The 72,089-nt window shown below is 41.9% G+C and overlaps 1 protein-coding gene and 1 pseudogene across 2 annotated transcripts; one reads left to right on the plus strand and one right to left on the minus strand.

The window, feature by feature from the left end:
* Positions 1-8,469: 8,469 nt before the first annotated feature.
* Resf1 (retroelement silencing factor 1) lies at positions 8,470-42,855 on the minus strand. Of its 2 annotated transcripts, none has more exons than XM_057780712.1 (5): positions 42,766-42,855; positions 41,888-41,947; positions 14,216-18,676; positions 12,475-12,558; positions 8,470-9,332 (listed from the first exon to the last, which is right to left on the minus strand). In XM_057780712.1, exons 3-5 carry the CDS (start codon positions 18,618-18,620, stop codon positions 9,175-9,177), a joined length of 4,647 nt encoding a protein of 1,548 aa, XP_057636695.1. In that variant the 5' UTR covers positions 18,621-18,676; positions 41,888-41,947; positions 42,766-42,855; the 3' UTR covers positions 8,470-9,174. The 2 variants fall into 2 exon arrangements, with proteins under 2 accessions (XP_057636695.1, XP_057636705.1); XM_057780722.1 differs by having other exon boundaries at positions 41,906-41,947; positions 42,766-42,853.
* A 16,413-nt stretch (positions 42,856-59,268) lies between these two features.
* LOC130878529 (EARP and GARP complex-interacting protein 1-like) lies at positions 59,269-66,018 on the plus strand (annotated as a pseudogene).
* Positions 66,019-72,089: the final 6,071 nt, after the last annotated feature.

Raw genomic sequence — 72,089 nt, forward strand, 5'->3', positions numbered from 1 at the left:
CTAAGAATAAAGGTATAGAAGAAGGAGAAGTTCAACTCAAAAGCACAGAAAATATATTTAACAAAATCATAGAAGAAAACTTTCCCAACCTAAAGAAAGATATGCCTATGAAGGAAGATACAAGAAGCTTACAGAACACCAAATAGACTGGATCCAAAAAAAAAAGTCCTCTCCCCACACAATAATCAAAACTCTAAACACATAAAGAAAGAATATTAAGAGCTGCAAAGGAAAAAAGCCAAGTAACATATAAAAGTAGACCTATCAGAATTATACCTGACTTCTCATTGGAGACAACGAAAGCCAGAAGGTCATGGTCAAGCGTTATGCCGACATTAAGAGACCATGGATGCCAGCCCAGACTACTATACACAGCAAAACTTTCAATCACCATGGAAGGACAAGATATTCCATCAATATTTAATTTCTTAATCTCACCAGATGAGCCTAAAATCAGTACCACAATTTTGGACCAAATTAAGCAAGATTTATTTGAGTACTCAGAGCTGGCCAGTGACCACTTTGCCCAAAATGATATTATAAAGAGCAGTCCTGAGTTCACTCTTCAGGGCTCTTTTAAGGAGGAATAAAACAACAAAAAAGTTTTAAGCATGTATGTTTACAGAGGTGAAACAATGGATAACCATTGAAAGTACTGAAAATTTTGAGAAACTGTCATTGTATGACTTGTGGTTACTGGTAAGAACAGGTCATGGTGTTTTTAAAAATAGGTCAAGTTCCAAGGAACTGAAACAACAAAAACAGAAGCTCAGCTCTTACACTAAATGAAAACTTATTTTTAACAAAACAGTAAAATGGCTCCTGGTCTCAAAATGGAGGTCAGGCAGGTTCCTGACCCACAATCATCTCAGAGACAGGTGTCTTCAACTAAATTCAACTTTGAATAACTTTAATATTTTCTAAACTGTGGTTTGTTCCTCTATTCTTCCTTGGGTGATGTAGGATTCCCCTCTGTATGCTGTAAATACCATTGATTCATAAAGAAACTGCTTTGGACCTACAGCAGAGCTATAAGGGAACAAAGCTAGGTGGGGAAAACTAAACTGAATGCTGGGAGAAAGAAGAGCAGAGACAGAGAGAAGCCATATAGCCCTGACAGAACCAGACAGAACTTTACCAAGTAAACCACTGCCACATGGTGATACAAAGATTAATGGAGATGGGTTAAATTAAGATGTAAGAGTTAGCCAATAAGAAGCTAGAGCTAATGGACCAAGCAGTGATTTAATTAATACAGTATCTGTGTGGCTATTTCAGGTCTGAGCTTCTGGGCAGTAGAAAAGTGAACTAGCAGCCCATCCTCCCAACACTTGGGATCATGGGCCACCATCTGAGAGAGGGGAGGAAACCAAAATGAGTGAGCAAGGTCCCATGGCTCGTGAGTCCCAGAGACAGCTCTCCAGGGAGACAATTACATGTCACAACTCCACTTTATTCCAGGAAGAAAGTGGAATTAAAAGTCTGGGGACAGTGACAGGGGTATCACCTAATTTGCATTAAGAGGCATGCTCCTATCATAGGGTTCCTAGAATGTGCAGCAAGGGAGCCTTCTAACAGGGATCTATGTCAGGGTTCATGGTAAAGATTAAGTCAGGCATCTGGCTTTAAAGACAGGCATTTGGTTTAGAGACAGCCTTTAGATAAGATCAGTCCTCCAGGCCCAGGGACATCCTCCAGGCAAGATGAGGTAGAGAACTGGAAGCTTTGCTGGGGAGGGAAGGAGTTTCCATATTGCTGAGCTTAGGGAAAGCTGCCAAGCTACGGCAGACTGCAACCTCAACCAGCCAGCAATGTCTCCCAACACTAAATAAATTTATTAGTGAGTCCTTTATAATAATTTTATTACTTCCAGTTTCTTCTGTATCAATACAATGCACATTTCATTCTTTTAACCAAAGGTAATACAACAGAGTAGAAGAAAACAAAGGAAAATATTTTTTCCTGGTATTTAGGACAGCGTTTCTCTATGTAGCTTTGAGCCTGTCCTGGAACTCACTTTATAGATCAGGGTGGCCTAAAACTCACAGATCTCTGTCTGACTCTGCCTCCTGGGTGCTGGGATTAAAGGATTGAGCCACTACTGTCCAGCAAGGAAGAAATAATTTTTAAAATCTTCAAAAATAGCTGGAAATAGAAGGAGCATGCAAAATGGACAGAGAGATACATGGAAAGTAATAGGAGGGACTTTGAGTGTGGTGGTCCTCTTTGGTTTGGAGTAGCAGAAGAAACATTCTCAGTCAGCTAGTTGATCTTCAACCTCTCCGATCTAGCAGGTTTTCACACTGGCCTCTGACTCCCAAATTTTTATTGGTAAAAAGAATGAGAGATTTAGTTTAAAACTACATTTGGTGGCAGCAGCAGGAGGCAAATCATGTGGGACATAGAAGTCCCACCAGGCCACTTCCTGAGAAGTGGGCCAGTAACTGTCGAGCTGTAGTTACTGACTAGAAAAGCAATAGACTCAGGTGCCTCTGCAGTGCTGGCAAAAACAAACAAACAAAAAACAGACCTATGTCCACTACCAAAAACATACATGATGTACAGAGAACCAATTCCCATAAGTTGTACAATGACCTCTACATGCACGTTTGTGGTGCGTGCATGCACACACACACACACACACACACACACAATGTAACATAACATTTCTTTTTAAGTAAAATGAGAGAAAAGCCTGAGCGACCTCCAGGAGTGCCAAGCAACCTCGGGAGCAAACAAGGCATGGATGAACTCCAGGAGCAGGAAGGCCAAGCTACCTAGGGGAGCACTGAGTGACCTGAACCATGGCCCCAACTCCACTTTGAAGGGCAACCATCTGAGCCTTGGACCCGCTGGCATTGGGAGGAGTGATCACAGAAGAAACAACCTCAGCTACACCAACTGGAGGAAAAGATGGGTAGGCCACAAGGTAGGAACACACTCAACAACACAAAGATCAACACAGCATCACCAAAAAAATAGTGATTCTACAACAGCAAAACCTGAACATCCCAACAGAAATGAAGCAGAATAAACAACTTTAAAAATAACTTTAGGAAAATGTTTGAGGCCCTTAAAGAGGAAATGAAAAATTCCCTCAAAGTAGAGGAAAAGACAAAAAAAAAAATTAGAAGAAATCAATAAATCCCTTAAAGAAAACCAAGAAAAAGCAATCAAACAGGTGAAAGAAACAATTCAAGACTTGAAACCGAAATAGACAATAAAGAAAACACAAACCTGAACCTCATAAAGCTGTAGACAGCTAGCACTGTGTTAAAACATGGGCCTGCCCCTAAAGCACAATCGTCACTTTTAAGGTGCCAGATCCCACAGCCTGAAGAAGTCACATGCCCTGCAGTTCTCACTACCATAGAACATCAAGTTGTCTGTGCTTTGGCTTAACAGCAGTACTGATTTATAGTCTTAAATAATAATGTCTAGTTACCCTATGCTCTTTGTCAAGCATGCTATGTTGAACTAAATCACATGACGTGAAACTTTATCAGTCCCCTCCCAGCCCCAAGTTTCCCAGGGTATTGATATTTCCTTTGTTTTTAGGATTCACTCTGTAATTGCTCCTCTGGCCTATCCCCACTGTTCTGCACGTGACAGTTATCTCTCTCTCCCCTCCCTCTTATTCTCACCCTTTACTTATTTTAACTTGTGCGTGTGCATGCAATGCCGGAAATCAGAAGATGACTCTATAGTTTTCTCCTTCGACCTTTACATGGTATGGTGGTGTGAAAGAAAATGGCCCCCACAGACTCACAGGGAGTGGCACTATTAGGTGTGACCTTGTTGGAGTAGGTTTGGCTTTGTTGGAAGAAGCACATCCCTAGGAGTTAGACTTTGAGATCTCAGAAGCTCAAGCCACGGCTAGTGGCTCATAGTCTCTTCCTACTGCCTTTATATTCATATGTAGAACTCTCAGCTACATCTCCAGTACTGTCATACTTTCAACCATGATGACAATCAACTGAGCCTCTGAACTATAAGCTACAATTAAAGGTTTTCCTTTATAAAAGTTGTTACAACTATGGTATTTCTTCACAGCAACAGAAACTCTAAGACAGAAGTTGGTATGAGGGAATGGGGTATTGCTGTGATATGCTTTTGTTCAGAGGAATGTGGAATTTGGAACTTTCGATTAGAAAAGCAGATAGACATTTTAAATAGGGTTTAATGGGCCATTCTGGTAGGAATATGGAAGTCAGTGGTGCTGAGCATGATTTAAAAGTTGGGGCCTGAGTTAAGAGAATATTTGTATGTAGCCTAGAGACAGTTCTTGTGATATTTTGGTAAAGAATGAGGCTGTTTTCTGCTCTTGTTCAGAAAATTTGCCTGAGATTAAATTGAAGAGTTTGGATTGTGTTAGCAGACGAAATAACAAAACAGCCTAGTAAGAACTCTGTGGTTATTGATGTTTACTCTTATGTAGATGGATAATGAAAAGCAGCAAGTTGAGCAAAGAAAAATAGAAAATATATAATTTGAGAAGGGGGCACCAGGAAGTAGAATGAAGTCACATGTTCAAGGAGATAAACAGATTTTTTTAAAAGTCTGGTGTTAAATAGAATAATAGAAGTGGCAACCTCAGGGCAAGGTCTGATCCAGCTAAACTTTCAATTATAAAAAGGAATTAAAGGAAAGTTTAGAGCCTTTAATCCCAGCACTCCAAAGCAAAGGCAACATGTCAGATCATACATGGTGCTAGAAAGGTATCTGAGAGATCTAGATACAGATCCAAAAGTAGCAGGACTGAGACAATGGGCCTAGTTTGAGCTGCTGAGAGTTCAAAGATCAACCCCTAATGATGCACCTCCCCAACAAAGTCACACCTACTCCAACAAAGCCGCACCATGTAAATAACACTGCTCCCTGAGTCTATAGGAGCCATTTTCTTTCAAACCACATTTCACTCCCTGGCCTCCATAAGCTCGTAACAATACCATAATGCAGAAATGTATTAAGTCCAACTTTAAAAGTCCCAATACTCTGTAACAGTCTCAACCCTGTAAAACTCCAAAGTCTCTTCTGTCATGACAATCTCTTAATTGTAACCCCCTAAAAAGTAAAAATCAAAAGCAAATCACATACTTCCAACACATAATGGCACAAGATATACATTACTGTTCTATAAGGAAGGATAGTGAAAAAATACTAGACCAAAGCAAGACCAAAATCCAGCTGGTCACACTCCAAACTCTGCATCTCCATATCAGATGTCAAAATGCCCCTCAGATCTCCAACTCCTTTAAGATTTGCTGACAGCAACACATTTCTTTTGGACTGATTCCAGTCCATTAGCAGCTCTCCTCGGCAGGTATCTCACGATCCTGAATCACTAACATCTTGGGTTCTCCAAGGCAACCAAGCTTCACCTTCATAGCTTCATGTCCCTGAATGAATAAAAAACAGGATTACCCAACACATGACTAGATTTTAACAGCTTTCCTTAGTTAAGAAAGGGAAATCCATAATCCCTTTCTTCTATCCTTATCTCTAAAGCCAGAACCACGCATCCAAAAGTGCCAACCAAGTTCTGCTACAAACGGGCTAGAACAGGCCTCCCGTTCAATTAAATCTTCACCAGCTTTTTGTTTTTGATGGTTTCCTTTACTGTCTAAGCTTGACAGTCCCTTTATTCTATTTAACATTAGGCTTTATCCCATTTAACATTACAGCATAAATCCTGTGTTTAAGAAGATAAACAGAGCCGGGCGGTGGTGGCGCACGCCTTTAATCCCAGCACTTGGGAGGCAGAGGCAGGCGGATCTCTGTGAGTTCGAGACCAGCCTGGTCTACAGGAGCTAGTTCCAGGACAGGCTCCAAAACCAGAGAAACCCTGTCTCGAAAAACAAAAAAAAAACAAAAAACAAAAAGAAGATAAACAGATTAAGAAATAAAACAGGATAGAGGAACACACCTTTAATCCCAGCACTCGGGAAGACAGAAGCAGGTGGAGCTCTGTGAGTTCAAGACCAACCTGTCAACAAAGCGAGTTTCAGAATAGCCAGAGTTGTTACCCATAGAAACCATGTCTCAAAAAATAAAAATAAATAAAAACAAAGGAAGGAAAGGAGGAAGGGGAGAGAAAGAAAAGAGGGAGAGGGAGGGAAGAAGGGAGGGAAGAAGGGAGGGAGGGAGGGGAATTAAAAGGTGGTGACCTCAGGGAAAGATCCCACCCAACTAATCTTCCAACTTGTGAAAAGGAAATAAAGAAGAGCTCAGGGTGGGGTCTCTGAATTCAAGACAAGCTTGGTCAATAGATTTCAAGACAGCCAAGTTTCAAGTCAGTTTCAGGCAATCAAGCTTAGACAGTGAAGGAAACCATCAAAGACAAAAAGCTGGTGAAGATGTAATTGAACAAGGAAACATGTTCCAGCCCCAGCAACAGCAGAACTTGGCAGTTTGGGATACCTGGTTCTAGTTTTAGAGTCAAGGAAAGGGGTTATGGAATCTCCCTTCCACAACTAAGGAAAGCTGTTAGGTCTAGTCATGTGTCAGAGGTGTCCCTGAATGAAGGCCTAGAGAGGTCATTGTATGAAGCTATGAAGGTGAAGCCTGGAGATGCCAGAGTTGTGGGAGACCTGCTAAGGAGCTGCTAACAAGGAGTGGAACTGGCCCAAGAGGAAGAAGTGTGTTGCAGTCAGCAAAGCTTAAAGGAGTTGGAGATCTGAGGGATGCAGAGTTTGGAATTTGCCCAGCAGTTTTTCGGTCTTAACTTTGGTCCAGTATTTCCTCACTGTGTTCACTTTCCTCTATTTTGGAATGGTACTGTATATCTTCTATCATATGTTGAAAGTACGTGACCTGCTTTTTTATTTTGATTGTATAGGGGATTACTGTTGTAGGCTACTTATTTGTTTTCAATAATTTGTTCTCTTATTTGCTTGGCCCCAAAATAACCACACAGTAACTATATTAAATCACTCTTAGCCCATTTAGCTCTAGCTTCTTATTGGCTAACTCTTACATATTAATTTAACCCATTTCTTTTAGTCTGTGTATTGCCACATGGGTGTGGCTTACTGGCAAGGTTCCATCATGTCAGTTCCTGGTGGGTGATGTGGGATTCCCCTCTGTATGCTGTGAATACCATTGGTTAGTAAAGAAACTGTCTTAAGCCTGGTCAGGGAAAAACAGAGGTAGGTGGGGAAAACTAAACTGAATGCTGGGAGAAAGAAGGCGGAGTTAGGGGAAGCCGCCACCAGGAACCAACATGCTGGAATTTTACCAGTAAGCCACAGCCACACGGCGATACACAGACGAATAGAAATGGGTTAAATTAAGATGAGTAAGCCAGAAATACACTTAAGTTATTGGCTAAACAGTATTGCAAATAATATGGTGTCTGATTATTTCAGAGCTGAGCAGCCGGCCTTCTACTACAGATTATAGTTAAGAGACTGCATGAATCTCAGAAGAAACACTAAGCTTTAGACTTTTAAATAGTGTTGAGATGGGGATGGACTATGGGGCCTTTTGACGCTGGAATAAATGCACTTTGCATTATGTAATAGCTACAAGCTTAAAGGGGCCAGGGAATGGAATGTGATGGTTTGAATAGATAGATATGGCTGCCACAAAACTGAATGCTTGGCCCATAAGGAGTGGCACTATTAGGTGGTGTGGCCCCTGTTGGGAGTAGGGTGTCAGGTCCATGTACGATCAAGCCATGCTCAGTGGCCTGTGGATCAAGATGTAGAACTCTCAGCTCCTCCAACACCATGTCTGCTTACACAGCACCAAGACCTGCCATGATAATTGATTGACTGAACCTCTGAACTGTAAGCCCCCACCCTCAAATGTTTTTCCTTACTAAGGGTTGCTATGGTCGTGGTGTCTCTTCACAGAAATAGATAACCCTAAGACAAGTATATTGTGAAAATCTGACTTCATACAAATAGAACTTTTCTTTTGACTGGGGCAGGATCCTACTCCTTAGTCTATTTTTGAATCAGCAGTAATCTTCCTGCCTTAGTCTTCCATTCACGGTTCTTTTTTTCTCATGAAAAAAAGTACAAAAGCATTTTCAGATAATCATGTGTTCCTTGATACTGCATAAGAAGTTGGTAAACATGTGTCTCCTATAAGATCGGTGGCAATATGGAAGCCGAATCTACAAGTAACTTTCTGCATAATTTTCTTAAACTTTGTCTGCCTTCCATGTTTCAATGTTTATATATACAACATCAGGGTTTTAAAAAGAAACAGAACTAGGGGTATAGTTAAGTGGCAGAGCACTTAACATGCATGAGGTCTAGATTCCATTTCAACCACTGGGTGAGGGAAAACTTTCTAAAAATAACCAACGCTCTCCTAGAAGTAAACATTCCCTGTCCCCTGTAGCAAAAGCCACCTACCTTAGCCTCCCTGAGGTTGTGCCACCATGCCTAACTTATCAAAATGTGTCTACTGAGTGGGGGTAAGGAAATGGAACCATGAAGATTTCAACTGCCGTTCTTTAAAAAATAAATGTTTATTTCAAGTATGAAAAGTAATGTCAAGACATCTTCCAAAAACTCCATTCAGTTTAACAAAAGTATAAAACAAAACTTATGAAAAAACCTTTACAATAAGGTACAAAATACTTAGGAATATACTTTGACATTCACAGTGGGCATTTTCTGAAAAATAAGTTTTGCTAATGTGCTTAAAAACAAAAATGTATTTACAACCCCAGTCAAAGTCTCAGCTAATGAATAGTTATGTCAGGATGACAGCATTTCAAAGTAAGACCTGTGATAAGTCACCGTCATGGTTGTTTGTTTGTTTTTGAGAGAGTCTCATGTAGCCTAAACTGACTTAAAGGACTATACTGCCTAGGGTGACCAATTACTGATCCTCGTGTCTGCATCTGCCAAATACTACATCACAGGTGTGCACCACTGTGCCAATAAGACTTAAAACAGTAAACAAGTTCAACAGCATAGATCACACACTTTACAGTTCCTAGACAAATGCAATCTATTTCTTTGCCTGCTTACCAGCAGCTAAACCAACATTTTAGTCACACAATATCAATGAAAAACGTTAACATAAGCTGTAACTGAACTCCTTGGCTGAGAAATCCAAATGTGAAAAGTCCTGAGTTACTTCCAGCAAGGGAGCCTGAAAAAAAAAAGTTAAGAGATTTCCTGGTGATAAAAACAAAACCACTACATCCTGTGGCTACTTCACTGGACTGCTTCCAAGGCTTCTGCTTCTCTTCTCCAGGTACATCTTTTTGTAGGTACGGAACATGACATCTGAGTCTTTTACTGGGTTTTGTAGTGTTTCAAATTCATCGGCACTGAAGCTTCTCTTAGGGAGTCTTGAATCAGCCCAATCTAAGAAAACAAAACTGATACTTAATGTTCAATACAACAAACAATGAAAAATGAGACAGGAAATGTACAGTGTCTGTAGTGGCAGAAAACTGAGTTAGAAATGACAATCAATGCCTAAAATCACAGCATTTTCAAAGTTCAGTTCAAGGCCAGTCTGAGTTCCACAGCAAGAACTTGCCTCAAAATCCAAAGGAAGAGATGGAAAGATGGTTCAGTGGTGGCTGCCTTTAGTTCCTGCACCTGGGAGGCAGAGGCAGGTGGATCTCTGAGAAGAGACCAGCTTCTACAAAGAGTTCGAGGCCAGCCAAACCAACATACGGAGACCTTGTCTCAGGGTGGGGATGGGGCTGTAAGTGGGTGTGAAAGGCAAAAGCGAGACAAGTTTCATTCCCAGCAGCTACAGGATGAAGACTCACAAGTGCCTATGACTCAGGAGATCAATGTCCTCTTCTGGACTCTGAGGGCACTGCATCCACATGCACATAACCCACCCCCCAACATATACATACATAATTCAAAATAAAAACAAACAAGATGGAGAAAATACAGAAAGTTATCCAGGTACATGATGTAATCCTACACTAAGGTAGAAACAGGATGATCAGAAATTCAAGGTCGGTATTAACCATGGACAAGGTTCATTTCAAGGTCAGCCTGGGTTACATAAGACATCATCTTTAAAAAAAAAAAAAGCAATCAAGAGCCTGGCCAGTTCCAAACAGAGAATGGGAGAGGTAACAGTCTATTCAGGTCATGGTATATAACATCAGAAAAGCCCGCACCTTCCCTTTCCATTTAACCCTTAGTGCGGTGCTCCAAAGGCCTTGTTTCTCCTGCTTTCAAGCATTTACAGCTGTTCTCTCTCACTTCAGGGGCCTCCCCTCTTCACTACACCTACATTCTTGATCCTGCCTTTAGCCATTCCTCTAACAGGTTGGCAATGACTATCAAATCTAGAGCTTCAAGAATGCAGGGCAAGCACTCAACTTTTTGAGCTATGACTTTTTTTTTTTTTTTTTTTTTTTTTGGTTTTTCAAGACAGGGTTTCTCTGTAGCTTTGGAGCCCATCCTGGAACTAGCTCTTGTAGACCAGGCTGGCCTCAAACTCACAAAGATCCACCTGCCTGTGCCTCCCGAGTGCTGGAATTAAAGGCGTGTGCCTCTACCACCGGGCGCTATACCCATTTTTTGATCTTTCTTTGAGATAGTACTTTGTTTTGTGGTCCAAAGTGGTCTCCAATTCTCTATAATCCTCCTGCATCATCCCCTAAAGTTCTGGGATTATGAGCATGAACTAGCTAAGGCTAGCTAAGTTTTTTTATTTTGTACATTATCTCAGTATTTCTGACTCAATTTGTATTTGTTTGCCAATACGTTTGAATCTCTACTATCATCTTTGTCAAATCTGATATGGGAGAGTATTCTGTTTTGTGTTGATTTCATTGGTTAAATAAAGAAACTGCCTTGGCCCTTTAATAGGACAGAAAATTAGGTAGGCGGAGTAAACAGAGCAGAATGCTGGGAGGAAGAAGGCAGTGAGCCAGACGCCATGCCTCTCCTCTCCAGGCAGAGGCCATAGCTCTCCTCTCCAAGATGGACACAGTTAAGATCCTTGCTGGTAAGCCACCACCTCGTGGTGCTACAGATTACTAAATATGGGTTAATCAAGATGTGAGAGTTAACCAGTAAGAGGCTAGAGCTAATGGACCAAGCAGTGTTTAAAAGAATAGAGTTTCTGTGTAATTATTTCGGGTAAAGCTAGCCGTGCAGAGCTGGGTGGGAACGCAGCCCACAGCTCCTACTACACAAATCCCTCTTTTAAAAAACACAATTTTTTAGCCAGGCGGTCGTGGCACACGCCTTTAATCCCAGCACTTGGGAGGCAGAGGCAGGCGGATCTCTGTGAGTTCGAGGCCAGCCTGGTCTACAAGAGCTAGTTCCGGGACAGGCACCAAAGCTACAGAGAAACCCTGTCTCGAAAAGCCAAAAAAAACAAAAAAAAAAAACAAAACACAATTTTAAAAACAAAAAAAAAAAAAGATGACTCAACGATTAAAAGAGCATACCACTCTTGTAGTGGACCCAAGATCTATTCCTAGCACCCATGTTGGCGGCTCAAAACTGCTTATAACTCCGGTTCCAGAAGATCTCACACTAATGGCACTTATAATGCCCAGACCCAGAGACCTATATTTCACACTAAGTAAAAATAATAAATCTTGCCAGGAGGTAGTGGTGCACACCTTTAATCCCAGCACTCAGGAGGCAGGCAGACCTCTGCAAGTTCAAGGCCAGCCTAGTATACAAAGCAAGTTCCAGGACAGGCTCCAAAGCTACAGAAAAACCCTGTCTCGAAACAACCAAAACTAATAAATAAATCTTTTGGCTGGGCATGACTGGCACATGCCTTTAATCCCAGCACTCAGAAGGCAGAGGCAGGTGGATCTCTATGAGTATGAGCAAGTCAAGCCTAGTCTACAAAGCAGGTTTTACGAAAGTCAGGGCTATACAGAGAAACCCTGTCTCAAAAAAATCTAACAACAATAATAGTAAGTCAAAAGAAAATTAAAAAGATTCTATCATTGTCCTTAGTAAAATTGTCCTTTAAAATACTCACTCCACTATCCCCAATGAACTTTGAAAAGACGTACCAGGTCCAAGTACCTAATATCTAGCAATGTACTAAGCCAGGCGACAAATGGGAATCTCCTGCCTACCTTGTTAGGGAATTGAATGAATAAACCTGCAAAATACCAAATGGAAGCTGGCAGACATCATTGGAGGCCAATTCAGGGTGTCACAGACCTTAGTGAAGAGTTGCATAATATTCTTATTTAAAAGTCACGGGATACAATGTCAAAATTGAGGTCAGTCCAGATCTAGAAAATTTAATACTTTATGTCTGTCCCTATTCAGGGAAAAGATACAAAACTCCCATACCTAATTCAATGTGATAGTATTATTTTTCTGTTAAAAAGGACCATCCTGACAGAGAAAACAGAACTCTTTTTTACCTTCAGAAACAAACACCAGGTAACTTAAAAAAAAAAAGAATATAAATAAAATCACGCATTGTGAGAGTACATGTAATTATACCCAAGTTATAGACAAAACGAAACAAAGGAAACAGATGGTGTTTTACCTATTTCTTGACTTGATTCAGGTATCTTTGTCTTTGCAGGGATACATTTTAACCAGTCTTCTTTTGTAGTTTTTATTCCTGAAACTGTTCAAATACTTGTTTTCAGATATATAATCTTTACTCCACTATTTTAGCATAATGAAATAAAAAACCCCACCCAAGGTCTCAGATTCCAAAACCCTAAGAAAAATGCCTAAGAAATGATCCTTTGGTTTTAGTCTTATTTGTTTTGAGAAAGGATCTCATTGTGTAGTTCTGGTTGGCTTGGAGCTTACTATGTAAACCAAGCTGGCCACAAATTCAGAAATCCACCTGCCTCTGCTTCCCAAGTCTTGAAATTAAAGGTGTGTGACACCTCATTTTGAAATCAGCCATTTTAGACATTAAACAAAATCATTTTGTATTCTGTACCTTTCACCTTACACACACACACAGAGAGAGAGAGAGAGGGAGAGAGAGAGAGAGAGAGAGAGAGAGAGAGAGAGAGAGAGAGAGAGAGAGAGAGAGAGGGAAGGAGGGAGAGGGAGAGAGAGAGGGAGAGGGAGAGAGAGCGAGCATGTTTATGCTGTATAGCTTCATCACCCCAAAAGATATATAATCAGAAGAGAAAAAAGAATCCAAGACAAAACTAAAACTTCAACTAAAATCCTACGGTTTTCCAATCTGAGTTTCACTGCACAGTGTATTAGCTGTAATATCTACAACTTCAAAACCTTCTCTTAGCCGGGCGGTGGCGGCGAACGCCTTTAAACCCAGCACTCGGGAGGCAGAGACAGGCGGATCTCTGTGAGTTCGAGGCCAGCCTGGTCTACAAGAACAAGAGCTAGTTCCAGGACAGGAACCAAAAGCTACGGAGAAACCCTGTCTCGAAAAATCAAAAAAAAAACAAAACAAAACAAAAAAAAAAACCCTTCTCTTATGACCACAACTATTCATCCATTTTCTCCTTTAATTCTGCACTTCATGGAGATGCTACCTATGACTCATAATTGCTGTTCTGGCTTTTTCACTGTTTAAGGTTTTTGAAATGCCGTCTTATAGTCAGGGTTGGCCTAAAACTCCCTGGATTCTTCTGCCTCCAGCATTCCAAATGTACCATTCTGTCAATCACCATTCAGAATGTGTGACTAATTTGAGATTAATTTGTTCCAAGCAATTACAACTTCTACAAGTCGTCTATTTCATAAGCAGATTAGATGTTACCATTTTAGCTTTGGGGATAACATCTTCATCCTCAACTTCAAAGACTGCAACAAACTGACCCCTTACGTTAAAACTGTACATTACCACCTGATATTTGGAACAAAGTTTCACATAGAGGCTGCTTTGAAATTACCAAGACACCGGCTGTGACTGTGGTTCAGTGGTTTGACCACCAACTAATACCACAAAACCAAAACTTCTTGAAACAAATGTACACTTGAAACTTTTCAAACTTTTACCACAAGAAATGCTTTTCACAGTGTAATTTCTTAGGGACTAATAAAATATTTGTGCACAGGAAATGTTCATTTGGAAAATTTGCCAGTACTAATTTACTATAATTTAAAATAAAGGGCAACAAACACGAAACAAATGCTGCTCACTGTCACCCAACTCTAACCCAGAGCACTCTCCCACTCCCAGGACACCTCTGTGGTGCCTCCCACATAAACCACAGGTTGGGCTCTTTTACAATTCTACTACTTAGAAGATGGAGACTGTGTGAAACTGTCTCCCCCCAAAAACGATTATACTGAACCTTGAACAGGTGCTTGCTGCTTCCCAGGTCCAGGCCTTGGATCATCTTGCATGTCAACAGAGCTTGTATTCTTCAATAGCACATCTGGACATAATTTAAACTCCAACATACTAGGCTTGTCTGTGTCATCTTTTGCCGTGGATGTAGACACACTACTCTTCTCTTTACTAAGTTTCTTGGAGCCACTGTCCAATTTGGTGAGACAAATGCTTTCCCGTTCTGTGCATTTAAATGCAACTCGATTCAGATACTGTTTCCTTTGTTCCTTTACCTGGAAAGGTATCTCACTGGACTTATTACTCATACTGGTCAGTCTTTCTAATTTGGTTTTATCAATATAGGTTTTGTCCAGCTGCTTCCTGTCAAGTTTTCCACTACTATTTGACACATTGTACATCCTAGACTCCTCAGAATGGTGGAACTTGAGATTTTTGCCATGGCTGGTAGAATTATGTTCTGGTTCTTTTGAGGTCTCTGCTCTGACATCCTGCCCCTCAATTAATTTTCCCCAGCTGAGTGATGCAGACTGCTTACTGGACTTCATGTGTTCAGAGTCACACGGCACATTTTCTACACAGATGTTTTTGGAGGCGTTACTCCCCATATGTTTGTCTTTCTGCCGTTGTAAATATTCTTGCACCGTTATAACTCTAGTACTCTTAGAGGAGCTGCCCTTCAAGTCTGACGACTCAGAATTTGGCACTGTCTTGTCTTTAACACTGATTCTTTCATTTGGTTCTGTCAGAGTACTGACTCCACCATTTTTGTTCTGCTCTTGTTTTTCATATTTCTTCTTTTTTATTTCCACATCTGGGATAAGTACATGGTCTGGTTTTCTTTTTTCAAAGTACTTCAGTCTGGAGGAACCTGCTTTGAATTTTAATTTTTTCTTTTCTGGTGACACTGACTGCACCAAAAAGTTATTCCTCCTGCATGGATCTTTATTTGGCAGAAGTTCTACATGTGCTTTTACTGGACCAGAGTCTTGGGATAAGTGTTTTTTCTGTATGCTTTCCTGAGAAGCTTGTTTAGAAAATGTTGGTGTATTTTTATCAGAGTTGGAAGCTGGCACTGGAAATATTCCTAGGGTTATTTTATTGCTTTTTAAGGGATTTAGTCTGTCACATTTAGATGAAACATTTTTTATTTTTTGTTCTATTTTCAGTGAGCTATCCTGTTTTGTTTTAGATTTGTCTTTATCTTTCTTGTAACATTTCATTGAAACATGATCAGTTAATTCCTTTTCCACCGTTGGTAAACTGCCGTCTTTTGTTTTGGGTGCTTTTATCTTTTCACCATGAATTTCAGAAAAATTGCCTTTGTCAGCTGCTTGGATCAAAGGACTTTTTGGGTTATTAGAAACAGGATTGATTTCAAAAATAGTGATTCCACTATTGCAGGACTGCTCTCCTTGTTTGCAGCTGTCGACCTCCAAAGAACATTGGTCTTTCTCTTTCTCTTTCATGGATCTGCAAAGACACTGTGGCACACCTTCATAAACCACCGAGAGCCAACCCAAAGCACAGCAATGGACTTTGTCTTTCTCCACATGCCCCATTTCAGGGTCATGACTTTCTTCTCTGGGGACCTGTGAGTCACAAGGGCTCTTTACTTCTGCAATGGTTTTTCTATTCTCTTCTGCAATGACTTTTCCATTCTCAGGTACTGCCAATGTGTCTAAGTCACAGGGTTGATCTTCTTCAGGAAACAATTCTTTGATTTGTTCTGAGTTTAATACTGTAATTTTTATTTGGTCTGTGCTATCCATACACATATTACCACCAGTTTTACGATCAGTTTGATTTTCTGAGACTTCATGTATCTTTTGTGGGCCCACAGAAAGTTCATGTCTGGTAGTAGTTTCAATGCCATAAGGGAACTCTTTTAGAAGTTCTGACAGCTGGTCATGTAGGTATGAGACAGGTTCATTTTCATCACTAACCTCATTTATTGCAGTTAGACTGTGGCTTGACTTAATGCTGACCATATCAGTTTCCTGATGAGGATCCTGCTGAATAGCAGCTGGTGAACACACATCCTTAATTGTTCCTTTTACACCAGTATTCTCCTTATTGCTTTCTTCTAGAATTTCTTTGTTTGCTTCAACATACTCACTAGATGCTGGCTCTAAAGGCTGCAGCTGTGGCTGCTCAGAGACTTCATGAGGAACATCTGTACACTGCACACACTCACCTTTCTGAAGATCAAAGTCTTTATTTTCAGTGGTATCATCTACTTGTTCTTCTTGCTGACTATTAATTACCTGCTGATTAGGTGAAGGTTTCTGGGGCTCATTTTTTACAGAGTTGAATATCTCTGCTATCTGGGAATTGTAAGATACATCACCTTCTGCAAGAGAACAGATACTTTCAATCTGTAACATGGGCCCACTCACAACGGCACAGTCCTTAGGGTTAGGCAAAGTTTCAGTGCTCAGGGTAGAGGGCTTTTCCAGGCTGCTATCAATTATGTCTAGATCACCCTGTGTTGGTTTGTGCTCCTTTTCCTTGAGTGTAGGCAGGGAAAGCTCAGCTGATACAGTAGTATTTGTTACTCCTCCCATAGCATCAAGGGGCAAAGCAACAGCTACTGTTATATTTTCTGCTTGCTGGTCTTGTAAGCTACAAACACTGCCTTCTTTAACAACTGGATACACAGTTTCAGGCACTTCAGGTGCTAACTCTTTCCCAGGTACCGTTTTGATATTCGAAAGAATTAAGGGCGAAACTACAGCAATCTGAAGCTCTGTTCCTTTTCCAACAGTTACATCTGGAGACTCATAACTTTGTGTAAGAACTGACAAGACTGTTTGTGATGAACTGGACATTTTCTGAGAACTTCTAACACCTGAACAAAAATTCTTAACATGAACTTCACTCGTGGGATTTGAACTGCCAACTGCTGTTGTACTGGTTCTTGATGCATTACACTGTTTTTCTTCTAAAGGTTTTGGAACACTTTCTTCTGTGGTTTTTGGAGGATGGTTTTTCCAAAGAGAAAGACATGTTGCTAGCAATTCCATTGAGTAGGGATTGCTACGTTTAGCAGACATTTCTTTTGTTGAAAATTCAGAATGCTGAGTTGGTTCAGTGTAATTAGTATTGGCTGTTTTACTACAACCAGCTGCCATCAAAAGATCTTTATTGATTTTAATTTTTCTTGCAAGTTCTGAAAACTTCTTTTTGATTTCTACTAGTGATTTAATATCCCTCACCAGCTTTTCTTTTGTGGCATGTGTGTCTAGTATCTGATTGGTACTTGGATTGCAGGGATACTTTCTTTCCTCTTGATTATTTTGAACAAGAGTCTGAACACCAGCCCCAGAAGAGCTAGCAGAGTCACTGTAAGATTGTTTTGTATTTATTTTCAACTCACAGAATTTTCCAATACTGCTGGGATTTTCATTAGTGTTCTGCCACAGCTGTTGAAAGCCTTTGTAAGTATCTTTCTTTTTCTCAGATGAGTGCATTTCTGAACTCTGAGAAATTTCCACAGACAAATGTCTAGAAACAGGCTGAGAATTTTGCATGTTTTGGCTTCCATATCTACAACTGTAGGATGGGGGAGGAAGTCTTTTGCTGGTTTCTGCAGCATACTGAAATAACACAGGTCCAGGATGCTTTGACTGTAAAGTCTGTGTAGAGGTTGCAAGTTGATTATTTTTAACTTGCAATGACATGGATGACACAAAGTTTTGTTTCTGAACAGAAGCGTCTTGCACAAAGTTTTGTGGTAAATAAGGATATTGCTTTGGAGGTGGCCTGTAATCTGGATAAGCAGGTTCACTGGATGTGCACTGTGTCCAGCCAGCAAGCTGATCTGGTATTGAGTGGTTAAGTCCCTGATTTCCTTGATAATTTCCTTGGTGATTTATAGGAACTCTTACAGAATTTGAAGGAGTCATTTGTAGTTGCACAGAGTAGCTATCTGATGTGACAAGCTGACTCTGCGGTGCATGCATATAAGGCATATTAGTCCCTCCATCAGGTTTATGGGATATCGTTGCCTCTGTATGAGAAGGTATAAAATTCCTCATTGTTGAGTTCATCCAGAAATTTTGTACAACTCCTGAAGACACTGTTTGCAAATTGTGGTTTGGTTGTTGGGGTCCTTTAACATTTGTACTTGTGACTCTTTCCACTGAAGTCTGTGAGGCCACAATTGTCCTGTTATGCATATTAGAAACAGAGATCTGAGGAGTTATGTAACTCCTGCCGTTCAGAAGTGGCTGTGAAACTGAATTTGAATTAGTGGGATACATGCATGGTTCTTGGTTTTGTGGGAGGCAGCTGAAAGAACCTGGAGAAGTTGTGGAAGGCAGTAATAACTGCTGCAAAACGGACGACTGACTTTTAGGATACGGTGGGTTTGGGGCGGCATTCTCTGGTTTTGCATTCCAATTCATATTTGATCTGGCTTAGTAGTAGTGCTGTATAGTCTGTGGTTTTGAATGTCACAAATCTGCAAGAAAAACAAATAAAGATCTTTTATTAAAAACTTTTCTCTCCATCTCCTGACTTTTTTGAGACAGAGACTTTCTGGCCCAGAACTCCATTTGTAGACCAGATTGCCAGATTGGCTTCAAACTTGTGGTAATCACTCAGCTTAGACAAAATTTCAAAAAAACAATGAAAGCAAACTATGTCTATGGTAACTACAAAGGACCTCACATTAATAAGTCGTACACAGATAGTAGTAATAATGGAAGCTGCAACAATAATTTAGCCAATTGTCAAGATCAATGAAAAGTGTAACTGTTTACTCCATTCAAAGCAGCTGTTACCTGTTAAATTAGAGTGGCATCTTATTGCTTTTATTTATTATTTTTTGAGGTGGGAATAATGGACTTACAGAGACTCAAGGATGCTAAACATTCACTCTACTCCTAAACGATAGATAGATAGATAGATAGATAGATAGATAGATAGATAGATAGATAGATAGATGAATAGATAATAGATAGGTAGATATAGAGATAGAGCCTGCTCATACTTATTGATACTTACTTCATTCTAAACTATCTATGCTAGTTGTAAAGCAAAGCTTACCAGGGAAAGAAGTTCTTACTCTATATTCTGAACACATAATTCTATTGAAGTACACAATAGTATCTTGTCTTTTCACAAAATTTCTAAGCATAGGGGCTGGAGAAGTGGCTCAGAGGTTAAGAGCACTGGTTGCTCTTCCAGAGGTCCTGAGTTCAATTCCCAGCAACCACATGGTGGCTCACAACCATCTGTACTGAGATCTGGCTCCCTCCTCTGGCGTGCAGGAATACATCAAGGCAGAATGTTGTATACATAATAAATAAATAAATCTTTAAAAAAAAAATTCCTAAGCATAAACATTCATTCAAAAAGTATCACATTCTACCCACAACTACTCAAGAGGCTAAACAAGACTGTGAAAATATCTGGACGATGTAAAGAGACCCTATCTGAAAATAGAACAAAATTTAAAACATCTTTTAAGACAAATGCAGTTGTAACAAACACAATATACTGTTATTTCACTAAAAAAGTATCTACCTACATAGCATTCAACTTTATGGCTATGTCACTTGTGATGTACCAAGAAATTTACCTGAGCCAGGCCCAGTTGTACATGTCTATAATCCCAGAACTCAAAAAACTGAAGCAAGAAGACATCAAGTTCAAGTTCTAGCTAGGCTACAGAGTGAGTTCAAAGCCTACCTGGGCAGTTTCAGTGAATCCCATCTCAAAACAAAAAGCTAAAACTGTAAGGATCCAGATGACCTACAGTTCCTTTCTCAAGCACAAATCTTGACTGAGATGTAGCTACATAAGAAAGCTACAGGCATGAGATAATGTCTAAGTCTAAAGAAGAATTCCTCCAGCACACATAAGACCACAAGAACAGAGAAGTGTGAAAGAGGAACTCAGAGAACAGGACAAAGGCAACTTGCATTCAATTCTATCTTTAGTAAGTAGATACTGCTACAGAAACAGCTGTGGAAAAACAAAACTTATTCATTCTTGATGTGAAGCCAGAGTCTTAGTTCTATGTCTCTGTATTCCACTACCCTCCTTTCTAGGACCCTGTGCTGTCTATGGCTTTTATGTCACAAAAAAAAAAAAAGAAAAGTATTATTTGACCTTTGTCCCTGATACAGAACAACATTACATAATTTGCAGTTCCTTGAGTGACAGGAGCATCCTTTACTTTCTTTCATTCACACTGAGTGCATACTACTGAGATAAGAGGAAGAACTAAGTGCAATCTCAGGAAGCACTTAGCACCACTAGCACGGAACTTTCAACCCCATCCATAGCTTTTGAAAGCAGGAAGAACCAGAGTTTAACACTGCAAATGACAGTCTTGAGTGAGATTTGATACAAAGTAGTGCTCAGAGTACTCTGCCTAGAGATGGAAACTCCACCCATCCCTTTAAAAAAGCTGACCCTATCCATCACATCCTTAGGGTTTTATTGAGTATACCTACCAAGAAGGGATTGCTATAAGCTACCCCTTGAATTTGTAATCGGTCGCCAGAAGTACTGGGACAGTCTTGTGAAACTGAGTCCTTCAACTAGAATTTGATGATACAGGACTCAATGGGAGAACAAGATACCCAGAAGGCATGTGCACAAAACTAGAGAATAAGCTGGCATGGAGAAAAGTCCCTGCTGTCACAAGTGTTGTTTTAATGTAGAGATACAGTGTTAAAATCAGGTGGGTTATGGGGAAGACACACTAGAGTTGCTGGCACACGGAAATACTTTGCAAAGAACAGGTGGCCATGGAGATAAACTTTAGGAGAAGTTTAATTCTGGATCTCCAAGCTGCAGAGATGATAACACTGGCTGAGCATGTCACTATGTCCTTTGGTATAGTAGAAAATGTACCAGTATTTTACTATAGTGCCAGTTCTAGACAGAGATCCCCAAATCCTTATTTAACCTTAAACTTGTAGTGATCCTCCTGCCTCTATACTTCAACTGCTGTAATTTCAAAGCAAGTTCAACCATGACCAACTAAAAACATAGCTATACAAGTTGGTAACGCCATATTAGAGGTTGGAGGGTGAAGACCACTGGACCTGGGAATTCTATGGTCAGCTAACCTATCTGAAATGGCCATGCCTGGCTTTTACATGGGTGCTGGGGATTTAAACTCAGATTCTCTTGCTTATATCGCAAGCATCTAACACACTATATATTTTAGATATTCTATGAGAGCAAGTGGTGATTTGGATGAGAATGGTCCTCACATTCTCAATGGCTCACATATTTGAGTGCTTGGTCCCCACCTAGTGAGACTGTTTGGAAAGGATTATGAAATGTGGCCTTGCAGGAGGAAGTTTGCCACTTGAAATGTTAATGGAGGTGGGCTTTCAGGTTTCCGAAGCCCATACTCTTCCCAGTTAGCTCTCTCTGCCTCCTGTTCGTTGATCAAGATATAAGCTCTCAGCTACTGTTCCAGCACAAGCCTGCATGCCTACTGTCATGCTCTCTGCCATCATGGTCATGGACTCATCCTACGAAATTGTAAGCTGTCAATAAACTGTTTCTTCTTTAAGCTGTCTTTGTCATGGTGTTTACAACAGCAACAGAGAAGTAAGACAGAGCACAAATGCAAACACTGGGCTTTCTTAAACTGTATCTACTGTATATTTTACATTTTGGGGACTTCGTATAATTTGATATTCTCTATGTACAATAGTTGAAGGTCAAGTGAGGCAGTGACCCCTTCCACCTGTTTAAATATTAATCACTATTTGAGGGAGACTTTGTTTTTGTAATTTTTTAAAATTTTCTTTAAAAATTCTAAAAGATTAAATTTATCAAGTATTATTATACTTAAGTTACTCCACTATGCTATGCCCAAATCAGAACTAAGCTAGGCACAGCGGAGCTGCCTAAATTCATAGCACCTAGAAGTGAGTCAGTTCACTGTGTGTAGCACTATTCCTGGGTTTGGGTCCTGGACAATATAAATGAACAAGCTGAATGTAGTAGACAAGCATGTTCCCTCTCTACTCACAACTGCTCCAACTTCCTTCCTTGACTCCCTGCAAGGGGGACTATAATCTGGAATTGTTAACCAAGTAAACTTTTTCCCTTAAAGTTTCTTTTGTCAGAGTACCACAACAACATGACAGAAATTAAGGCAGTGGACAGAGTGCATGTCATGCCAAATGTAAAGACTACCTTCTATGTAAAGACCAGCATAGTAGCAGGCACCTGTAATCCCACCTCCCCTATAATAAGACTGACTCTTCATCATAACAATTAACATAATCGAAACAATCTCCCATTAATATATTCACAGGCCATCCTAATTTAGACAATTCATCATTGAGACAAGTTGACAAGTATAACTAACTCTAACACTCACTAAGCCATCTCCCTAGCTCTTGTCTGTGTTTTGAGACAGGGCCTTCAAGCAATTGGGTTTATTTAGTAATGCCCCCACAAAAGCATTGAGTGGCAATGATGGCGATTCAAACAAGCCCCACACAAAAGCTGTGAACCACTTCTGTAAGTAAGAAGGTAGCTTTACTCTTCTGTATATGTAAGGAAAATCAGGGACATAAAGGCTGCAGTTTGCAGCTCAGCTGCATGAAGCCCTTGTTCTATCCCCAACACCATATAATTTAGGCATAATGGCACAAAGCAGTAATCCCAGCAGAAGGCTCAAAATCAAAAGCTCAAAGCTTTCCTTCCCTATTTATCAAGCTTGAGGCCAGCCTTGGAAACATTAAGATCCTATCTCCAAAACAAAAATAAACAAAACGCGCACTTATAACCAGGTATAATACTTGGGAGTTGAAAGGCACCACTTAAACCTCAGTGTTGAGACCAGCCTGGGCAATACAGTGTGACGCTACGCAGATAAAACCAAACTTAGGACCGAGAAGTGGACAAAATCTACCATTTAGTTTTCCGTGGAGACTGGATCTTAAATGGTATTACTAGCATTAGTATTTCCTAGGAAGAAACCTGAGAAGATGCTTACAAGGGGGAGGCATAGGAAGTTACAATAGCAGATGAGTTAAAGGAGGGTAGAGAATGACCTGACTAGGTGAGGACTTTTCACTTGAAAATTTTATGAAACTCTTACTAAGGTGTTCTGATGGTTAGTTTTAACAATTAACTTGATACAGCCTAGAAGGCATCACCTGAATGAGTGAGACATGTATACCAGGCTATGCAGTTTTATTCAATGTTGTACCCACTGTGGCTGCATTACTGCCTAGGTTATTGTCTAAGGAATACAATCCCCTAGAGAAGACCAAACCTTTTAAAAAGACATTTGTATCTATGCAATATATGTCCAGGTACCCCCTGTTCAGAGGAAGGTGTGAAATACCATGCAATTAGAGTTGTGGAAGCTTGCAAAGCTGCCCAGCATGGATGACAGGCACTAAACTCAGATCTTTGGAAGGAGCAACAACTACCTTAATTGCTTAGCCATCTCTCTAGTCCTGGAAACTTTTTTCTTCTGAGATGGTCTGAGAAACGGTCTCATTCTATAGCTGAGTCCGCCTCAAACTCAAAAAAATCCTGTTCAAGTCCTGGAATCCTCCCTAGAGTGCTGGGACTAAAGACATGCACCACCATGCCTAATAAGCTGGTGGTCTTGTTTTTTTTTTTAAGACAGGATTTCTCTGTAGTTTTGGAGCCTGTCCTGGAACTAGCTCTTGTAGACCAGGCTAGACTCGAACTCACAGAGATCCGCCTGCCTCTGCCTCCCAAGTGCTGAGATTTGTGGATGGCTAGCTTTGAACGGCATAGAAACTCTGTGCAGGGTGACTTGAGGTAGCACTCTCACTGACAGGCTTGGCAAACCAAGTCAGGAGGAGGCAAACCTCTCCCATCAGTAGAGTGTTGACAATAGTCAGTCGTTAAGAACACAGATGTGCACTGTAGTTCAAAGGCTCTGATTAGGCTGTGGTTTGTCTTCTGATGAGGTGTTTTTACATATTCTATAACAGCAAAAGTTATTCCCATAACACCAGGCTTTCTGTTAATATTAACGAGGGCATGAAGCTCTTGAAATTATTTGCAACCAAGTTATTAGTCTATGAAACTATTTTCATGTATTATGGGAATCTAGTTTGAATCGTGATTTGAGTATTATAAAAGAGCACTGGCTTTGCAATAAAGTATGCAGGTGTATCTCCTACTCTGCATCCCCTGTGTCCTGATTTCTGAAGCACTACCCAGGGTCATCCATAAGGGAGGAGGTTGGGGGATGGTCCTCAACAATTGGCGCCTGAACAGGGACCCTGAAGAATGTTAGGAGTGCCGATAATAATGTAAGTAATTACAGGGTAATCGGACAAGCTAACGCTTCTCCATTTCTGTCTATGCTTAAATATTTGCTGTAAACTCATGGCGCTCATGTATCTATGTCAGACTTAGAGATGTGTCTTGAAATTATCAAAGGATATAATCCTTGGTTTCCCTCAGATGAGAATTTAATGTATATGGAAAATCGGGATAGGGCTCAGATGAATGCTGAGAAGGCTGTGAAGCAAGGTGAAAAAATACTGGTGTGCTTTTGGTCTGTAGTGGTTTCTTGTTTACATAGTTTTGAAAGCTGTGCAGACTGAACCAGCAAAAGACTTAGCATCCGAGGTTAGTGCTCTGGTGAAAAAGTTACAGGTTAGTGAAGAAATGCAAACTGAAATTGAAAAAGATAAATCCCAGTTAGTTGAGAAGCCAGTTAAGGTTACTCAGAAGGATAATGAAGTTACTAAGGAGAGGATAAATAAGTTAAAAAAAAAAAAAAAAACAGCTGGAAGAACTGAAGAGAGAGAGAAAGAGAGAGAGAGAGAGAGGCCAAGGCAATCATTTAAGACAGCTGCAGTCTGCCTTTACCTTCTGCTGTAAGGACAGGAGGTGCGGTAAGTATATCCCAGGAACATCAGCAGTTGTGGTGTAAATATAAGAGGTTAGCTGCACAGCGTGAAAAACAAGTAAAAAGTAACTTGAGTATAATTGTAAAAAAAGTAACTTAAGAAGTAACTTGTAAGGCTCCAAAGCCACAGAGAAACCCTGTCTCGAAAAACAAAAAAAAAAAAAAAAAAGAAGTAACTTGTATAGGAGTGTAAAAAAGGTAAATATGGGCCAAGAAAACAGCAAACAGCTGTTTGTACATTTACTTATAGGTACTTTAAAGGTTAGGGGTACTAAGGAAAGACAACTGCAGAAGGGAGTATGAATCTAGAGATTTAAAAAGGTGTGTGTGAATGTATGAGCACTCTTGGTCTGTGTTTTAACTGTTACTATGTTGCTATTTTATGTGTTTATGTCTTTGAAAAGTTTAAGTGGTACAGGTACCTGTCTGTCATTACTGTCTTTGTCTATTGACCTTCTTTGTTATCCTGGAAGAGAGGAGGCAGGCAGCCTCTGTCTCCAGACTCCTGTGCATCTTTATTGGATCAGTTCCAGGACTTTGGGTCCCGAAGGAGAAACTTCTCTAAGGAGAGGCATGACGCTGGCCACCCCCCTTTGTTGTTCTCTGGTCCACAGACAGCCAGCAGCTCCTGCAGAGGGCAGGGGTGCAGGTGCATGCTCAGGTGGGCAGAGACACTACAGGGAGACATGCTCATGTGAACGGGGCAGCACGGATGTGTAACAGAGAAGCTTTGATGGTTGCTGGAGAAGTTAACAAAAATTTTTTTTTCAGGAATCCTAGCAGTCAAGGACACTCTGTGCCCAAGAGCGCTTCTCCCCCCTTTTCTTTCCTAAGTTCTTCTTCACCACGATAACACTCACGGTCTCTTCTGCTGGCCAGCAGTTTCTCATTTTAACCCTCCCCTGTCTTGATACTGCTTTAAAAAAAAATGTTGAGTTATACCAACCTGTGTACTTTGGAAAGCGTTGATTTAAAGTAATAGTTAAAGATGCATTATGTTTGGGGAAAATTATGCTTTTGTTTTCACAGGAAAAGAAAAAAAATAGGAGTTTTAATCACTTAGATCTAATGGGTTATAAATATTTATCATCTTTAAAGGAAATTGGGTACAAATTATTATTGATTAAGAAAAAAACTGCTGCTAGTTTCAAAAGTTTCACATTGGTACAGGTTTTTATACACAAATTTAAATTATTCTTATTGTGATACATACATGTGTATTATACATTTTGGTTCTTGATTGAAATGTATCTATGCAATGTTCTGGACTGCTGGATAAACTCACAAGAGGAGACATTCATGGAGATTTACATGTTGTCTAAAGGACAAGGGGACAAACAAGAAACTAAAATTATATATATATATATATATATATATATATATATATATATATATAAAACATCTATGGGCAATAATAATGAGTTTTAAGAAAAACTATAAACATTCTAAATATTTAATTATGTTGTGCTAATTCTGATTGATTTCTCCATTAATAAGGCTGGTGATTCTTCACTGAAGAATAGTTATGTCAATTATGCGATCATGTTCTTTAAAGGTAAAAGAAAGACTGAGGTTCTAAATACAAGTTAATAATTAATTAATCATCACAGTACAAGCAACCCTCTGAGTTACAGGATTCTATATGATTGGCCTCCTATAAAATAACAAAGCTAAAGGTCTCAGCTATTCAGACTTACATAGAAAAGTCCAAACATGTTCTTAAAAACTTCAACATCACATCTATGGTCGGTAAATGAAAACTGCAGTTAACTGCTCCTATGATGGTTAGTCATAGGACAAAATGCTTATGTTATGAGTCTATATTAATTCTGAGGGTCGAAAAAATAAAAAACTGGGCTCAATACAGGTTGTAAGGATTTGAAGGCATAAAGCTTCGAGATTATATGGGTATGAAAATATAGTCTAAAAATATAGATAAAATTTATAAGAAATAATGGCTTTAGATGTATATAAAAATTTACAAGATTTCTTTCCCCTTTCATAATATTATACTAGGATTTCAAAAGTTTAGATTTAACATTAACAGAGTTCTGACAAGCTAACAGAGCAATCATTGCTTACTATTTGGGTCACAAACTCAAGATTTTAAATTTTTTTTTGGTTGTCTTCTGAATATAGGCTTATATGCTGTTTAATCCAAATCATAGTTTTTGTTAGGACTCAAGGATATGAGTTTACTTCTGTTGTTTCACAGATACTTCAAAAAATTTAACAAATTATATATCTTAAATCTACTTCTCACAAGTCAAAATGATTACTGTATTTTCTCTCTCCTGGTCTTGGGACTCTTCCCCTTTCTTAATTATTGAGAATATGAGTAAGCAAGTTTCAAATGAGTCCATAAATTTCATTTCTGTTTCCAGTTTGTATATGTTTTACCAGGTTCCCACTTGGCTGACAAACGCACCCAAGCATCAATTGTTGATAACAACCTGCTCCAAATGACTGAGTTCTGAACTTGCTGAAACCTGACGTGGACCAATTCAGCCAATGTGACTGCTGTCTTTCCAGCTTGTCAATGAACCAAATTCTTCTAAGTTCCCTCATTGCTTTTGACTAACATTCTAGCCTTCCAGGGCCCTGAGAACAACATCCTAAGGTCAGCAGGAAGTAATTACAGAAATGAATACATCATCCCTGCCCCCGCCCCCCGCCCCAGAATACTAGATAAAAAGGAAATTTCTCTGACAGTCATCACAGGGATTTTGGTCATTAATGGCTTCAATAAATAATAATTCCTATCTCGGTGCCTTTAAACTAATGTTACTAAAATCTCAATATCAGCCTCTGGAATAAATTCATCTCAAGGTTTGAGATGATATACTAAACAAGGGCAAGGAACTTTTTAAAGAACAGCATTTTGTCATTAATAACCTTATAGCTGAACAACCCATTTCACAAGCTCGAACTGTCTTTACTGATGGTTCTAGAACTCGTGCCGCTTACTGGATTGAATCAAAGTTTTGGTCATGATTATCTCCTTATTCCCCAGTGCAACTGAATGAGTTATGGGCAGTCATTCAGGCACTGCAGGATTTTCCTACCGAGGCCCTTAATATAGTGGCTGATTCCAAATATGTAGTTGGGGTTGTAAAGACCATTTACACTGCTTCAGTTCATGTTAATAATTCTATTATACAAGGTTTAGTCTCAACATTACAAAAGCTGTTGCAAAAACAAAATCATGAAGCATTTATTGTGCATATATGATCACATACCAAATTACCTGGATATCAAACAAAAGGGAATAATCTAGCTGATGCTCTTATAAACTGTGCTCCAGCTGAGGATGGGCTTAATCCAATGCTCCTCATTTACATGTTCAATACAAAATTCCTTACAGACAAGCTAACTGTATTATTCTTAATTGTCCTATCTGTCATCCCCTGCATTTCTGGTACAAATCCTCAGGTGTTGAATTCCAACCATATATGACAGATGGATGTAACTCATATACCACAATTTGGCCGATTATCTTATGTTCATGTGACCATAGATACATTCTCCTCCATGATATGGACTATGCCATTATCTGGGGAGACAACTAATTATGTCATGGCCCATTTATTTGAAGCTTTTGCAGTATTGGGGATGCCAACCATTATAGACAGACAATGGGCCTGCATACTCTACAAAACTTCAGTGATTTTATGATCAATACGATATTAAACATGTGACTGGAACAGAATACAACCCCCAAGGTCAAGCCATTGTAGAAAGAGCCCACACTACCTTATAGCAACAAATTAAAAAACTTAAAAGGAGGAAAATGCAGGACTTGGGTATGAAAGACATTTGGGCTTTACAGAATAATCCTAGAGCTACTATGCATCAGGCTTTGTTTATTTTAAACTTTTTGAATTTACCACAGGGAGACATTCTAACTAGAGCTGAGCATTTTATGCTGAAAAGTCTCAGGCTTTAGAGCCAGCTTCTTTTAAGAAAATTTGGGCAAAAACGGCTGTTAATGCTGAATGGGTTCCAGCGCAGCTGTTGGTAGATGGAAGGGGTATGGTCTTGTGTCTTTTCAGGATGGCCACCAGCAGTGGATTCCAGGCCGCTGGATCAAGGCCCCAAGGACCGATTAAAACGGCTATGCGAGAAGAATGGAATCGAGGGGGAACGAGGACAATCTTGAGGTGCGGGTGGCAGTAATGGCCCAGTCATCATTGGCCAGAAAACATCCTCATAGGCATGTTAAAGCTCCTGTGCCTACTTGGGGACAAATTAAGTCTCTCACTGACAATGGTCAAGCTGTTCCGCAGAGGAGTGATAAACCTGTTACAGCTGAGAATCTTTTCCTGACCACATGGGCTTTACTGTCGGTAACTTCTGCGGAAGCCATAAGTTATTCCTACTGGGCATACATCCCAAATCCCCCATTACTGGAGCTTGTGATGTGGGGAGCATCATCTCTCTTAGTGTATATCACCCCACAGTCATATCCTCCTTGGGACAACTTAACAGCTAACGATTTTGCAGGTGGGTCTAAATTTAATTTTACATATGCTTAGGGCCTCCTCCTTGCTTATCTATGGCTTATCAACATTGGCTTTTGCCTGGTATTAATGTTACCAGATCACAAATGCGGTTACAGAAGTTGTCTGCCTACTCTTTTAACCAGACATGGCAGAATGTTACCTATGAATCATTTATTAATTTCCCAGTATGCGCAGATTTCACTTACATTTCTTTGCAATATAAACCCTTTATTTGGAATGATTGTTTAGGTAAATTTGGAAAAATTATTCATAACACTTGGATAAATTGGGGGCTACATGGGATGTTTATAATACATGTTCTGAATGGATAGTACTGCCTGTGATGTAATGTCACTAGAATGTCTCCAGGAACAATGATACAGTTAAGGTCCTCGGCTTATGGCCTGGGGAAATGGAGAGATAACTGGACCTCGGAAGGCTACATTTTCCCGATGCCATTCAAATGCATATTTGGAAGCTGGCTGCTGCCTTAAAGACTGTGTACTTCTATAATGGATCATTTTCCGGACCTGTTCCCAGTGCTTCTGTGTATAACTTCACTATGTATAAAAGCTGGAATGTTACAGCTTGTATTCCTTTGCCTTATTTACTGTTAATTCAGAATTTTGTTTTTTCTGGAAATATTTCTTGTGTCAATTGTACCTTACACACTTGCTTAAATAATTCTATTCTTTTAAATGGTCAGTCCATCAAGATTGTGAAACAGTGACCCTACATCTGGTTACCTGTAAAGTTAAACAGTAGAATTTTTTAAGAAATTGCTTGCTCATAGTAAACGATTTATTGGAACAGTTGTTGCTGAATGATTAAGTCTAATTTCAGTTGTGACGCTAGCCACGGTATCTGGAATAGCCTTGCACAATTTGTTGCAGACTAAACATGATGTTGAGGCTTGGCATAAAGATTCTCATGAACTTTGGTCCCAGCAAGCTGGAACTGATGGCAGATTACAGAATGAAGTTGATGCTTTAGCAGATGGTACCCTGGTTGGGAGAAAAGGTGATGATGTTAGAGAATGAACAAAGATTACGTTGTGACTGGAATTCCACTACTTTTTGTGTTACTGATTTAGCTTTTAACGAATCTGTATTAGCCTCGGAGAAAATGCAAAATTATTTTTTGGGCAACGAATCTGTAAGACTGGAAATTGAAAAACTGCATTTTAATATTGAATCTACATTTGCACAGAGGTTTCCAGAGATGACAGATGCTGACATTGCTCAACAGATTGCTGAGAAATTAGAGGAGTTAGACCCCTAAGGCTTGGATACAAAGTTTGTCCCACACCGTTGGCGGTATGGGGATAGTAGTTATTGTTTTATAGGTTTGCTTATGCTACTATTTTATTTACTGCTCATTAAGCCTCATCAGTCAAGCATGAAAGAATTGCTGTTAAATATGTGGACCAACAAAACTAACTCATTATAAAAAGAAAAAGGAGGAAGACGTAGAGGGCTAGCTTTGAACGGCACAGAAACTCTGTGCAGGAATGACCTGAGGTAGTATTCTCATTGACAGGCTTGGCAAACCAAGTCAGGAGGAGGCAAAACTCCCATCAGTAGAGTGTTGACAATAGTCAGTCGTTGAGAACACAGATGTGCACTGTAGTTCAAAGGCTCTGATTAGGTTGTGGTTTGTCTTCCGATGAGGTGTTTTTACATATTCTATAACAGCAAAAGATATTCCCATAACACCAGGCTTTTTGTTTAGATTAACGAGGGCATGAAGCTCTTGAAATTATTTGCAACAAAGATATTAGTTTATGTAACTATTTTCATGTATTATGGGAACCTAATTTGAATCGTAATTTGAGTATTATAAAAGAGCACTGGCTTTGCAATAAAGTATGCAGTTCTATCTCCTACTCTGCATCCCGTGTGTCCTGATTTCTGTGGCACTACCTAGGGTCATCTATAACCAAGGTAGTTGGGGAAGGGTCCCCAACAGGGAATAAACGTGTGCGCCACCACCACCCAGCCAAGCTGGTGGTCTTAACTATCTATACAGTCTTAACTACCTCTAAGTATACATAGTACGTTACTGTATGGTGAGGAAGTATAAGCCTTCAGAGACAACACTCCTGTCAGACCTACCTATCACATATAATCCTAGCACTTGGGAAACAAGAAGCAAGAGAATTACTTCAAGTCCATCCTGAATTATCATTTGTCCAAAAATAGACAAATACAGGCATAGAGACATAGTTGACTGACTGTTGAAATACAAACTAAGTTAAAACATACATAAATGTCAAGTATCACTCCTTACAAGGAACAAGCTGATTGTGCCTCTTGGTAGACAGAACGCCTTATGCAGAACTGAGTAATTCCTACTCGATAGGCCCAAATGGTTTCAAAGAGACATCTGACGGATTGTTCTTCATGTTATTTATAGGTCACTACAGCCCACACTCCAGGCTCTACCCTGGTTATTCAGATCCTGTTCAGTTATAAGAACTTTAGTGGCCGGGCGGTGGTGGCGCACGCCTTTAATCCCAGCACCTGGGAGGCAGAGGCAGGCGGATCTCTGTGAGTTCGAGACCAGCCTGGTCTACAAGAGCTAGTTCCAGAACAGGCTCCAAAACCACAGAGAAACCCTGTCTCGAAAAACCAAAAAAATAATAATAATAATAATAATAATAATAAAATAAAACTTTAGTGTTTAAAAAAAAATAAACTGTGAGCCTGGAAGCCTAGATCTTACAAAATGAAGGCTGGAGTTAATGATGGAAAGGGACTTAAAGTATCTCTAGTGGTTCCATCAGCCAGAGTCCACCTTGTGAGCACAGTAACAGGGTATGACAGACTCAGCTATCTGTCCTGAGTCACAGTAACTCAGAAGTCATATGACAGGGTACTTCTGCTTTCTTGGCACGAGGAGACCATGGGAAACCATGACTAATAAAGCAAAGTCGATTATTTCTATTCATTTATTATTTCTATTCATTCATTACTAGGTTACCAAGGATTTGGCAATCATCAAGACCTTGGAGCAGCTGATGAATGACAGGATTAGCCCCCAGGATTTCTATTTTTCACTTTTTAAGATTTGTAGAACCGGGTCAGCAAAATGTCTCAGGAGGCAAAGGAGTGGCTGTCCACCAAGCAGGATGACACTGAGTTCAATCCCAAGAACTCACATCATAGGAGATTAAAAAAGAAGAATAGCAGGGACTGGAGAGATGGCTCAGGGGTTAAGAGTACTGTCTGCTCTTCCAGAGGTCCTGAGTTCAATTCCCAGCAACCACATGGTGGTTCCAAACCATCTGTAATGAGATCTGGCGCCCTCCTCTGGCGTATGGGTATACATGGAGGCAGAAAGTTGTATACATAATAAATAAATATATCTTTAAAAAAAAGAAGAAGAATAGCAAGTTATCCTCTGACCTGTGAACGCTCACTTCAGGTATTCAGGTGTACACCTCAACCCTACATAAACAATATAAACACAGATTAAAGAAGATGTTTTAAGACGATTTGCAGAACTAAGCTAGGAACAGCAGTACTGCCCATCTGTAATCCTAGCACTTGAAAGGCTAAGGCAGGAGCTTCATAAGTTTGAGATCAGCCTCGGCTATGTAGTAACTTCCAGGCCAGTAAGACTACAAAAGAGAAAGAGAAAGGAGCATAGGAAGGTAGCAGGCTGACATTGGAGAAAAGGGAAAGAAAAGATAAATAAAAACCTAAGTTACCCCATGACTAAGTAATAAGGATCAGATGGGCATCCACACCTGTATTGTGAAGATACCCAGTGAGGGAGCACCCACTACCTCATATAAACTGCCCTAAACCAGTTTCTCAGCAAGACAAATTTTGTGACTGTCGAGGGACACCATGACCACAGAAATTTACAAAAGACCGTGTTTGAGGCAGGCCCCTACGTATCATCATGGCAGGGTATATGGTAGCAAGCATGGCGCTGAGACAGAAACTGAGAGCTACACCCTGATTCACAAGAAGGGGAAGTAGAGAGGAGAGGGGAAAAACAGAGCACAAGAGACTGGCTGGGCCGGGCCTGGGCTTTTGAAACCTCAAAGCCCCTCCCATCCAGAGACACACCTCCTTCCAACAGTGTCTTCAAATAGTGCCACTCCCTGGTGACTAAGCATTCAAACAGCAGCTACAGGTGCCATTCTTGTTTAATTGTTTAAAACACTGCTGTGAAGCCGGGCGATGCTGGCACATGCCTTTAATCCCAGCACTCGGGAGGCAGAGGCAGGCGGATCTCTGTGAGTTCGAGACCAGCCTGGTCTACAGAGCTAGTTCCAGGACAGGCTCCAAAGTCACACAGAAACCCTGTCTTGAAAAAACAAAAACAAAAAAAAAAAAAAACACTGCTGTGACAGAGTTGTCCATCTCACTGGACTAGCTTTTTGAATAGTCATATTTTGCCAAAATACCTTACCTCTTAATTTAACTGGCCTATCCTGAGATAGTGAAACAATAGAAAAAAATACCAGTTACTCAAGGACATCTTCTCACATCTAGCACCCAATAGGAGGTACTGGGAGTCCTATTGGCCAACACGTAAGTTTGCTGGCCTAGAAGGGATGGAAACCACTCAATTGTAATTAATTCTAAAATATAAGTCACCCTCGTCACAATATTTGTCCACTGTTAGAGGCATGTGTTGTGTGTTTTCCCAGAAGCCCTGCTGAGAGGACAAAGGGAACTAGTCTGTGTCCTTGCCCAGCGGCAGACTTGGCAGAGGGCCAAGGGCCTCAAAGGACTTTAGGTTTCAGTTCCTAAGAACTTAGCTTGCCCCCCTGAAGAAGACTGGTGTTATCAGTCTCAAGGATGCTGAATGTTCAGTCTGTGATGCATTTGTGAGATCCTGTGTCTCTTTTGTACATCACTGCTTGATTTTTGTCCAGCTGACTTTGTCCTATTATATGATAGCTTTCTCCTGATTCTCTCCCATTTCTCCCTGCGAATCATACATAAGATGCTGTTCTTAATAAACGTGCTCGGCACAGCCAGATAATTTCATGAGGAATGTGGGAGTAGCAAAAGAAGAAAGATGGCACCATCTAAACCTTCACATTAAAGAAACTATTGGAGAGATCTCCCAGCACCAAAACTACATACAAGGGATCAGGTGTTGGCAGCTGATCCAAAACACACAGGGAAAAGATGCCTACCTTACAGAGAGATTACATAAGTCAATCATCATTCAGGTATTCTTCATATGCTTTTCTCAATAAACAAAAGATAAAACCCACAATATCTAAGATTTCAAATTGCAGTGTGCTGTACTAAGAATAATAGTTTTGTTTTATTCTTTATTTATTTACACATTTATTAATGACAGTATAAAGGTTTTTAAGATTGATATTTTATTTAAAAAATTTTAAGTGTAGCCGGGCGATAGTGGCGCACGCCTTTAATCCCAGCACTCAGGAGGCAGAGGCAGGTAGATCTCTGTGAGTTCGAGACCAGCCTGGTCTACAGAGATAGTTCCAGGACAGGCTCCAAAGCCACAGAGAAACCCTGTCTCAAAAAACCAAAAAAAAAAAAAAAAAAAATTTAAGTCTAGAAAAATAAATAAATGTGCTTGGCATAAAACATAACTTGTGGAAGACCCCCAGACCTCAGCTTTCCCGTCTCCCCTCCTCCTCCTTCTCAGGAACCTGTTACTGAAGAATGACCTGCTGGTCCAGGTCAAATAGAATTTAAATACAGACTTGTGATGCAGGAAGGTCATTTGTCAATAAACAAACTGCCTTGGCCCATTTGATAGGCTACCCCTTAGGTGGGTGGAGTAGACAGAATAGAATGCTGGGAGGAAGAGGAATGAGCTCAGATGCAAGGCAGCTCCTCTCAGAGACAGACGCCATGCTCTCTTCTCCAGAGCAGACACGATGAAGCTCTGACCCAGGATGGACGTAGGCTAGAATCTTCCCGGTAAGCGCACCTTGGGGTGCTACATACATGAACAGAAATGGGCCAAGCAGTGTTTAAAAGAATAGAGTTTGTGTGTCTTTAAGCGCACCTTGGGGTGCTACATACATGAACAGAAATGGGCCAAGCAGTGTTTAAAAGAATAGAGTTTGTGTGTCTTTATTTTGGGGCATAAGCTAGCCAGGCAACCATGAGCCGGGCTGTGGGAAGAGGCCCACAGCCCCTACTACAGACTTGTCAGGATTTATAGCAGTTAGTCTTTAGTGCCACAGTGAATAATAAATTTCAGTCATGATGCCTAGCCCAAGCTGCCAACAACTCATTACATAGCAGAGGCTAGTCTCGTATTTGTGATTCATAGGCTTCAGTCTGAGAGTCCTGGTATACTGGCCTATGCCAAAATGGTAAGAAAGAAAGAAAAGAAAGAAATGAAAGGAAAGAAAAGTAAGAACAAACTAGTGGGGGGGGGGTGTGAGACACAGGGTCTCTGGATAGCTTAGAACTGACATTATATCCCCAGTTAGACTCAAACTCAGAGCTCTACCTGACTCTGTCTCCCAGGTGTTGGAATTAGATGCACCATCATGCCTTGCTCAACTATTTTGTAATAATAAGCCAACTATTAGCAGGATTCACAAAAAAAAAATAGAAAAGCTACTATCTTATTGGGGGGTTGAAAAATATTAATGATAGTATGTAAGGCTATATTGTCATTTCTAACTGAGCTGTGTTATTAATTTAACGTATATAAAAATATTCTCTCAAACCTTTTTTTTTTAGGGTTTATTTTTATTATGTGTATCAGTTTTTTACCTTCATGTAAGTGTGTGGATTGCTCAAAGGTGAGAAGGTCATTAGATACCCTATAACTGAAGTCACAGTCAGCCAGTTGTTAGCCATTGTCTGGATGCTGGGAAACTAGCACAGGCCTCTCCAACATTAGCAGGTACTACTAACCTCTGAGTCATCACTCTGGCCCTGACTTAAGCTATTTTTTAAAGGTCACAAATGGTTTTTGAGACTATGTGTCTCTGTTGTCTGCAGAAAGCACATCCATCCTGCTTTCTTCTTCTTCTTCCTCCTTTTCCTCTTCCTCCTCTTCTTTTTGGTGGTTTTTCAAGACAGGGTTTCTTGGTAGCTTTGGAGCCTGTCCTGGAACTAGCTCTTGTAGACCAGGCTAGCCTTGAACTCACAGAGATCCACCTGCCTCTGCCTCCCAAGTGACGGGACTAAAGGCATGCGCCATCACCACCAGGCTGCTTTTTTCCACCCTTTCAGAAAGCAAAGGCCTACTATGTTACCTTCAAGGACAGTCTCTATAGGTATCTTATGGCTTCCATTTTTTCTCTTCTTTTGCTTTTTTGAGACGGAGTTATTCTGTGTAGCTTTGGAGCCTATCCTGGAACTCACTCTGCAGACCAGGATAGCCTCAAAATAACAATGATCCTTCTGCCTCTGCCTCCCTAGTGCTGGGATTAAACGCAGGCGCCACCACACCAGGCCCTATTTTATTACCTTCTGCTATCAAAGTCTCTAAGTAAGAATACAGAAATAGAAAAGGCAACAGAACCACAAGCTAGTTCTTAGAAAAGTTCAAGACCAATCAATGCCTTTACTGGACTGACCATGAAAATATTTGAATGGTGAAATCAAGAACAAAATAGGAACATCATCAACCTTACAACCAGGGGTTGTAAGGGAATATAAACAAGTGACTACCAACAGTGAAGAGACAGTATAACCAAAACTGATTCAACCATAAAGATATTAATTAACCCAGAACTGAGGAAGCTGAAGCAAGTAGAATTCTACGAGTTGGAGGTCAGCCTGTTCTACATACCAAGTTCCAAGTCAGAAAAGGCTATACAAAGAAAATGTTTATCATGGGTTGCAGCTCATGGCTGGCAGGCTCTGCTATTTGGGCTTATAGTGAAGTCTATCACAATAGCTCAAACTCATAAAGTGCAAAATCATAGGAAGCAAAAAGGAAAGGGGTCAAGACAAGACAGTCCCTAAAGACACACCCCAATGACTTACTGCCTCTAGTATGTCCCACCTCCTAAAGATTCCAGCACCTCAGACTGGTAGTTGGTTTCTGCCTTTAATCCCAGCATCAAGGAGGTAGAGGCAAGTGGAGCTCTCTGGGTTCAAGGTCAATATGGTCTACAGAGTAAGTTGGAGGACAATCAGGGCTACACAGAGAAACAGTGTCAAAGAAAGAAAAGAAAAGAAAGCAGAAGAGATTCCAGCACATCCCAATACAACAGCACCAGTGGGGTACCAAGGTGTAAAGTCAGTTTTACACAGTGGACAGGAAATCCACCCAGCTGTATTATGTGAAGCCAATATTACCCTGAACCAAATGAAGACAGCCTCGCACAAATGCAGACATAGAACCCCTCAAGAAAAATAATGCAATCAAGTAAATAAGTGTATATTAAATGTGTAATGACTCATTACACATTGTAATGTACATGTGTAATGTACCCTAGTAATCCTAAATTGGCTACACAACCCAAATTAAGCAGAATCAATGAAAGAGTCAAAAAGGATGAAAATAAGATGATCTCAAAAAAATATAGAGCTTATTTAAGATATTCCTAACATAAGAAAGAAAAAAAAAGAGGTCGGGCAGTGGTGGTGCAGCACTCGGGAGGGAGAGGCAGGTAGATTTCTTTGAGTTCGAGGCCAATAGCTAGTTTCAGGACAGGCTACAAAGCTACAGAGAAACTCTGTCTTGAAAAACCAAAAAATAGTAATAATATAATCCCCAACTTGTCCTTCCTTCCAACTTGAGCCCAAGAAAATGGTGCCAACAAAGAAGGGTAGTGGGGAAAAGGGCCACTCTGCCACCAACAGAAGTGGCAGATCCAAGAGTGAAGGGGCTTCAAGAAGTAATCCCCCAGAGTACTCCAGGTATTTGCCAGAAAGGAGATGGGCATTGCTATCCCTGGGCCAAAAGAACAAAGATGTTCTACTAGTAGCATCCCTGTATCATCCTGAGTACAAGGAGGATGAAGATTCAAAAAAAAAAAAAAACCTGTTGTAACCACAATCAAAAATCTACATACAATCAAGGTGTGTGAGCACTAATAACCATGGCTATATTTAATGTCCTAAGAGTGACATTAAGAGAAAGGATGCCCAGTCTCGCCACTTGTACTCAACATTTACTAGGTGTTCTGTTCATGGCAGTCACAAATAATATAGCGTCCAGAGTAGATGAAAGTTAACTTTCAGTTTCCAGAAAAAAAGGTTATCTATTTGTAGAAAATATCATTCTCTATATAGGAAATCAAAAGAAACCTGTTCTAAAAAGTAAATTAAAAACTAAGTTTGGCCAGGCGGTGGTGGCGCACGCCTTTAATCCCAGCACTTGGGAGGCAGAGGCAGGTGGATCTCTGTGAGTTCGAGACCATCCTGGTCTACAAGAGCTAGTTCCAGAACAGGCTCCAAAACCACAGAGAAACCCTGTCTCGAAAAAAAAAAAAAAAACTAAGTTTGATTGGGGCTGGAGAGAAGGCTCAGAGGTTAAGAGCACTGGCTACTCTTCTAGAGGTCCTGAGTTCAATTCCCAGCAACCACATGATGGCTCATAACCATCTATAAGATCTGGCTCCCTCTTCTGGCCTACAGGCATACATCAGACAGAATGCTATACACATAATAATAAATAAATTTAAAAAAAAAACTAAGTTTGAAAAAGGCATGACAGTTCATGTCTGTAATTCTACCACTTGGAAGGTATAGACAAGAAGGAGAATCATCCTTAACTACATAGTGAGTTTAAGACATGACACCTTGTCTCAAAAATAAACTACTAGCTTGACTAGGTCACATATACAAGATCAGTCATAAAGCCAGCCAAGTATAGTAACATATACTATTACTAAAGTGGTGTTCCTACCACTCTAAGAGAGAATCAGGAAGTTCATGAACTTGAGGGCAGTCTGGGCTATACAAGGAATTCTGTCAATAAAAGAAAAAAATGATGGAAAAAGAAAACAATGCATTTCTACATAATTAAGCCAGAAACTAAGAAAGTTGTTCTATTTACAGTAACATTAAAGACAACTTTAGGGAACCAGGAATGGTGGCACACATCTTTAATCCCAGTACTCAGGAAATGAGATCCAGGACAGCCAGAGACTATTTCAAATAACCAAAATGGGAAGGAGAAACAAGAAGGAAATTAGAAAACAACCATCAACCAACAAAATCTTACAGAAGACCCAACTTCCTAGCACCTATTTCAGGCAGCTCATAATCATTTTTAACTCCATCTCCTGGGGGTCTGACACCCTCTTCTGGACTCCAAGTGCACATACTCCCCCTTACACACTTTAAGGCATTACTGGATTACTAAAAGCTAAAACAACCAGTCACATTGACCTAAGTAGTATGAACAGACTGCCTGCATCAATTTAAATTCATTCTAAATAACTAGCAAGACCAATCAAAATTGCTTAAAACTAGGTATTTCACCTCATTGTTCCTCTTTTTTAAAAAAAATCCTTTTCTTTGAAGCAACATTTGTTTGATTTCTAATTGACCCTGTTTCTCTCAATTTATACATTTTACTTCATATGAAAATAAACTGATTTTGTGATTTCTTGGTCTAAGACTGGGTAGGAACCCAAGGCAGAGAATAGCAGGGGTCAAAGACAGTAATCAAGATAGTTCTAATCTCAGTTGAAACTGTATCTCACTAGGTCCATGCTACCTACCTCTTTCATTTACAACTTCCAACTTCATTTAGCATACAGCTGCCTCAGGAAAAAAAAAAAAAATCAGAATTCTTCAAGGTCTTAAGGTTTTTTAGTTTGCATTTAATTTGCATTTCTATAGCCAGGGTTGGTAAAAATTCTTGCTTTACCTCAAACTGAATGCTTCCCACTTGTTTTACAGGTATTTGTTTCCAAAGAAATGGGAAGAGAAGCCTGCCAAAAACAGATGCTTGAAGTTTACCCTTACTAAACTTTCACAAGATTACAACTCCCTAAGCAGCTGACTGAGTTCCTAAAATCATGGCACTGATAATGTAAAAGAGAAGGAACTAATCAAATAGGTAAAAGAAAAAAAAAAAAAAAACTAGAACCAAGATTACTGTAGCCAAGGAATTCACTGAGCAATTTTGACTTCAAAAAGCTGTGATTAGGGAATGCAAACCTAATCCCAGCTTCAGGAAGACCAGAAGGATCCAGAGGTGTCACCCCCAGCAAGACAGCCTAGGCTACAAGAGATGGGTTTAACATGCAAAGTTCATCAATTATTATTAATTTAAATAAAAAAGTTGAACTGCCTATAAGACAGAATAGCTTTAAAATGTCTAACACCATTAAAATATATACTTCCTCTAACAGGATAAAAGCTAAACTCTATTAAGCAAGTTACTATATACCAGGAGCTATTTTAAGACTGTTCTAGCACTGCCTTTAATCCCAGCACTTGGGAGGCAGAGGTACTACTACTGTTATCCCATTTTAAAGATGAGGAAGTTAAAGCAGGGAAGTAAAATTCTTCTGAGATTTTAGTGAGGGGTAGATCCAAGTGGAGGCACCAACACCAGAACACAAGTAACATACTGCAACAAACTACAGAAACCACAGGCCCCTTCAGTGGAAGCTTTATGGTCATGGGATGAAACTCCTAGAGATCACTGAGTGTAGGAGCTGAAAGAGATGACAAGAATTAAGAGTACTTGTGGCCCTAGAAGAGGACCTGGGTTCAGATCCCAACACCAACATGGAGGATAGACAACTGCCTGTAACATTAGTTCCTGGGGTTCCACACCCTCTTCCAGACTCCACATACCAAATACATACAAAGTACTCTTACATGTGGGCAAAACACGCTCATAAAACAAATTTGAGAAAACATTTAAATAAGAAAAACCCCTGGTACTACATTCCCACCAAAAGTTAAGAGCTAGCCTCTGCCTAGGTAGCCTTAATTCACCACCTAAGACAACCTCTCCCAGGGTAGCAATCATTCCCAGAGAAGTACCATGCCAACAGTATTATTTAAGCCTTGTCACCAAGTCCACTGTGTCTCTCTGGTTCTGTGAGGGTTTTGTTTAGGGGAAGTTTGTTTTTATTTTCTTGATTTTTAGAGGCAGGGGTTCTCTATGTATTACCGTCTGACCTGCCTCGATCTGCAGACCAGGCTGGCCTCGAACCCAGAGATCTGCATGTTTTGGCCTCCCAAATGCTGGAATTAAAGGCATTCAAACCATTACAGGCCAAGTTCTGTAGGTTTAACCAGTATTGATTCAACATTTTATTCCAAAACAAATTACTCCATGGTAAAATGTGAACAGTTATCAGGTAGAACCAGACAGGCTTTTTAAAGCGCAGACTTACCTGTAAATACAATTTTACCTTTTAGTCTCTTCCACAAGGAGTGTGTTCACGTCTTTGATCCTAGGAAAAGCAAGAAACGTCTTTAAGATTAAAGGCCAAATCTATCTTCCTCTAAACGGTACTGAAAGCATACTAAGTTTACTGAATTGGTACTAGCTATGCTAAAAAAAAAAAAAAAAGGAAAAAAAAAACTAAACTAGGCTAGTCTCAAAATATTTCCTGCCTCTAGAATTGAAGTGCACTTCTCCAACTCCACGACTGTCCTATAATTCCAAAGCAAAAATACTTCGTTTGCATTTTTTTATTGGGTTGGTTAAACGAGAATCCGACTGGGGCTTAGGGAAGCAGTTACTAAGACCTTAGCATGTTAACAAGAAACAAACTTAAGGTTACCCTTAAACGTAACATATTTAGCAGACTATTTAAATGCCCACGCAAGTTCTGCTGCTGGCCTATTGGAATGAACGCCAAGCTCACACACTTCACCTGCTTTTTCATTTTTCTAGGAAAACACTCAAAGTACCACAAATGCAAACTGCTTCCGAGATGCTGCGGGCCGCGGCGCTCGCCCAGGCCTGGGCGGAGCGCAAGGTAATGCCGCTGGGTCGCAGGGGCGGAGGCGGTGTGGGGGCGCGGAAGACGAACCAGAAAGAAACCGAAAAGCAAAACAAAGCTCTGCTTCTCCTTCCGAGACAGGAAGGAACGTGAAGCTGCAACAAGCCCGCCCGCTACGTCAGGCCAACAACCGCAGACCGCACACCCGCACCGCGACCCCAAAGCGCTGCTGGAATGCTGGCGGCGCCCCTCGGCAGAGACGGAGGTGACCGAGACCCAACCCCGAGCCCCGAGCAAAGAACAAAAGCCCGCTCGCAGCAGACCTGCCGCTTCTGTGGGTGCTCACTCGCCTGCAGCACGGACCGAGGCCTCCGCTAGCGCGGAACGCTCCGAGCTCCGGTGGCGGCCTCCGTCTGGGCGGGTTCAGCAGGCTCTGCGCTCCGCCCCCGGGCGTCTGAGCCAGGGCCACGGTCCTAGTGCCAGACAGATACGGCCTCTGCAGTCTCTGCAGTCTGAGGGGAAAGAGAGAAGAAGCCTCGCCCTGCACCTGGAATTTGCACCAGAATCCCTGGAGGACTTCTGAAGGAAAAAAAAAATCGCGGGCGGAAATATAAGGGATTCAATCAATTGGGATGGGGCTGAGACTTGCAGTTCAGACAAGTTGTAATTCTTTGAAGATAAGCTGATGATCATCTCATAAGCAATGATCTTGAGATGGGATGGCAACGTCTTCTATGAAGTACGCGAAAGAAAAGCACCCTCTCTGGGGCTTAGCGGAGCATTCCTTTAAACCCAACATTTTGGAGGGAGAAGTGAAAGACCCTGGAGAGGACCTTCCCTCAGGAGAAGACCCCGGGATCCCAGGAACAGTCCGAGACCACAGGCTGCAATCAGCAAGAGGTTTATTGAGTATACACAAGTACCTGCGGGCGGCAAAGTCTCTTCGGAGGATTTGTGCACCCGCAGACTGGGAGAAGGAAAGAGGGCGGCAAAAGCAGGTTTACAGAAACAGATGCATGGTCATTGGTCGGTTGGAATGAGGCGAGGGGGTATAAGTGATTTTTCCTCTCCCAGCACAGATGTATGGCAACAGATATCCTGTTCCTATTCTACAGATATCCTGTTGTATAGATGTCCTATTTTACAGATATCCTACTTTGCAGATATCCTATTTTACAGATATCCTGCTTTACAGAATGGCATTACAGCAGCTAAGCTGGGGTCTTCCATAGGGGCAACTGTTCCTTTTGTAAACTGCTAACATTTTAAGTTTGGCACATGTGCTGACTATAGGTATCCTGTTTTCCTAAGCAAACGGGATGTTCTCATGAGAGCAGGCTCAAGCAAACAAGATGTTCTCACGGGAGTATGCTAGCTGCAGGTTCTGAGAGGGAGTCTGTAGGGTCTTTCAGAAGAAGGAAGATCTCTGAGAGTGATTGAATCCAGCCTGGCCTACCTAGTTTCAGGACAGCCAGAGATACCCCCCCTTCTCTCATCTCATCTCTCTCTTTCTCTCGCTCTCTCTCTCGCTCACTGTCTCTCTCTTTAAAAATAGGGTTTCTCTGTAGCTTTGGAGCCTGTAGAGCAGGCTCTGGAAATTGCTCTTTAAACCAGGCTGGCCTCGAACTCACAAAGATCCATCTGTCTCTGCTTCCTAAGTACTGGGATTAAAGGTGTGTGCCATCACCGCCCAACAAGAGATTTATCTCAACCCAAGAAAAGAAAAATATGAGCCGGGCGGTGGTGGCGCACGCCTTTAATCCCAGCACTTGGGAGGCAGAGGCAGGCGGATCTCTGTGAGTTCGAGACCAGTCTGGTCTACAAGAGCTAGTTCAAGGACAGGCTCCAAAACCACAGAGAAACCCTGTCTTGAAAAAGCAAAATAGAAAAATATGTAGATGATGATGAATACAGATGGATAGACAGATAGTAGATAGGTAGATAGACATGGGATTGACAGGTAATAGATAAAGGGAGAGAGAGATGATAGATGGATGGAAGATAGATAGATAGATAGATAGATAGATAGATAGATAGATAGATAGATAGATAGATAGATAGATAGATAGAGAAGCTGAAGGACTCTAACAGGCACACACACATGGCAAACATGGCACGGGTCCTGGTCTGTTGTCCCTGATTTTGCTAAACTACTAGCGTCCACACTAGACTCATTTGGCCACTTCCTCATGCCTGAAGCTTACCACCCAGGTCCAACTATCAAAAATTCTATTTGGCTAAACATGACCAATCGAGACTTATCAACTCATATCACAGACTTTCCCATTTTTCTCTTTAAACCCAATCCTACTGAGCTACCTGCTGCTGTTTCTGCCAGATTAAGATTCAGTTTAAAGAATGAAAGGGGCGGGTGTCATAGTTCTTGTCATATGTAGTTCCTGTGCCTTTGAACCTTGGGTCTCAATGCTGCTGCTCATTAGTCATAGAACCTGGGGGAATCACTGAACAAGATTGTGAGGTAAATGCATGTACCTCTTTTGTACCAACTGCTGCAATGCAGTGTAGCCCTCTAGCTGGAGACATAACTGTGGTGAAAAAGAGCCAGGAAAAAAAACACCTTGACTCTGACTTGATCTCAAGACCAAGGCAAAGGCCAAAGGGAAAACACGCTGTCCTGGGTTTGACCTAGAGCTCAGAGACTTGGAAATCCCCATCCCACCACCCCACCACCCATGACTCAGCATGGAAGGCCAACCAATGTTTTTTCTTCTTTTTTTTTTTTTGATTTTTCGAGACAGGGTTCCCTGTGTAACAGGAAGCTGTCCTGGAACTAGCTCTTGTAGACCAGGCTAGCCTTGAACTCACAGGGATTCTCCGGCCTCTGCCTCCCAAATGCTGGGATTAAAGGGTGTGCGCCACCACCTCCTGGCCCAACCAATGTTTCTATCTTATACTTTCCCACTAAATTCACAACACATGCTCCAAGAGCCATATAAAAGCCTTTCCCTCCCTCCAGCCCTCTGCCGTCTCTCTTTCTGTTCAGAAGGAGAAGCCATTCTGTTCTCCCCAATAAATCTGTTGTGTGAGATTACATGGCTTGATTACATGATATTCCTTGGCTCCTAACTGCCAAGATGCCCTTGTGCTGGAAACCCTTGCATTGCTGTGATGATGCCAATTGGCTCTCCTGGTGACTGTGTTCCTTCTTGGGATCTGAGCCACACTGGGACCCTCTCTCTCATCTCCAGCCCACCCCAACAGACTCACCTTCCAGCTCACCATCTCATGTCACCTCATCCACCAAGGCTAATTCACTAACTTTCCCCTTTGGTCAGTGTGAACTCTTGCCTGAGTTGGAAGAAGCATCCAGCGAGCATCTGCCCCCCCCTCTGGTACTCGTGGAGATGGATGTACCCCCAGCCACAATCTTTACAGCTGTGACTCCATTTCTCCTACCCTCAGAGGTATAATCCTGTTTTCCTTAGGCCAGTTTGGGCTTTTGTGACCCTTTATTATCCTGCTCCCCTTTCTGCCTCCCCCTCCTGTAATCCCACAGCTTCTCTGTGCCCTCATGGCTTTTATGATAGTTGTATTAGTCAGGGTTCCCGAGAGTCACAGAATTAATGAATTTCTCTCTTTCTCCACACACATATGGAAATTTATTGGTTGACTTATAGGCTATAGTCCAACAATGGAAAGTCGTGAATGGAAAGCCCAAGAATCTAGTAGCTGCTCAGTCCCACAAGGCTGGGTGTCTCAGCTGGTCTGCTGAGATCTCGAAGCAGGAATGGATGTGCTGATGGAGGTGAGAACAAGCAGGGAAGAACACTCCTTCTTCCTTTCATGGTCCTTATGTTGAAAGACCCCCGGAAGACCCCCGTACCCAAGTACCCTGTTAACATTTGCTAAACTTAGCTGAGCTATAGACGGAAAGTCCCGAGGCTCAGCAGATGCTAAAACAGGATATCTATGGGTTGCAGACTCACTGACTGGGCAAAGGAGAGGGAATAATCAGCCCCCTGGGACACTTTATCGAAACTGTCAACTTGCTGAAGTATGCTTGATCTAGCCTTGCGGTTTTTCAGGGAAATTTAAGGACAGACACTGGGCTGTCCCCAGCTTGAGCTAAGCCCGCCATTTAAAGAACCAATGAAATTGCTGTTGCTATGCCTCCCCATTATGTAACCTGTAAAATCCTATAAAAGCTGGTTAAGTTTGTTCAGTGTGCTCAGCTAGCCAGAACTGCTATAGCCAAAGCTGCTGATGAGTCACCCACAGGCACTTGTGATTAATAAAGAAGCCTCTTGCTGATTACCCCCAAAGTCCAGATCCCCAAGCATCACCATGAGACCATCCCCTGATGCAAAAGCAAAAAGTCCTTATTGCAAGTTAACTCAGGTCCCTTCGTCCAGCTGGCAGGGGGGACAGCAGCAACAGCTCAGGAGAAACCCCTTCCCCAGCACTGAAAAGTGGGAGTTTATATAGAGGAAGAGACTTGGGGGAAGTCCAGGCCTCTGGGCTTGTGATTGGCTGCCCTGAGTGGGGTGAGGGGAATTCCAGACTTCCAGGCTTGGGATTGGCTTCTCCCTGTCATGTAAGGGGATTTCCAGGCCTGAGGGAGAATTTCCAACTGCAAGTAACTGTCTGTGGAGAATTCAAAGCCTTCAGGGACTCAGTGATTGGTCTGTTTTCCCTGCTCAGGGATTGGCTGGTTTTGTGTCAGGGGCAGAGGTGGATCCAATTCTGGAGCCAAACTGTGTTTCTTTCTTTGGTTCTTTTTATCTTTTTGACTCTTAATTTTGGGACCAGGGTGAAAACCTTTGGTATGCTGGGAGCTTAGTGCATTCTTTTTTTTTTTTTTTTTTTTTTTTGGTTTTTTGAGACAGGGTTTCTCTGTGGTTTTGGAGTCTGTCCTGGAACTAGCTCTTGTAGTCCAGGCTGGTCTCGAACTCACAGAGATCCGCCTGTCTCTGCCTCCCGAGTGCTGGGATTAAAGGCGTGCGCCACCACTGCCCGGCTAGTGCATTCTTTTGATCCTGGTTTCAGGGTCTGGGGAGTTTTCTCCAGCTCTAGGTTGGAGTGTCTCTCTTCCCCTGGCTCTGGTCCCATTTTCAGGGTGTGTTTCTTTCCCTGACTCTGAACCCAGAGAGCTACTGGGGGTTGTGCTAGGGCTACGGACTCACTGAATCTGTGGTTCCTGTACCTCTCACTTATATTGTTACACCCAAAGTCTGGATCCCCAAAATATGACTGAAAGACCCCCAGTGCTGGGGAGACTCTCACTCAAGTCTCGGGATAACTCGACCCCCCCAGTAACTCAGGAGAGACCGTCCTTGCTGCAACCACACGAGGCTTTAATGATGAGATGGGAACCAATGCACTGGGGCCGAGACCCGAGTGACCTGGAGAAGGGGTTTTTATAGGAAGAAACCACAACCCAATAATAGGGGCAGGGAGGGTGTCACAGAAAGTCACAAGGGGACAACTCCCTGCCTCTCAAGGTCATAATCAGCTAGTTCCTAAAATCACAAGGGGGAAACTCCCTGTTTCTCAAGATTATTCTCAAGATTACAATCTAACTTTATCTTCAGCTAGTTCCTGAAACACAGTCAATCCTAGATTTTTGATTCTTCTCTTCCTGCTTGGATTTTTGGCTATTTTCTTCCCGCTGGGGAGGTCTGGATTTATCCAGGTCTTTCAATGACCATGAACCCAAATCTGATGCAAAAGCAGAGTCTTTATAGCAAGTTAACTTGGGTCTCCCCGTTTATCCAGAGCAGCAGAAGGGACCCCAACCTGGGAGGGGGTTTTTATAGAGGGGAAGGCTTGGGATTGGCTGCCCCCTATGGGGTGAGGGGACTACCAACTTCTGATTAGTTCCTCCCATAAGGTGGAGGAGCCCCTGATGTCAGGGAAAGGCCACGCCTCTACACTAGAGGTTACTACTTCCCTAGGCTAAGATCTGTGAGGAGTTGCATCTGTAGACTAGAGGTTACTATTTCCCTGGGCTACGGTAGGGGAAAGGTCATGCCTCTCTACTAGAGAATCCTCCTTTCCTACTCAGGGATTGGTCAGTTTTTCCTATCCAGAGATTGGTTGGTTTCATGCCAGGGGCGGAGATGAGATGTGGGACACACACACCCTCACGCTGTGAATATGTTTTATTATCTTTGGTTAATAAAGATGCTGTTTTGAGCTTGATTTACAGAGATGACTCTGATTTCAGGACCAAAATTCTTTCTCTGACCCTTTTTATCCTTTAGGCTCTAATTTTAAGACCAGGGCAAATTTCAACAGGCTCTGGTTCTAGGAGCAAAGTATGTTCCTTTGACTCTGATTTCAGGGTCAGGGTGTTTTTCTCTGGCTCTGGGTGCAGGGATAAAGTGTTTCTTTTGCTGGATCAGGTCCCAGATCTGGGGCATGTTTCTTTCACTGTCTCTAGGTTCAGTGCCAGGTGCCCAGGGATTGTGCTAGGACTATGGATCTGCTGGGACCTGGGTCTATCAAGGTCTGCTTCCAACAGAAGGTGTGGCCCAGATTAAAGTAAATTTGGCCTCAATATCCCTTAGATAACCAATCAAAATGACCACTTAACCACAGCTAGATCCAAATAGTACTCAAATCATTTAGATAGTGGAAATGGAGAGTCCCCATTCCCTACATTCTAGTTTTCTCTTATCTCCGTTCTTCCTGTCTTCCTGTTTCCCCACCTAACTCCTCCTAGCAATGAAGCACAAGCCATTTCTGATCCAGCTGTCAAGCTTCCCCCTTATTGGCCTCAACCCTCAGCTCCTTTTCTTCTTCCAGCCCCCCAGTCTCCCCTTCTCCCTCTCCAGCAGCAGGCCACCCTAATCATTCCTCTCTGGTACCCAATTTTAGCCCACTGGCAGCCTTCAGTACTCCTGCTACTCATGTCTGCTCTACCATGGAACCGCCCCCAAGCCCCAGTTCTCCCCGTTGAACCCTAAAGTCCAATCACTGAGGAGGAGTCACCCCAAGAGACCATCCGCACACCGCAGTTGATGCAAAAGCAAGAGGAATTTTTATTCCTGCCCCAACAGAGTTTCCCCAACTTTGGGAGGAGAAGGACATCGAAAAGCTATTACAGGCTTCTTTTAAAGAGAAAAACCGCAGAACCAAAACTGGGGAATGCAGAATCAAAAGGGGGAATGCAGTATCAAAAAGGGGAAGGTACAGAAGTCATTTGTCAGCTATTGTGACTAGCTCATTTAATGGTCAGCTAACTATGATGGGTCGTTGCTGTGGCGATTGCTGGGTTTGTTAAACAAGGAGAAACATCTATCTGCAGGTCATCTGCAGGTCATTTTGCCCCAGTTCTATTGAAGAACTGGGTCTATTGAAGAAAAACTACAAAGAGGATGGAGAGTTCCAGGGGAAAGTACCCAAAGTTTTTAGTGCACGCATGGGTGATTATCAGGTTCCTGGTTCCCAGAGGAGGGGGGCAGTTTAGCTGAGGTGGTCTTTTCATCCTTTACCGGAGGTTGCTGCATAGAAACTTTCCCATTAAGTAAGTGATCTCTCTCTCTCTCTCTCTCTCTCTCTCTCTCTCTCTCTCTTAAATAGAAAAGAGGTTAGGAGCTTATACAGTTACAATATATCACCCAACCTTACAACCTCACCTTCGATGACATTTACATGATTCTCACCAACAACCTTCTCCCAGAAGAGGGCAGGTAAGTCTGGAACTTACCAGGCTAGGGCACATGCAGATGAAATTCACCAAACTAATACTGCCCACTCTGTCAGGGATGAGGTCGTCTCCAACCAGAACCCCAAATGGAACTACAACACCCTGGGAAACATTCTTGCTAGAGATCAATGTATAAATTGTCTCCTGGCTAGTCTCTGTAAGGCTGTCCTTAAAGAAACCCTAACTAATACAATGGGCATGAGTCAAATCATGTACTCATCCTGGGAAAGAAGAATAGATTGTCCTCTTAGGACTAGTAGTTTTACCAAATCGATTCTTTTTCTAAAACTGCTAGCCATACTATTAAGGATACAAAAGCAAACTGTTGGGGCCAAGAGGAGGAGAATTAAGAGACCAAGGTGGTCAGCCAGGGTGACCAGGAAAATATGGATTGATACCAACTATTAGAATCAATGTTATTGTGGAATAATCTTTTTGTACACTGTGAAGATGTGTCACTCTGATTGGTTTAATCAAAAGCTTAACAGTCAATAACTAGGCAGGATTTCCAGGCACAGAGGATGCTGGGAAGAAGGGCGGGGAGACACTAGGAGATGTGGAGGAAGCCGGGAAGTTAAACAAGCCTGAGGGCAGCATATAGATTAATTGAAATGGGTTAATTTAAGTAATAAGAGCTAGCTAAGCCAGGCGGTGGTGGCGCACGCCTTTAATCCCAGCACTCGGGAGGCAGAGGCAGGTGGATCTCTGTGAGTTCGAGACCAGCCTGGTCTACAAGAGCTAGTTCCAGGACAGGCTCCAAAGCCACAGAGAAACCCTGTCTCGAAAAACCAAAAAAAAAAAAAAAAAAAAAAAAAAGAGCTAGCTAAGAACAAGTCTAAGCTATTGGCTAAGCTTTCATAATCAACAAATAATCTCCATGTCATGTGGATAGAGAAAGACTCACTATACAATTCTTTTCTTTTCCCTCTCCTTTAGATTATTTCTAACTACTGCTATGCTTTTCCTTGATGTTTCCAGAATGATTAACATAGAAACAAGTTTCTCTAGGGCCATTCAAATACCTCCTCATTTCATAAAAAGGTCTAGCCCCCTTTTGCTTTTTAAGACTACCTCTGTGTGGCCAAGCGTGGTGGCACATGCCCTTACTCCCAGCACATGGGAGGCAGAGGCAGGAGGATCTCTGTGAGTTTGAAGCTAGCCTGGTCTACAAAGTGAGTTCCGGGACAACCAGAGCTGCTACACAGAGAAACCCTCTCTTGAAAAACAAAAACAAAACAAAACAAAAAAAATCAAACAAACAAACAAAAGACTACCTCTGTGTAGGAGTCAACTTGACTCTCTAACCTAGAAATACAATTCTCCAAATGGCTTAGGTTTAAGTCTACCTGGGAAAATAGTTCCCTAAAGTTTTGGTTCAAACAATCAATGCTGAGGTTCCTATGGCAGTTGTGCTAACTATTCCTGCCCATTCTTGGATCACGACAAGAATTGGGGCTTATTTAACCCTTGTTAACATTGATTCAGGCTCAATATGAGCTCTCCCTTCTTCACTATAGGTATATAATGTCTTTAATGTAGGATAGCATATCTTGGGAATAAAATAGACCAGTATACATAAAGTGGAGGTATGACTTTCCAATGAGTTGGAAAAGGCACATTTAATCAAACCGTTAGTATAAGCAGGCCAGGTAGATTCAGGGGCGGCATAAAAGAATATGCAGTCCCCTAAGAAGCATTTGTTTGCTCAAATATGAGAAAACCTTTTTATAAGGTGAGAAAGCAAGATTATAATGTGAAGACATGATATAGGTAACTTCTTGCAGGCATTCTAATGAAATTTTAGGTTGTTTCCATTCAAAACTGATAGAGTGCTTAATTGGAGAGAGTTTGGTTTGGATCCTACTCCTATATAGAAAGGTGGCCGTGGATCCAGACATAGTCAGAAGTCTTGCCCTAATTCTGGATCAGAAGTTTTTAAAAAGCAATAGACCTTTCATAACATGTCTAGCACGGAAGGAAAGACTTTGATTGGAATGGGAGTGTGAGTCTAGGCTCTCTGGTAGTCAAGATAAGCATGGGAAATGGGGTAGGATCTCTAGAGCTCTGGTTCTCCTTTAGGATTGGGATTAGGAGGAATGTACCAGAATTGGGCCCTGTGGGATCACCCTCTTGGGTGTGTATTTTTTCTGGGTAAATAAATACCTTGGGTACTTTCAAGTGGCATAAAGCCAAATTGCCCGTTTTATCCCTGTGACCCAATGACGGGTATCTATACGAATACAGGCCTTTACCTTAATGATCATGGGGATACATATTTCAATATTAAAGGGTGAAGGGGTTTCTCCCTTTCTATCTGCTCCCAGGAATATTCTATTTTACAAGTCAACAAAGTGATAATTACCATTTCCTTGACAGGAAGATGGACCATTTGTAGGACATACATAGAACTGGAGGTCTTGAATTTCCTTCTCCATAGCAATAGAGCTACAATCCATCCTTAGACCCACCTTTTCATCCTAGTCCTAATAGGCAGGGTCATGAGGGTACAAAGATCTACCTGGAGAGATGGTTGGCCATCCAAAGTTAAAGAGAATCTTTCCATTTTCTGTTTATCTCAGTTCAAATACCCAATTTTCTGAACTGTAGGGGTTATAGGTCCAGCCCCCAGGGAGGAGGAAGAAAAGAAATATGACACCCACACTTAGGGGACCCAGGTCAACCTTATCTTTAGAGGTCAGAGGTTCTGGTGGTGGTCAATCAGCCATTGTTCTCCATGGCCTCCTTCAATTGAGAGTGATGCATCCAAGGGATGGCCAGCTACTTTGACAGTGTTTGGGATAGTGACAATGGCTGGGTAGAATCCCTTCCAGATAAGTTCTGAGGTCTGGGAAGGGATTCTCTTTATCCAAACCAAATCTCCTGGTTGGAACTGTATCCCAAGGTTTGGAAAATCTCTAATAGCCCTTTTGTTGTTTATCTTTATTCCTCCTGAGTGGTGGAAGCTATGAGGAGGTCATCTACATATTGTACCAGGATTCTTTTTGGATACTATTTAAATCCCAATAGATTTGCCCTCTGAGCTTCCTCAAACAATGCTGCAGATTTTTTAAACACTGGTAGCAACTAAGTTCATGTTAATTGACTGATATGTCTGTAAGTCCCTTGAGCCACATGAGTAGCCAGGACCCTCCTCCAAAAATTTCTAACTGCCAGGTTCCAACCACAGTATATTCTAACCTGCCCCCATTCTACTGAGTAAAAGTCCCAGTCTCTGGATGCAAAATCCCACCAATCTCCACCCTGTAAAGCTCCACCCTGAATAGTTCTACCCCCTTCCCAAGAGACCTTATAAGCTCTCTGTCCTGTTCAGTTTGCTGCTGTTTTCTTACTCAAGCAGAGGTAGCTGTTGGGTACAGGGGGGTCGCGCAAAGATGAGAACACCACCAAGTCTAATAAACCAGAAGCAAACTTTATTCCAGAAACCAGATCCTAGTAAAACCAGAAGCAAACTTAAAAATAAAAAATAAAAATAAAACACCACGGGGCACAGAAGCTTATCAGCTAGGTGAAACCACAGCCAGAGATGATGTTTGTTAGGCTGTGGCAAAAGGCTGGTTTCTGAACCCACTTTTTATAGTAGGGACACCAGGCATTAGCTCTGAACAAAGGAATTTTTACAACCTTGCCCTGACCCTTGGGTTAGTCAGCAGAGACCCTAAAGAGGGGAGTGAGTTTTAATGTCAATGGGTAACTAACTAGGCAGCCATTATGAAATATGTTTCAGAGGAGATTACAACAAAGGTCACTAATTGCAAGAAAACAGATATCTTTAGCAATTAGTCAGAAAGGGACTGCTAGTAATACTAGAAGGTTAATAAATTAGGATTAACAGGTTCTTAGGCTGAGAATTTAGGAGTTAGCAGAAAGCTTTTCACACTGTCTCAAGGTAAAACTCAGATACTGACTGCCATACTTTACAACCTCCATTATCAGAGCTCATTAGTCAAACCAGGTGTTTGCACCACGTTCACTGTTTCTCCTGGTACCTCCAGATGTAAACTGGAGCCTTATGCCTCTCCTCTGGTGGCGCCAGTTGTCCATAACAGAGACAGTATCTAACCCAGAGGTCAGTATCTCTGTCTCCTAAAGGTTATCTCAGTTCACATCTGTCGTTTATCAGGGATGGCCAGGACACCACTCTCAATTTGTAGGGAGAAGCTCTGGCCTTGTAAATAAAACAGCCAGTTGTAAAATGACCTATGCTTCCCAAGCATCTGAGAAAATAGCTCACTGTGAATGAATGATCCTTGATCTGCTGAGAAAACTGCTGATAGTCTGTTCTCATTCTCCTAGACTTATAACTTTACATTTCTTTATTTTTACATTTTTATTTTTGGAATTTACATTTTTATTTTCTTATTCCTGGACTCTTCAGTAGCCACCCTCCTGGTTTTTTCCCTCTTAATAAATCTCTTGTGTGAGGTTTGTTGTGCTGTGTGACTTTTTGATATTCCTTGGTTCCTGGCTGCCAGGTTACCTTTCCATCTGAGCTGCAATGCTTACACTTGGTGTCTGTGACTCAGATAGGCTTGTCTAGTCCCTGCATTTCCCCCATGGTCTGAGCTGCACTAGGACCCTATCCTGCCAGTCCACCTACAACAGACTCACCTTCTGGTTCACCAAACACTCAACACCATACCCACCAGCAGCAATTAGGTAAGGCTCCCATTTGGCCAGTGTAAAAGTTTTCCTGAGTCTGAGGAAGTAACTGTTGAGTGTCTGGCACCCCTCTAGTACTCTTGGAGGTGGAGGTACACCCAACCACAGTCTTGAAGGATACAGCTGACCCTCTTCACCTGACCCTATCCCCCCACCTTTGTAGCTGCAATCCTGTAGTTTCCTTAGACAAAACCAGGCTATTGCTCCTCTTCCTGCCCTCTTCTCCCACCTCCCTCTGGAACTTCCCATAATCCCACAGCTCCTTTAGGCCCTTGTGACTTTTGTGACCTCATTTCTGTGTTTGAGACCCTCTCCCTAGAGCGCAAGTTTTTTCTCGCCTTCTCGCCTCTACAGAAGCCCTAGTACCAGGCAACTGAGTCTCCCCGCTGGCTCAGGCAGGCTGAATTCCTGACCCTTGTTGAGTGTGGTGATGACCCACTGAACAGCTTGGTCCTCATTTGGTCCAGGACTACAGGCTGCAGTAACATTTTCCTTTTCTCACATCCATGGAAATATGTTTTCCACACTCTGTCATTCCCTCTTGGGATGCTTCTTAGAAAACCTCCTACCTCTTCACCTGATACCCGACCTGAAGGGCACTATATTTATTCACTTTTACAACAAAATATGGCTTCAAAACCCCTTAGAAAATCAATACAAAGGGCCACTTAATGGCACCTTAGATCCTAATATTATTTTGGACCTTTACAAATACCTCTTTCTCTGCTCCAAGCCCTGTTTTTGTCTAGTCTCCTCCTCTCTCCACACACACTGTGTAAATGTCCTGTCTTTTAAGTTGCCATAGATGGGTCTGTAAATTTGTTGCAACGTGGGAGCCAGGCCTAGAGAGAGCAAAGTAGTAGGCCAGCAGCAATATGCACACACAGCGCACACACTCTTCATCAGTTGGTGCTTTTCTTGTCTCCATCCTTCAGCATCCTCTGTCCATAGCCAGGACTCAAAATTTTCATATCTCTAAGCCTTCTTTGTTTTCAGCTTACTAGATTCAGCTTTATAGGGTTTCAGGTGTCTTTTAGGTATGAGTGGCATTAGACTGTTATTTTATGCTGTACCAGTTGAATTAAAAATCTGACTCTAGGGCTGGAGAGATGGCTCAGAGGTTAAGAGAACTGACTGCTGTTCTGGAGGTCCTGAGTTCAATTCCCAGCAACCACATGATGGCTCACACCCATCTATAATGAGATCTGGTGCCCAGAACACTATATACATAATAAATAAATTTAAAAAAAATAAATAAAAAATTTGACTCTAGAGTTAGGATTTGACTCCCACTCCTCCAGAACCAAGCATGTTTATTTAAAGGCTTCTTCCAAAATCTCTGTCCCACATCAGATGAGCCACCTGCTCTGTGGCAGAGAAAGAAGAGCAAAACAAAAGGGACTGACTAGTCCCAGTGGGAATTGCCACCCATCTCACACTCTTGGTTTTTGTTTTAACTCGCTAAAACTTTTGTTAAGGTAAGTCTTATCTCAAGATTTGTAAAACTATTGTGTTAGCTTTCTGTACCTCAAGATTTGTAAGCATATTGAGCCTGTAGAATCTGCAACAGAAGGGTTAATTTAAAACTCAAAACAGCAGAGTTGGTAGTTTAAAATCTATGCATGGGTAATCTTTTTTTTTTTTTTTTTTTTTTGGTTTTTTGAGACAGGGTTTCTCTGTGGCTTTGGTTTTTTTTTAATATTTATTTATTTATTATGTATAAAATATTCTTTCTGCGTGTATGCCTGAAGGCCGGAAGAGGGCACCAGACCTCATTACAGGTGGTTGTGAGCCACCATGTGGTTGCTGGGAATTGAACTCAGGACCTTTGGAAGAGCAGGCAATGCTTTTAACCACTGAGCCATCTCTCCAGCCCCTATGCATGGGTAATCTAAAGGAAACATGTGGCTTGCTGCCGCCTTAGCTGCTTTCTCCCACACTGGGATGGAGGTAGCCACATGACTGACAGCCATCTTTGCCATGTGACCTCACTCCCATCTTGATAAAAAGAACCACATAAGCCATTAAAGGAAAAACAACTCCTCCTAGTTGTGAGGCCCAAATTAGATGATGCTCACACTATTTTATATCACACTAACAAACCTCAGACCACGGTCCCTTCTCTTCCTCTCCAGCTTCTCTGGTTTTTCTTTCTCCTTTCTCAGGGATAGGCTGCCCCCACCCAAGTCAGAACTAAGGCTGCCCCTGACCAGGAACCTGAATGAAATTATAATACCCCAAGGGGAATCCTTGCTAGGGATCAATTTGTAACTTGCCTTCTGGCTGGCTACTCTTGTTTTGTTTGTTTTGTTTTGTTTTGTTTTGTTTTTCCGAGACAGGATTTCTCTGTAGCTTTGGAGACTGTCCTGGAACTAGCTCTTGTAGACCAGGCTGGCCTCAAACTCACAAAGATCCACCTGCCTCTGCCTCCTGAGTGCTGGGATTAAAGGCATGAGCCACCACCACCTGGCCTGGCTGGCTATCCTTAAAGAGGTAAATTATGAAAAAAAAAATCCAAGAGGTCATCCAGGACAAACACGATACCCAACTCAGTTCCTAGCCTGCCTCACAAAGGCCCTCTTATAATCAATATGCCAATCTGGATCCTGAGACCCCAGAGAAACCCTGTCTCGAAAAACCAAAAAAAAAAAAAAAAAAAAAAAAAAAAAAAAAAAAGAAAACAACTTCTTATGACTTCTCCCAAAGTTTCCCTGATATTAGGGCCAAGTTTAAACATCTAGAGAAAGAACCACTGACTCCACAGGCAAAAGTCTTAGCAACGGTCTTTAAAGTATTAATTTTTGACCTTTTAAGAATCTTCTACACCCTTTAGACTGCCCACCACATGGGCATACTCCCTGCAACACCCTTCAAGGTCCCACCACATACTAAGACACTTGCGCTTCTCCAACTATTTTCTTCTCTATCTGTTCTAACCACTTGTTTCTCCCCTTGTACTGGGTATGTGTCTCTCAGAGCTCTTTGTTTTGTTTACTTTTGCTACACTACATAGGTGTACCAAGATTGCTTTCTTCTCTGAGCTGTAAGGACAGCCTGGCTTCTGACAGCTATAGCTATCTAGGATACTTTTCCCTTCATAGCTTTAGGTATAGCCTGGCTTCTGATGACCAAGATACCTTTCCCTTCAGAGCTTAACACCACAGGTATAGCCTGACTTCCAACATACGGAATTAGATAATACCTTTCTTAACCCCTTTTTTCCCCGCTTTTCTTAATCCTATTAGTTGTGCCCTGTCATAAAATTCTTGTCTAGATTTTTTTCAACAACACATATAAGAGATTTCTAACTGGACTTTTAAACAGTTACTATTACAGGATTACTATCCCGACCCGCGGGATATGAATGGGGAGTCCCTGATAAACCTAGTGGAGAGGAATGAAAGCAGACAAGAGACACAAGAAATGATGGCAAGACAGGACTTCTGATCGAGCCATTCGGTTTATTCCCTCTCAGAGGCTGTTAAATAGCAAAACGACAAAGGGGAAGGGAAGGGTGTCAGGAAGCTCAGGTCTTCTGGAATTCAGGTCCAGAGACATCCCTAGCTGATAAGTAAATACTAAGGGTCTCTGATTGTTGACTAACAAAGGAAAATGCTAATGAGTTCCTGAGCCTGGTGCCTGCAGGTCTCTCCTAGGAGATAAGATGCCAGGTTGATTTCTTAGACCCTGCAGAGGGGGATAGAGGTAAATATTTTTCTTAACTTGTGAGCTTAAGATGGCTGTAACCAAAATGCAGATCTCAAAATACAGGCCATTGCTTCCGGCATGTCTGCCCTTTCTAAGTATTAGAATGAGGCGAGTTAAAGGTCATCTGGCAGATGAGCGGGCATTAACCAGTGGGGGGGAACAGAGGCCCCATCCTCCCATGTTTAATTAGTGGGGAAAAATTCTTTCCAACTTGATGGAAGAGTTTTCTTTTCAAAGTTATAGATGTCTTTTTGGGGAGGAGAGGATCTAGGTTTTCACATCAATACCTCTGGACATCAACCTCTATGCGATCAGGCATGTTCCTCAGGAGACCCAGAAACAGAATGCATGGTCCTCTCCCTGCAGTGCTTTGCCTCGCACCCCTTTTGCTGGTGCCCATGCCTTTCGTGGACAGGCACACGTATCTCTGGGTTTTCTGTGGCTCCAGTAGGAGACTCGCTCTCAAGGGGCTCTTCTAGCCCTCGATCAGCCAGATCAAGCCAGTGATAATGGAGCTGAATGGGCTTGGATGCTAGGGAATCTACCTGCTGGCGAACGAATTTAGTGAGCCTACTAAGGGCCCACAGTCCAAAAGCCATCTATAATAAAAATCCTAAAAGGGGTCCCAAAAGGGAAGGTAAGAGGGTGGTGACCCAGGGGGAGGTGGAGAACCAGTTTTTAGCCACCCTTCCTCTTGCTCTCTCTGCTTTCTTCTACGCTATAATCCCTCTCTGACCTTAGCCATGCTATCTCTGACTATCCCGGTATGATCAATGTGAGAATAAAATTGAATTTACCACCAGATGAACTAAAAATAGATGTATTTTTTGACTGGGTGTGCGGGCACTGAAGATCCAAGAAATATGGAAAATTGTATGCCTATTCATATATGTTATACATATGTTCTATAACCTATGTGAGTATCAGAGCTAACAACTGCCTTAAACAAGTTAACTTTCAGCAATCACTCCTACATGACCCTTCGCCCTATATTCCTTGTAGTTATAGGAAAAGCAGCTAATTAGGAATTAAGACAGACTCATAAGTAGGTCAAGATAGCCATAGGCTTTCATAACAATCTTGAACTAACACCCTGTAATCAAAAGTTGTAAATCTTGGAATGCACTCTCCTCAAAGTCTAACCTCAAGATTGTAAAAATTCCCGTTGACTCTCCTCAAGGCCAAACCTTATGATTGTAAAAATTCCTTTAACTACCCACCCTGTATTTGATTTTCTGCTATAAAAAGAAGATTCCGGCCTCCCCTCATGGTTACAGTGCTAAAACCCGACTTGCCTAGCTAGTCTTACCTAGCTAGAAGTTTTGGTGCCCTGCAGTGATAGAATAAAGTTGGCTTCTGGTGAACAGACTTCAGTGGTCTGCTTCCTGTTAATTTGCAAAACTCCAGGTCCCAGGTCCCAACAGATGCATGGCTTTAATCTCAATGCTTTGGAAGCAGAGGCAGGAAGATCTCTGTGAATTTCAGGCCAGCCTGATCTACATAGTGAGTTTCAGGACAGCTAGTACTACATAATATGTGGGTGGGGGAAGAACACTTGAAGGGTTTTTGTTCTGTTTTATTTCTGTGCGGCTGCTGCTGTGGTTGGAATTCAGGAATAAGTGCTGTCCTTAGTGGTGGTGATTCTGGGACAAGGGCCTTTGAGGTGAACTAGCAGATCCAGAGGATTGCAGCTCTGGATCCTGAAAAAACAGAAGACTATGGCTTCTGTCTCTGCAGGTCAAAGACTTATAGCTTTAGGTGCTATGGTTAGAGGTTATTTCTGTAGGTCTTGTCACTGGCTCTGAGCTCAGCAACCAGTGTCCAGTGACTCATAGTAGAACATACAGTTAGCAATAGTTGACAGTGGCCTGTATTATTGCTCCCAAACCTTGGGTATCAAGATCCTTGAATTTGGAACAAAGTGAGAGATGGCCTGGGGCTGGTATGTATTTCTGGGAGGGAAATGAATGAGTTCTGGCCCAGAATAAGGGAGATAGAAAGTGGGTATAGCCGGGCGGTCGTGGTGCACGCCTTTAATACCAGCACTCGGGAGGCAGAGGGAGGCAGATCTCTGTAAGTTCAAGGCCAGCCTGGTCTACAAAGGGAGTTCTAGGACAGGCTCCATAGCTACAGAGAAACCCTGTCTCGAAAAACAAAAAACAACAAACAAACAAAAAAAAAGAATGTGGGTACAGGCAGCACATCATGGATGACTCACACTGGTGAACTATGGGCTGGAGTGGCAGGCACATACTCTAACACCCATTCTGTTTTTGTTCGGGATGCAATCACATAATCAAATCCACACTGCTGGGGGCCAGCCCCAGTGGCTCATAGGTTCTAGAAAGGAGGCAAGGAGTAGGCAAGGGAAGGATTGAGCCAGGCTGTGATGGTCGGGAGAATCTCTCAGCCTGACTGATTAGCAGTCAAAGTGCCTCTGTATTTATACATAATTCAATAATCAGGAATAGATTTATTACAGTCCAAAGCATACATCATATCATTTTGGGTTTTGGACACGTGTTTCACTTCCTCTTGCATATCTTTTGGTCATCACTGATAAACCATGACAAAAAATAGAGATATCTTTCACAATCATTTTTACTCATCAACCTCATAACCCAACTTTTAGGACTTTAGAGGCCTATGACAGCCTATTCTTGGGCTGGCAGCTCTTGAGGCTTCAAGGACACTAGACAGAAAGAAAATCTCCAAGCCAGCCTGAGCAGATTTCCATGTCCTGAGCAATGTATTATTAACTCTTTTTTTAAGATATAAACTGATTGTCCCATTAGCTCAGGCTTCTTATTAACTTTTGTAACTTGTATTAGTCCATTATTCTTATATATATAAGCCACATGGCTCAGTACCTTTTTCAGTGGGGCAGGTCACATCTTCCTTCTTCAGTGTCTGGGTAGGACTGCGGAAAGAGCTTCCTTCTTCCCAGAATAATCCTGTTCTCATTGCCCCACCTCTACTTCCTGGCTGGTTACCCCACCTATGCTTCTTGCATGACTACTGGCCAGTCAGTATTTATTTAAAACTTAATTGACAGAATACAGAATTGTCCCACACCACTTCTCCCCCTTTTTTTTAAACAAAGGAAAATAGCCATAGTCCATTTTTGGGGGAATGTGGGCATAGTATTCCAGGCTAGTTCTGGCTGGTTGGGGGTGCTGATAATCTTATGGGGACCTAAAGAAAATTTAAATTATGATCAAGTCCTGACTGGAGTATCCTGTGAGTCTTGATCATCTCAGGCAGCAATCTTCAAACCTGTTCTAGATGTAGAACTCAGACATCCAGGCCATCTTTTCCTACCAGAAATCTCTCAAGTGGTCTTCCTTGATCAAATCTGATTTTTCTTAACTCAGAATGAATCCACAGCCTCTAATTTCCTGTGGAAATAAAAGCAAAATCTCTTCTCCAAAGTAACATATCTTTTGACTTCAATTTTGAAGTCAAGGTATTTTCAAAATACTTATCTTAGAATAATTCAGCAGCATTTATAAACGAATATCTTTTAGCAGCGGTTGCTCCTTCCTCAGCATTCAAACAATTCAAAGAGAACATAATAACATACAGTATCAAGATTCTCTGTGTATTTTTCATCTTTATGTGGCTTTATTTTAACCTCTATTTCTTTTATTTTTACTTTTACTTTTTGTGACACGTTCTCTGTATATCTTTGGTTTTCCTGGAACTCCCTCTATAGACCAGGCTGTCTTTGAACTCACAGAGATCCACCTGCCTCTGCCTCCCAAGTGCTGGGATTAAAGGTCTGCACCACCACACCTTGAATTCACAGAGGTCTATCTGCCTCTGCTTCCCAAGCTTTGGGATTAAATGTGTGTGCCACCACACCTTGAAGTCACAGAGGTCTGCCTGCCTCTGTCTACCAAGTGTTGGGATTAAAGGTGTGTACCACCACACCCAACTACTCTCTTTCTTTATTTTAAGAACTTTAACCTTTAGCCTGCATATATTTTTAACATACTGTAAAACATTTAGAGGTTTTCTTCCTCTTTGAATCTCTCTTTACTGTATAACTCTCTCTCTTTTTTTTGACCACATGAGTCTTTAATTTGCTAAGCAATATGGAGAGTATTAAAGCCGTGGATTTGACGGTTGGATCCAGCCCATTCCTTAGCTTTGTCAGATTCCAGACTCATGGCTTTGTCAGATTCAGACTCATGGCTGAAGTACCAGCTGAAGCCATACTATGGCGTTTCAAGGTCCTTGTCAGCAAGCAAGCTGCAGCAGTGTGCTCTCAAACCACACTTAAGCTGGGCGGTGGTGGTGCACACCTTTAATCCCAGCACTTGGGAGGCAGAGGCAGGCGGATCTCTGTGAGTTCGAGACCAGCCTAGTCTACAGAGCTAGTTCCAGGAAAGGCTCCAAAGTTACAGAGAAACCCTGTCTCGAAAAACCAAAAAAAAAAAAAACACACACACACACACTTAAATGCTCCATAGTCAGACTGCCTGCCTGAAAGAGTCAGAATCTGCTCTGGCAGGATGGCCCAGAAAGCTATTTTAAAACAGCATAGCTTTTTTCCTGCTATGGCTGAAAACCAAAAAGCATGTGGTCAGCTTTTCATCAACTCCATTTAATTGTTTTGTGGCAGAACCTCTTGAAAGAGCTGCAAGGTTTTTCAGCTAATGCTGAGTCAGGAAACTTCTCTTAGATGAGAGTGCTTGCCTCTAGCAAGCAGAGTCCAACTGAGAAATTGCTGCTACCAAGAAGCCATGCTTTACTCTATTGTTTTCTGTCTAGAATTACTTCCCAAGCTCTTTCAGGCTTTGTGTAGATGTAGTTGTCCTCGTGGGCACCATTTGCAGCATGGGAGCCTGCTTGTTGGGGTTTCTGTCCTGCCCAGTTCCCACAGCAGGTAATTCCCAAAGAAAATCACACAGAGAATCTACATAAGTTATAAACTGATTGGCCCATTAGCTCAGGCTTTGTATTAGCTCTTATAACTTATATTAACCCATTATTCTTATCTATGTTAGCCACAAGGCTCAGTACCCTTTTCAGTGGGGTAGGTCACATCCTGCTTCTTCAATATCTGGACAGGACTGTATCATTAACTCTTAATGGTCGGAGTGTCAATAGACCCAAGAAAAATCCTCGGACCAAGGGCTGGAGGGATGGCTCAGTTGTTGAGAGCATTGCCTGCTCTTCCAGGGTCCTGAGTTCGGTTCCCAGCGACCACATGGTGGCTCACAACCATCTGTAATGAGGTGCCCTCTTCTGGCCTGTATACATACATACAGACAGAATATGTATACATAATAAATAAATATTTAGAAAAAAGAAAAATCCTCAGACCAAAGCTGCTGCAGTTGTTATTCAATGACAATGTTTACATTTATATCCTTATAGAATTTACTTATATGTCTAACCCTGGTATTCTTTTGTTCCTTGGTTATATGACACCACATTGGTTCTGCAGGATTTAATGAGTTAACTTTTCCAAGAAAGGGAGGTTCTGACACCTCATTCTTTAATCATTTTTCCACACCATACTCTGCCCATTAATATAAGTAAGTCCCTGTCTAGGGCACAGATAACGTCATCTGATCTAACTTTGTTGCTGTATATGCCACATAATCACCTGAATATACAGTAGGAAGAGGCTTGTAACCTGATCTGCAGCCAGCTCCTCTAGCCCACGGAATATTGTTGACCTTTTTTGGTTTACTTTGTTTTAATTATCTTCTTCCTGCATAAGTGCAGTGGCAGATGTTCTAAGAATATCTCAGAACCTCATAAAGAGATCTCTGGCTTCTTTATATATATCGCATCCTGCAAAGCATAAGGAAAATTTTCACATAGATAAGGATATCGCCCTAAAGGTGGTAGGGGTGGTATGCTCAGACTTTCCTGGGGAAACTCAGAAGTAGTACTCCTTGAATAAGGCATAAACGACTCATAAAAATATTCCCATCAGGGCTGGAGACACGGCTCAACAGTTAAGAACACTGACTGCTCTTCCAGAGGTCTTGAGTTCAATCCCCAGCAACCAAATGGTGGCTCACAACCATCCATAATGAGATCTGGTGTCCCCTTCTGTCATATAGGCAGAACACTGTGTGTATATATGATAAATGGATCTTTAAAAAAATGGGCAAATCTTAAAAAAAATCGGATTAATCCAATATCCCTAAATTGTACAAATATTAAAAATTCCTCAAACATGAAATATGCAAGGATTAAAACCAAAAGTGAAAGACAGTCACAGCAGTGATCATGTGGATCAGCTTTGCTGTATCTTTGTCACTCAACTGTGCTGGCTTTATGATTTTATTGTACCCATCAGATATGGCTGCACCACATCATAGATTTAGATAATAAAATAACATAAATAAAAATGTTGTCCTCTGCCCGGCCGTGGTGACACATGCCTTTAATCCCAGCACTCGGGAGGCAGAGGCAGGTGAATCCCTGTGAGTTCGAGGCCAGCCTGGTCTACAAGGGCTTGTTCCAGGACAGCTAGGACTGTTACACAGGGAAACCCTGTCGGAAAAAAAAACAAATGTTCTCCTCCATCAAGCAGGTGAAAATTGGTATATTAGTGACAGCCCAGCAGATAAAGGTGTGCTGGCCACCTGAAACAATCAAACATCAGATAGCAGAGTCCAAGCGTGTGCAACCATGTGAAGGATGGCCAATAATTCATTGGAACCAAGCAGCCAGGGAGTTCCCCCCAACCCTGCCCCCATGAACCTGCAAGCACTTTGCAGACCTAGGAACTGTCCTGTCACAACAACACTGGCCCACTGCAATGTGGCCTGCTTCATGAGGCAGCTGATGAATGATGAGAAGAAAGTCAATTCCCTGGCTGACAGCCACATCCTCCTAAAGGACTTCCAAGCAAGTTCAAGCTGACACTGCTGACGAACTTAGCAGCGTTAGAAGGAAGGGAACAGCTGAAGTCCATCCACTGCAGTCATCGGGGTCCATATGACTACTGTTCCAAGTAACCACAGCAAGTAACACTACCCTGAGAGGCTGGGACACATGGAATATGAGCCAAATATACTGCTTAGAGGACATCTATGGACAGCTGGTGTGTTGACCTTTCCTTCAGTGACAACAGGCAGTATTATCTCACCAGCTGCAGAAATCAGTACAAAGTGACATTCTGGGACACACAGAATGTCACCTAGCCCATGAAAACCCTAAAGAATCATTCTCACTGGGTGTGGAGCACCTGGTACAGTCACTTTCACTGGCAGCAGTGACAGCAGTGTCTTCTGTTCAACAAGGTGTCCATCTCCTCAGAGCCCTTCAGCCAGTTGGTGGATAATAATTGTGTCATTAGACACACTCCACCCAGAGCACTATGCTGAACTCTTGCAGGACGATATTATTGCCACTTTTGAGGAACATGAAGACAGTATGTACCCTTTGGATTAGGCATTCAGATGACCGATGGCTATTTGCTTTCCTGAGTTCTGTCAGGAGACTAATTATCAGCAGAGTCCCTAGGGCACTGAAGTACCATATATAGGTCTAGTGACCCATGGTACTGTTTTTGGTACTTGGCAGATTCTCAGAAATCTGCAGCTGTGGCGTAATTCCCTTTGTAGACAGATCCCTTCATGGGAGAACCAACATTGCTTCCAACAGGAGTTCTAAGGGAAACAGCTGAGCCTCTACTAGAAGCTCATCTGAAGCTGTCGACACAGTCTGAGGAACCTGCCTAACCCCATTTTGAAGACAGGAGACATTATGCTGTATGGTTAAAAATAAGTTTCTATTAGAGCTAAGTTGCTCTGTTTTCTGGAATCTGACCTTCCCTAACCCATGACCTTGATTTTCTTGTAAAAATACACACTTACCCTTCTGGCCCTCTCTGAATCCTCCCTGGCCCTCACGTGGTGACCACATGACTTTTAAGTTTCATTTCCTGATTTATTGCCCCATTGTCCTTCTTCTGTAAAACTACTCATGATTTTACTCCTTAAAAGGGTTGTAAGAGATAGATTCTGGGGTTCTCTCTTTAACCCAATTTAGGAGGCACTAGCTAGCCAGCTCTTGAGTGCACCCACAAAAAAAAAAAAAAAAAACAAGCTTGAGCCAGGCGGTGGTGGTACACAGTTTTAATCCCAGCCCTCAGGAGGCAGAGGCAGGAGAATCTCTGTGAGTTCGAGGACAGCCTGGTCTACAAGAGCTAGTTTCAGGACAGGCTCCAAAGCTATAGAGAAATCCTGTCTCGAAAAACCAAAACAAAAAAAGGCAAGTTTGCTTCAAATTTGACTCAAATTGTAGCAGTCGTCTTATTCTTGCCTTTGGGTTTAACATTTTCTGGAGAACCCCAGTGAGATTCAGACCATCCACCCAAATTCTAAATCTGGACCTTCACTCCAGAACTCCAGGGGGCTGGGAAGGCTGCCTCAGAAGGCATGAGCCTTGAGATGTTCCAAGGCCCTGAGACTGCCTTCAGTTTGTGACTGTGAGGAGAACTCTTGTGCTGAGAAAAGCAGCAGGGATCTGTGGAGGCCTCCGGGTGAATTATAGTCTGGTTCTGTTTGATAGGATCCCTATCTTGGATGTGGAGGGGGTTTGAGGGGACCCTTGCATTCTCCTGTCCAGGGCAGAAGGTAAGATGTCACATCATCCATCTGAGGTTCTTCGTCTGGTTTTATGTCCTGTTTGTCTTGTCTTTGGCTTCGTGTTTACTATATTCTTTCTGTGTTAACTGATTTATTTTGAACTTGGGGAAACTGAACTGATGGCCAGTATGGGTAAGACTAGCAAGCCTAACAGTCCTCTAATCTGTATTCTAAAGGAATTTGATAAACTTTATCCCCCTACAGTTAAGGAGGATTATAATTATTAGTATTAGTATTATCTCTGAACATTCTGTGAAACAGAATGACCCACATTTGGGGTTGACTGGCCCTCCCAGGTACTTATTATTCTCAGACAGTGTGGCCAATGAGTAATGTCACTCTTGGTAAACCCAGCTATCCAGATCAGATTGAATACATCTTGCCTTGAGTTGAAGCAACTTCCAACCTGTCCCCCTGGATGAAGATCTGTATGATCCCCTGATGCAGGAAGGTCATTTGTCAATAAACAAACTGCCTTGGCCCATTTGATAGGCTACCCCTTAGGTGGGTGGAGTAGACAGAATAGAATGCTGGGAGGAAGAGGAAGTGAGCTCAGATGCAAGGCAGCTCCTCTCAGAGACAGACGCCATGCTCTCTTCTCCAGAGCAGACACGATGAAGCTCTGACCCAGGATGGACGTAGGCTAGAATCTTCCCGGTAAGCGCACCTTGGGGTGCTACATACATGAACAGAAATGGGCCAAGCAGTGTTTAAAAGAATAGAGTTTGTGTGTCGTTATTTTGGGGCATAAGCTAGCCAGGCAACCATGAGCCCGGCTGTGGGAAGAGGCCCGCAGCTCCTTACTACAATCCCCATCAGGCAAGGTAGTCAAGCTCTAGTTGTTGGCAGACAGACCCTTTGAGAGCCTGTAGCAGAAACCAGAGGGCCCCCTCTGTAAACCATTCTGCAAGACACACAAGAGGAAAAATCCCTCTTCCCTCTGTATAGACATCTGAACCATCTTCTCCCCTCTTTACCTCAACCTCCACCCTTGTCATCACAGTCCCCACCATGAAGGACTCACTCTACCCCCAGGTCTGTACCTACCATCTAGTTCTTTCCTAGTTCCATCTATCTTCCCCATCCCCAGCTCATTCCCACCTCACCCTGTCTTTTCTTTCCGCACCTGCCAGAGTGTCCCATACAGCCCTCCCAACTACTTTGATTCTGGTTCAGTGGTGGCACACCCTTCAGTCCTTGCTCCCGTATGGCCATTTCCTAACAATATTGTCGATATGTCCCTTGCTCCATCACAGATCTCTACAACTGGAGGAACCAGAACTCCCCCTTCAGCCCCACCCCAATTCTTTAATTTCTTTAATTGATTCTGTCTTTTTTAATCATCTACCCACAAGGGATGACTGTCTGCAGATTCTCTGTACTGATGTGGGAGTGTCATTGGTTATTTAATAAAGAAACTGCTTGGCCTGATAGGTTAGAACATAGGTGGGTGGAGTAAAAAGAACAGAATGCTGGGAAGAAGGGAAGTTAGGCAGACGCCATGCCTCTGCTCTCTGAGCCAGACGCGATACAGCCAGACACCAGGTCAGACATGCTGAATCTTTCTTGGTAAGACACCACCTCATGGTGCTACACACATTATTAGACATGGGTTAATCAAGATATGAGAGTTAGCCAGTAAGAAGCTAGAACTAATGGGTCAAGCAGTGTTTAAATGAATACAACTTGTGAGTTGTTATTTCAGGGCATAAGCTAGCCAGGCAGCCGGGAGCCGGGTAGCAGGAACACAGCCTGCAGCTCCTTCTACACTGTACCCTCTTTACTACCAAAGAAAGAGAATCAATTCTCATGAAAGCAACTGGCCTACTGCTCAAGAATAGCTTCAATGCTGATGATCAGGGAACAGAGGCAATCAATCATGCTCTGCAAAGAAGGCAATCTCAACGGGACCACAGCATGGAGAGAGGTCATTTGGTGAATATCACCAAGTTCTGTTAGAAGGGATGAAGGGGGCAGTCTGAAAGCCCATTAACCTATCTAAGGTAACAGATGTGAAAATGGGTCCAGATGCATCACATTCAGCTGTCCTGGACACCTCCTGGACACCTATCAGTTATGCACTCCTGTAGACCCAGAGGACCTGGCAAATCTCAAAGCAGTCAACCTGGCTTGTGTTACTCCATCGGCCCCTCACATGCTATGTAATAATCCTTCTGTACACTGTGAATATGTATTACTCTCATTGGTTTAATAAATAACCAACTGGCCAAAAGCTAAGCAGAACGAGGTTAGGAAGGACAGCCAAACTGAAAAGATGTTGGGAAGAAGAAAGGAGGAGTGAGTCACCAGACAGACACAGAGGAAGCAGGAGATGAACATGCAGTGTGAAAAAAAAGGTACCACCATGTAGTAGAGCATAGATAAAAAATAAAAGGTTAATTTGAGTTGTAAAAGCTAATTAGTAATAAGCCTAAGCTATTGGTTGAGCAAATATAATTATTAATAAGCCTCTATGTAGTTATCTGGGGAGCTGGAAGTGCCAGTGAAAAACTATGCCAACACTGACATATGTAGAAAGACACAAAAGATGGATGAGTTTGCAGGGAAGAACAGGTCAGAACTATTAAAATTATCCCAGAAAGTGTTTGACAGCAGAGATAGCAAAGAAGATCTTCTGATAAAGAAGAATGGGTGTGCCACCATGACTGCACTACAAGTTCCATCCATTTTCAATTCTTCCCAGACGCCCCATGATGAGAGAGAGAGAGAGAGAGAGAGAGAGAGAGAGAGAGAGAGGAGACCTTTACAAAAAGATGAATGCACCTACTGCAAAGAAATGGGTCATTAAAAAAATGAAAATTCACACTGGAACCAGGTAGATATCCCCCTCACACCCAAGTTAGGGAAGATTATCAAGGCTGAGGCTTGCTGGGCGGTGGTGGCACACGCCTTTAATCCCAGCACTTGGAAGGCAGAGGCAGGCGGATCTCTGTGAGTTCGAGACCAGCCTGGTCTACAAGAGCTAGTTCCAGGACAGGCTCCAAAACCACAGAGAAACCCTGTCTCGAAAAACAAAAAAAAAAAAAAAAGAAAGAAAGAAATTAATAATGGAAATTATACGCAGATTTGGGCTCCCCATATCTCTGGAGTGGACAATGGCCTGGCCTTGACAGCCAAGTTATCCCACTTGCTCTCTAAGGCTCTTAACATAAATCATTAGAAACGTTGTTGTATGTATCATCCCCAGCTCAGGGAAAGTAAAGAGGGTGAATAGAACTTTAAAGGAGATTTTTAACTAAATATACTCTTGAAACTGGAAGTAACTGGGTCTACCTCTTACCTTATTACCTTCTCAGAGTCTATTGTGCCCCCTACTGAGAAAAATTCTCCCCATATTGTAGTGGGCTGCGGGCAGGCCTGTTTTTCATCCTGCCCGGCTCCCGCACAACTAGCTTTACCCCTGAAATAACAACACACAAACTGTATTCATTTAAACACTGCCTGGCCCATTAGTTTCAACCTCTTATTGGCTAATTCTCACATCTTGATTAACCCATTTCTAATAATCTGTGTAGCACCACGAGATGGTGGCTTACTGGGAAAGATTCAGCATGTCTGACCTGGTGGCTGGCTCCATCGCGTCTGCCCTCACTTCCCTTCATCCCAGCATTCTGTTCTGTCTACTTCACCCACCTATGTTCTGACCTATCAGGCTAAACAGTTTCTTTATTAATTAACCAATGAAAGCAACAGATAGACAAATGACTTTCCCACATCACCATATAAAATAGTCTATCGACAACCACCACCCACAATCCTTTGGATACATGCCAGACTGTTATCAGATTGTCCCACTCCAATTTCTGAGTCCTTAAAAGGATTGCAATTAACTTTGAATAATATTCCCACTCAGGTACAGGCTACTCAACTTGTTGGGTACCGCCCACCTGATCACCTGTTCCAGCCTGGAGATGCTGTATTAATCTGTCACTTCAACACTGATCAGCTTGAACCTGGATGGAAAGGACCTTACATAGTGCTTCTGCAGACTCCTACTGCTATTAAAGAAACAGGTATTTCTGCCTGGATTCATAATCCACCGCAAGAAGATACCTGAGAAACCCACGGAAGAGGAGCCCAACCCCCAGAGGTGGAAAGTGACAGAAAAAGGACCATTAAAAAATTAAAGCACTCGGGAGGCAGAGGCAGTTGGATCTCTGTAGTCCAGCCTGGTCTACAGAGTGAGTTTTAGGAGAGGCTCCAAAACTACAGAGAAACCCTGTCTTGAAAAAAAAAAAAAACTAAACTTTCTTTTTGACTGTCTAACTTAACTTTGTGTTCTTGCTGTTGAAATTTACATCATGATTGTCTTATGAGAGTATAGTTTTGTTGTTTTGTTTTGAACCTATGCAAACAAGCTAAATGCATCTTTACAGGGGAAATAAAAGGTTCTGCTATCATTGGAAACACCTGATACTGTTTGTCATGCAAAAGATTGCCTTTATCTGCCAGGGCCAAAGAAGGGGAGCAAGTTGTCTTTAGCCAGAGGATACTTGGAATGGACTAAACTAACTGACCAATCCCAGTGTAGTAACACAGACTTTAACACAATCATATTCATTAGAGAGTTCTGATCATGGAAATTACAGTTGTACTAAAATAAATAGGGGGGGGGGACAGATTTATTAATCACTTCAACTGAATTTAACATATCTATAGTAACCCTGTCTGTAACTAAGAATGTAGAATATATTCTCTGGATCCATCTAGCACTAAAAAGCCAAGAATAAAACAACGTCTGTGTCAGAGAAGATCCCTCTATTCCTGGTCTCTTAAAAAGAAATTTGGCTGGGCCGGGTGGTGGTGGCGCACACCTTTAATCCCAGCACTTGGGAGGCAGAGGCAGGCGGATCTCTGTGAGTTCGAGGCCAGCCTGGTCTACAAGAGCGAGTTCCAGGACAGGCACCAAAAACTTCAGAGAAACCCTGTCTCGAAAATCAGAAGA

Source organism: Chionomys nivalis, chromosome 1 (assembly GCF_950005125.1).
Source record: "Chionomys nivalis chromosome 1, mChiNiv1.1, whole genome shotgun sequence".
Taxonomy (NCBI): domain Eukaryota; kingdom Metazoa; phylum Chordata; class Mammalia; order Rodentia; family Cricetidae; genus Chionomys; species Chionomys nivalis.

What these genes read in the sequence shown, in the direction of transcription:
- Resf1 (XM_057780712.1), bottom strand. Translation starts at nt 18,620, where the DNA reads ATGAATTGGAATGCAAAACCAGAGAATGCCGCCCCAAACCCACCGTAT. An exon ending in GCAGCAAGCACCTGTTCAAG is followed by an intron (nt 12,559 to 14,215) that starts GTTCAGTATAAT and finishes GTATTTGAACAG; the next exon opens with TTTCAGGAATAAAAACTACA. An exon ending in TGAATCAAGTCAAGAAATAG is followed by an intron (nt 9,333 to 12,474) that starts GTAAAACACCAT and finishes TTGTTTTCTTAG; the next exon opens with ATTGGGCTGATTCAAGACTC.